The sequence below is a fragment of the Aquarana catesbeiana genome, linkage group LG06, assembly GCF_042186555.1.
Source record: "Aquarana catesbeiana isolate 2022-GZ linkage group LG06, ASM4218655v1, whole genome shotgun sequence".
Classification (NCBI taxonomy): domain Eukaryota; kingdom Metazoa; phylum Chordata; class Amphibia; order Anura; family Ranidae; genus Aquarana; species Aquarana catesbeiana.
This window is the reverse complement of record NC_133329.1, coordinates 254,809,429-254,881,517: the sequence shown is the minus strand read 5'-3', so window position 1 is coordinate 254,881,517 and position 72,089 is coordinate 254,809,429. Positions and strand designations below refer to the sequence as shown.

General features: G+C 45.1%; 1 protein-coding gene across 1 annotated transcript; it reads left to right on the top strand.

The window, feature by feature from the left end:
- The first annotated feature begins 17,193 nt into the window (after positions 1 to 17,193).
- LOC141148060 (uncharacterized) lies at positions 17,194 to 45,523 on the top strand. The gene is made up of 2 exons (XM_073635215.1): positions 17,194 to 18,428; positions 45,422 to 45,523. The coding sequence occupies exons 1-2, from the start codon at positions 17,241 to 17,243 to the stop codon at positions 45,521 to 45,523; spliced, it is 1,290 nt and encodes a 429-aa protein (XP_073491316.1). The 5' UTR covers positions 17,194 to 17,240.
- Positions 45,524 to 72,089: the final 26,566 nt, after the last annotated feature.

The window sequence follows — 72,089 nt, the reverse complement described above, 5'->3', positions numbered from 1 at the left end:
AATTGTAATTACATGTCCCTGTTGAACAGGGGCAGAAAAATTGGGCCTTAGGCACTGGTGCCACAACACTGCAACCCCTCACAGAGGCTATAGTTGGAGCGCAGGAATGAGCCCTGCTGCAAAGTATTGCATCAAAAATTGTAATTATACGCCCCTGTTAAACAGGGGCTGAAAAATTGGACCTTGGACACTGGTGCTGGTGCCACAACACTGCAACCCCTCACAGATACTATAGTTGGAGCGCAGGAATGAGGCCTGCTGCAAAGTATTGCATCAAAAATTGTAATTACACACCCCTGTTAAACAGGGGCTGAAAAATTGGTTACATCAGCATCAGGTGCTTGGTAGCTGGTGATCCAAGACTGATTCATTTTTATGAAGGTCAGCTGATCGACCAATTAGGTGGACAGGCGCACCCTGTGGTCGGTTACAAAGCCTCCAGCAGCACTAAATGTGCGTTCCGAAAGAACGCTGGATGCAGGACAGGCCAGCAGCTCAATTACATACTGTGCAAGCTCTGGCCAGTGATCCATCCTCAAGACCCAGTAACCCAGAGGATTTTCGGTGGGAAAGGTGTCCAAGTCTGATCTTGCCCCTAGGTAATCCTGCACCATGTGAATCAGACACTGGCGATGGTTGCTGGAACCGATCAGACCTTGGGGCTATGGACTAAAAAATTGTCTGACCGCATCGGTCAGATGGCCACCTTCTCCACAGCTCCTTCTGTGACTAACCGAAGCCTCAGCAACACGTTGTCCAGGAGGACCAGGAAATTGTAACCTCCCAGGCTCTTGAAACGCATTGCAAAAACCTTTCTGCAAGGCCTCCTGAAGATGTTTCATCCTCTGCTCCCTCTGCGAAGGCAAGATAAGGTCCGCAACCTTACCCTTGTAACGTGGATCAAGGAGGGTTGTCAGCCAGTAATCATCCCTCCCCTTGATACTACGAATACGAGGATCCTTCCGCAGGCTCTGCAGGATCAGGGAGGCCATGCAGCGTAGGTTTGCTGAGGCATTCAGTCCAGAGTCCTCTGGGTCACTAAGGACAACAGCCACCTCCTCCCAGCCACATACAAGTCCATGGGTTTCTTCGGACTGTAAATGATCCCTTGAAGACTGCTGCTTATGCTGAGTGCCAGGCTCCACCTCCATGCTGACACAATCCTCCTCCTCCTCCTCTTCCTGTGTGATCGGCAGGTACGCAGGAACACTGTCTGGATAAAGGGGGCCTTTAGAGGTAAGGAAGTCCTCCTCTTCCTCCCCCTGTTCTGCCTCAAGTGCCCTGTCCATTATTCCATGCAGTGTGTGCTCCAGCAGGTGGACAAGAGGGACAGTATCACTGATGCATGCACTGTCACTGCTCACCATCCTCGTGGCCTCCTCAAATGGTGACAGGACAGTGCATGCATCCCTGATCATAGCCCACTGGCATGGGAAAAAAAAACAAGGTCCCCTGACCCTGTCCTGGTGCCATAGTCGCATAGATACACATTGATAGCCCTCTGCTGCGTGTACAGCCGCTGCAGCATGGCCAACGTTGAGTTCCACCTGGTGGGCATGTCACAGATTAGGCGGTTCTTGGGCAGGTTAAATTCCTTTTGGAGGTCAGCCAGTCGAGCACTGGCATTATATGACCTGCAGAAATGCACACAGACTTTCCTGGCCTGCCTCAGGACATCCTGTAAGCCTGGGGTACCTGCCCAAGAACCGCTGCACCAGTTAAGGACGTGAGCCAAACATGGCACATGGGTCAGTTGTCCCTGTCGGAGGGCGGAGATGAGGTTGGTGCCATTGTCGCAAACCACCATACCTGGCTTAAGCTGGCGTGGCGTCAACCACCTCTGAACCTGCCCCTTCAGAGCTGACAGAATCTCTACCCCAGTGTGGCTCCTGACCCCCAAGCACACCAGCTCAAGCACCGCATGACATCTTTTTGCCTGCGTGCTTGCGTAGCCCCTTGAACGCCTACGGAGCACCGCTGGTTCCGAGGACAAATCAGCACAGGAAGAGGCCATGGAGGAAGAAGAACAGGAGGGGGTGGAGGAGAGAGGTGTGTCAGAATCATCACTAGTAGAATTTTGGAGGCATGGTGGCGGAACAACCTCCAACACTACTGCACCCTGTCCTGCATCCTTCCCAGCTGCCAGAAGAGTCACCCAGTGCGCGGTGAAAGATAGGTAATGTCCCTGTCCATGCCTGGTGGACCATGAGTCAGCGGTAATATGCACCTTACCGCTGACCGCCCTGTCCAGCGAGGCCAAGACATTGCCTTCCACATGCTGGTAGAGAGCCGGAATCGCCTTCCGTGAGAAAAAGTGGCATTTGAGAACAAGCCACTGAGGAACCGCACATTCCACAAACTCACGGAATGGGGCAGAGTCTACCAACTGAAAAGGCAGCAGTTGAAGTGCTAGCAATTTAGCCAAGCTAACATTCAACCGCTGGGAATGTGGATGGCTGGGAGCGAACTTCTTTCGACGGTGCAGCAGCTGGGGCAGAGAAATTTGCCTGGTACAATCTGACGTCGGTGTACCGATAGCAGATTGTCCGCAAGTACTTGGCTGTGACACACCTAATTCTACACCTTCATTAGTCTCAGTGCAGGTTTCAGAGAGGATTGAAGGTATAGTGAGGTTTGAGATCCCAGCTGATGAGAAGCAAGGAGAGGTCTGCTTTGTTCTTTGGTGTGGGTCCTCTAGGAACGCTTGCCAACAAACTGCATGGCAGGTCGACATATGTCTGGTCAAGCATGTGGTGCCCAAGTGGGTGATGTTTTGGCCTCGCAAGATACGCTTGAGACTTATGTTGCAAATAGCAGTGGTGGGATCTGATGCACTCATCTCAAAAAAGCCCACACCAAAGAACTTTTGAAATAACGCGCAGAGACAGCAGCGCCCTGCACATGCAGAGCTCTGCGGTGTGATGCAGTCGGTGTGCTGCCCTTAAGCTGGCCCCTGGAGGGCATCCTGCCTCATTGGAGATGTGCCTCCTCCTCCTCTCTCCTATCAGGCACCCACATGGAGTCAGTGACTTCATCATCCCCTCCCTCGTCATCACTGGAGCAAACCTGGCAGTATGCTGCAGCTGGGGGAACATGACTGCCAGATTGCTGTCCTTCTTGGGCACCCCCTCTCTCTGGGTTCACGTTACTGCCTTCCTCTAGCTGGGTACCATCATCGGAGCCTTCAAAACGCTGGGCATCCTCCTGGAGCATGTACCCAGCACTGTGGTCAAACAGTTCGGGGGACTCCTCAGGAAGACATGGTGGGGCTAGGGAAGGAGTGACTGATGCCATTGAGCCGAGGGAAGAGGCCGCGTTGGCAGCTGCTTTGCCAGACAAAGTACCCTGAGCCTGGGTGAGAGAGGATGAGGAGGATGAGGACAGCTTGGTCATCCACTCTACCAAGTCTTCCACATGTTGCGGCTCAACACGGCCAGCTGCCGGAAAAAAGGCCAAGTGTGTCCCACGGCCACGTGCTGATGAGGATGCACCGTCTCCATGACCAGCACTGTTTCCTCTAGACACAGAGCCTGCTTGCCCTCATTTATTGGCTTGTGGCTCTCTGCCTATCCTTGTTGGCCTTCCAGACATACTAATGGCCTGCAGTGAGATGTAGCTGCACAAAGCTGGGATGTATATATATACTGATACTGCAGCTAGCAGAATCAACTGCCTGCCTGTAGTATTATTAGTATGAGAACACCAGCAATTGTCTTCAGGTAGCTTTAGGTGCACATTGTGCAGAGGACACAGTACACTAACTGTAAATACTGCAACTGCCTGCCTGTGGTATTAATAGGGTCTTTGAAGTATTTCCAGCTACTGTACTGTGTACCCTGCACAGTCTCAAATACAGTATAGCTACCTGCAGCCAGGTGCTTGTGTAGGCTCTTTGAAGTATTTCCAGTTACTGTACTGTGTACCCCGCACAGTCTCAACTACAGTATAGCTACCTGCAGCCAGGTGCTTGTGTAGGCTCTTTAAAGTATTTCCAGTTACTGTACTGTGTACCCCCCACAGTCTCACCTGCAGTATAGCTACCTGCAGCCAGGTGCTTGTGTAGGCTCTTTGAAGTATTTCCAGTTACTGTACTGTGTACACCGCACAGTCTCACCTACAGTATAGCTACCTGCAGCCAGGAGCTTGTGTAGGCTCTTTGAAGTATTTCCAGTTACTGTACTGTGTACCCCGCAAAGTCTCACCTACAGTATAGCTACCTGCAGCCAGGTGCTAGTGTAGGCTCTTTGAAGTATTTCTAGTTACTGTACTGTGTACCCCGCAAAGTCTCACCTACAGTATAGCTACCTGCAGCCAGGTGCTAGTGTAGGCTCTTTGAAGTATTTCCAGTTACTGTACTGTGTACCCTGCACAGTTTCACCTACAGTATAGCTACCTGAAGACAAGTGCAGGTGTTATCATACTAATAATACTACAGGCAGGCAGTTGATTCTGCTAGCTGCAGTATAATCGGTATATATATATATATATATATATATATATATATATATATATATATATATATACAGTGGGGACGGAAAGTATTCAGACCCCTTTACATTTTTCACTCTTTGTTATATTGCAGCCGTTTGCTAAAATCATTTAAGTTCATTTTTTTCCTCATTAATGTACACACAGCACCTTATATTGACAGAAAAACACAGAATTGTTGACATTTTTTGCAAATTTATTAAAAAAGAAAAACTGAAATAATCACATGGTCTTAAGTATTCAGACCCTTTGCTGTGACACTCATATTTAACTCAGGTGCTATCCATTTCTTCTGATCATCCTTGAGGTGGTGCTACACCTTCATTTGAGTCCAGCTGTGTTTGATTATACTGATTGGACTTGATTAGGAAAGCAACACACCTGTCTACATAAGTCCTTACAGCTCACAGTGCATCTCAGAGCAAATGAGAATCATGAGGTCAAAGGAACCGCCTGAAGAGCTCAGAGACAGAATTGTGGCAAGGCACAGATCTGGCCAAGGTTACAAAAATGTCTGCTGCACTTAAGGTTCCTAAGGGCACATTGGCCTCTATAATCCTTAAATGGAAGACATTTGGGACGACCAGAACTCTTCCTAGAGCTGGCTGTCTGGCCAAACTGAGCTATCGGGGGAGAAGAGCCTTGGTGGGAGAGGTAAAGAAGAACCCAAAGATCACTGTGGCAGAGCTCCAGAGATGCAGTCGGGAGATGGGAGAAAGTTGTAGAAAGTCAACCATCACTGCAGCCCTCCACCGGTCGGGGCTTTATGGCAGAGTGGCCCGACGGAAGCCTCTCCTCAGTGCAAGACACATGGAAGCACGCATGAAGTTTGCTAAAAAACACCTGAAGGACTCCAAGATGGTGAAAAATAAGATTCTCTGGTCTGATGAGACCAAGATAGAACTTTTTGGCCATAATTCTAAGCGGTATGTGTGGAGAAAACCAGTCACTGCTCATCACCTGTCCAATACAGTCCCAACAGTGAAGCATGGTGGTGGCAGCATCATGCTATGGGGGTGTTTTTCAGCTGCAGGGACAGGACAACTGGTTGCAATCGAGAGAAAGATGAATGCGGCCAAGTACAGGGATATCCTGGAAGAAAAATTTCTCCAGAGTGCTCAGGACCCCAGACTGGGCCGAAGGTTTACCTTCCCAGAGGACAATGACCCTAAGCACACAGCTAAAATAACGAAGGAGTGGCTTCACAACAACTCAGTGACTGTTCTTGAATGGCCCAGCCAGAGCCCTGACTTAAACCCAATTGAGCATCTCTGGAGAGACCTAAAAATGGCTGTCCACCAACGTTTACCATCCAACCTGACAGAACTGGAGAGGATCTGCAAGGAGGAATGGCAGAGGATCCCCAAATACAGGTATGAAAAACTTGTTGCATCTTTCCTAAAAAGACTCATGGCTGTATGAGATCAAAAGGGTGCTTCTACTAAATACTGAGCAAAGGGTCTGAATACTTAGGACCATGTGATATTTCAGTTTTTATTTTTTAATGAATCTGCAAAAATGTCAACAATTCTGTGTTTTTCTGTCAATATGGGGTGCTGTGTGTGTACATTAATGAGGAAAAAAATGAACTTAAATGATTTTAGCAAATGGCTGCAATATAACAAAGAGTGAAAAATGTAAGGGGGTCTGAATACTTTCCGTCCCCACTGTATATATATACATCCCAGTTTTGTGCAGTTCACTGCAGGCCAATAGTATGTCTGGAAGGCCAACAAGGAGAGGCAGTCACAAGCCAATAAAAGAGGGCAAGCAGGCTCTGTGTCTAGAGGCAACAGTGTTGGTCATGGACACGGATCCTCATCAGCACGTGGCCGTGGGACACGCTTGGCCTTTTTTTCGGCAGCTGGCCGTGTTGAGCCGCAACATGCAGAAGACTTGGATGACTTGAGTGGATGACCAAGCTGTCCTTATCCTCCTCATCCTCTCTCACCCAGGCTCAGGGTACTTTGTCTGGCAAAGCAGCTGCCAACGCGGCCTCTTCCCTCGGCTCAATGACATCAGTGACTCCTTCCCTAGCCCCACCATGTCCTCCTGAGGAGTCCCTCGAACTGTTTCACCACAGTGTTGGGTACATGCTCCAGGAGGATGTCCAGCGTTTTGAAGGCTCTGATGATGGTACTGAGCTAGATGAAGGCAGTAATGTGAGCCTGGACAGAGGGGGTGCCCAAGAAGGACAGCAATCTGGCAGTCATGTTCTCCCTGCTGCAACATACTGCCAGGTTTGCTCCAGTGATGAGGAGGGAGGGGATGATAAGGACACTGACTCAACGTGGGTGCCTGATAGGAGAGAGGATGAGGAGGCACATAACCAACGAGGCAGGATGCCCTCCAGGGGCCAGCTTAAGGGCAGCACACTGACTGCATCACACTGCAGAGCTCCGCATGTGCAGGGCGCTGCTGTCTCTGCGCGTTATTCCAAAAGTTTTTTGGCATGGGCCTTTTTTGAGACGAGTGCATCAGATCGCACCGCTGCTATTTGCAATATATGTCTCAAGCATATCTCTCATGGCCAAAACATCTCCCGCTTGGGCACGACATGCTTGACCAGACATATGTTGACCTGCCATGCAGTTCGTTGGCAAGCGTACCTAAAAGAACCACACCAAAGAACAAAGAGGACCTCCCCTTGATCCTCATCAGCTAGGATCTCCAACCTCACTATACCTTCAGTCCTCTCTGAGACCTGCACTGAGAGGAATGAAGGTGTAGAATTAGGTGTGTCACAGCCAAGTACTTGCGGACAATCTGCTATCAGTACACCAACGTCAGATTGTACCAGGCAAATTTCCCTGTCCCAGCTGCTGCACCGCAGATAGAAGTTCGCTCCCAGGCATCCACATGCCCAGCGGTTGAATGCTAGCTTGGCAAATTTCTAGCACTTCAACTGCTACCTTTTCAGTTGGTAGAATCTGCCCCCTTTCATGAGTTTGTGGAATGTGCGGTTCCTCAGTGGCAATGTCTTGGCCTCGCTGGACAGGGCGGTCAGCCATAAGGTGCATATTACCGCTGACTCATGGTCCACCAGGCATGGACAGGGACGTTATCTAAGTTTCACGGCGCATTGGGTGACTCTGCTGGCAGCTGGGAAGGATGCAGGACAAGGTGTAGAAGTGTTGGAGGTTGTTCCCCCACCACGCCTCCAAAATGCCAGTACTGGTGATTCTGACACACCTCTCTCCTCCACCCCCTCCTCTTCTTCCTCCATGGCCTCTTCCTTTGCTTTGTCCTCTGAACCAGCAGTGCTCCGTAGGTGTTCAAGGGGCTACGCAAGTACGCAGGCCAAAAGATGCCATGCGGTGCTTGAGCTGGTGTGCTTGGAGGACAGGAGCCACACTGGGGCAGAGATTCTGTCAGCTCTGCAGGGGCAGGTTCAGAGGTGGTTGACACCACGCCAACTTAAGGCAGGAATGGTGGTTTGCAACAATGGCACCAACTTCCTCTCTACCCTCCGACAGAGACAACTGGCCCATGTGCCCTGTTTGGCTCACGTCCTTAACTTGGTGGTGCTGCGGTTCTTGGGCAGGTACCTGGGCTTACAGGATGTCCTAAGGCAAGCCAGGAAAGTCTGTGTGCGTTTCCGCCGGTCATATAATGCCAGTGCTCAGCTGGCAGACCTCCAAAAGGAATTTAACCTGCCCAAGAACCGCCTAATCTGTGACATGCCCACCAGGTGGAACTCAATGTTGGCCATGCTGCAGCGGCTGCACACGCAGCAGAGGGCCATCAATGAGTACCTGTGTGACTATGGCACCAGGACAGGGTCAGGGGAGCTTGGATTTTTTTCCCCAAGCCAGTGGACCATGATCAGGGATGCATTCACTGTCCTGTTACCATTTGAGGAGGCCACGAGGATGGTGAGCAGTGACAGTGCATGCATCAGTGACACTGTCCCCCTTGTCCACCTGTTGGAGCACACGCTGCGTGGAATAATGGACAGGGCACTTGAGGCAGAACAGAGGCAGGAAGAGGAGGACTTCCTTAGCTCTCAAGGCCCCCTTTATCCAGACAGTGTTCCTGCGTGCCCACCAATCACACAGGAAGAGGAGGAGGAGGAAGAGGAGGATTGTGTCAGCATGGAGGTGGAGCCTGGCACTCAGCATCAGCAGCAGTCTTTAAGGGATCATTTACAGTCCGAAGATACCCATGGACTTGTACGTGGCTGGGAGGAGGTGGGGAGGGCTGCGGATCATGTCATCCTTAGTGACCCAGAGGACCGAATGCCTCAGCAAACCTACGCTGCATGGCCTGATCCTGCAAAGCCTGCGGAAGGATCCTCGTATTCGTGGTATCAAGGAGAGGGATCAATACTGGCTGGCAACCCTCCTTGATCCACGTTACAAGGGTAAGGTTGCGGACCTTATCTTGCCGTCGCAGAGGGAGCAGAGGATGAAACATCTTCGGGAGGCCTTGCAGAAAGGTCTGTGCAACGCGTTCCCAGAGACTGGGAGGTTACAAACTCCTATTCCTGGGCAACGTGTTGCTAAGACTTCGGTCAGTCAAAGAAGGAGCAGTTGAGAAGGTGGCCATCTGACCGATGCGTTCAGACAATTTTTTAGTCCGCAGCCCCAAGGTATGATCGGTTCCAGCAACCATCGCCAGCATCTGTTTTACATGGTGCAGGAATACCTAGGGGCAAGATTCAGACCCCTTAAATTTTTCACTCTTTGTTATATTGCAGCCATTTGTTAAAATCATTTAAGTTCATTTTTTTCCTCATTAATGTACACACAGCACCCCATATTGACAGATGGAAAGATGCAACAAGTTTTTCACACCTGGATTTAGGGATCCTCTGCCATTCCTCCTTGCAGATCCTCTCCAGTTCTGTCAGGTTGGATGGTAAACATTGGAGGACAGCCATTTTTAGGTCTCTCCAGAGATGCTCAATTGGGTTTAAGTCAGGGCTCTGGCTGGGCCATTCAAGAACAGTCACGGAGTTGTTGTGAAACCACTCCTTCGTTATTTTAGCTGTGTGCTTAGGGTCATTGTCTTGTTGGAAGCTAAACCTTCGGCCCAGTCTGAGGTCCTGAGCACTCTGGAGAAGGTTTTCGTCCAGGATATCCCTGTACTTGGCCGCATTCATCTTTCCCTCGATTGCAACCAGTTGTCCTGTCCCTGCAGCTGAAAAACACCTCCACATCATGATGCTGCCACCACCATGCTTCACTGTTGGGACTGTATTGGACAGGTGATGATGGTTTTCTCCACACATAACACTTAGAATTAAGGCCAAAAAGTTCTATCTTGGTCTCATCAGACCAGAGAATCTTATTTCTCATCATCTTGGAGTCCTTCAGGTGTTTTTTTAGCAAACTCCATGCAGGCTTTTATGTGTCTTGCACTGAGAAGAGGCTTCCATCGGGCCACTCTGCCATGGAGCCCCGACTGGTGGAGGGCTGCAGTGATGGTTGACTTTCTACAACTTTCTCCCATCTCCCGACTGCATCTCTGGAGCTCTGCCACAGTGATCTTTGGGTTCTTTTTTACCTCTCTCACCAAGGCTCTTCTCCCCGATAGCTCAGTTTGGCCAGACGGCCAGCTCTAGGAAGGGCTCTGGTCGTCCCAAATGTCTTCCATTTAAGGATTATGGAGGCCACTATGCTCTTAGGAACCTTAAGTGCAGCAGACATTTTTGTAACCTTGGCCAGATCTGTGCCTTGCCACAATTCTGTCTCTGAGCTCTTCAGGCAGTTCCTTTGACCTCATGATTCTCATTTGCTCTGACATGCACTGTGAGCTGTAAGGTCTTATATAGACAGGTGTGTGGCTTTCCTAATCAAGTCCAATCAGTATAATCAAACACAGCTGGACTCAAATGAAGGTGTAGAACCATCTCAAGGAGGATCAGAAGAAATGGACAGCACCTGAGTTAAATATATGTGTGTCACAGCAAAGGGTCTGAATACTTAGGACCATGTGATATTTCAGATTTTCTTTTTTAATCAATCTGCAAAAATGTCAACAATTCTGTGTTTTTCTATCAATATGGGGTGCTGTGTATACATTAATGAGGAAAAAAAGAACTTAAATGATTTTAGCAAATGGCTGCAATATAACAAAGAGTGAAAAATGTAAGGGGGTCTGAATACTTTCCATCCCCACTGTATATATATATATATATATATATATATATATAATATACACACATATATATATATATATATATATATATATATATATATATATATATAATATACACACATATATATATATATATATATATATATATATATATATATATTAAATACACTGCAGCTGAACTGAATAATCTTCCTTCTCAATCTAAATGACACTCTATCTCCGTCCACACCAGCAACGACACTTTACATGAGGCTGACATGCAGGCGGCCTTATATAGTGTGGGGCATGGACTTAGTCCCCCTGAGCCATGATTGGCAAAAGGCACCCTGCCTTTGGCCAATTATGGCTCTCTTAGCTGAGGGCGCTGTGATTGGCCAAAGCAAGTCATGGTGCATGCTCTGGCCAATCATCATACAGCAATGCACTGCGCTCCCGCAGTGCAGTATGGGCCATTATGCGCCGCTCTACTTTGGCGTGAATGGCCCATAATGTTCGGTTTTCGACGAACAGGCGAACAGCCAATGTTCGAGTCGAACTCACGTTCGACCCGAACAGAAATCTCATCCCTAGTAATTATACATAATATGAAGAACACTCTCCAGACAGGGGAAAGAGAAAGGTCAGCTCACAGCAAACCACTGGGTGTCACCAAAACAAAAAGTGAGAAGAATTTTCCCTAGACAGAAAACAAATACCTGGAAATCTAATATGTATCATTCACACAGCATTCCTGTGGAAATTCTAAGGTTTATAACTAGATTTCAACTACAATTGGCTCCTTTTTTTCTGCAACCAAACAAGTGCAGGTGTGTTGTAGTGTGTGATGTGCATTTAGGTGCCATCCAAAATTAATGGCATTCCATGTGTTGCTTTGGTAACGTGATGTAAAACACGTTTAACATGCGTTACTGTAACATAACAATATGAATGGGTCCCAATTATAGGCAACAAGAGTGAATCATAAAAAGAAATGGGGTGCTTCTAAAGCCGATCATAGATGAATTGAAATTCTGCTATATATTTAATATACAGTATCTCACAAAGATGAGTACACCCCTCACAGTGTAAATTTGCTGTACCCTCAAAATAACTCAACACACAGCCATTAATATCTAAACTGCTGGCAACAAATGTGAGTACACCCCTAAGTGAAAATGTACACATTGGGCCCAATTGGCCATTTTCCCTCACAGGTGTCATGTGACTCATTGGTGTTACAAGGTCTCAGGTGTGAATGGGGAGCAGGTATGTTAAATTTGGTGTTCTCGCTCTCACTCTCTTATACTGGTCACTGGAAGTTCAACATGGCACCTCATAGCAAAGAACTCTCTGAGGATCTGGAAAAAAGAATTGTTGCTCTACATAAAGATGGCCTAGGCCATAAGAAGATTACCAAGACCCTGAAACTGAGCTGCAGCATGGTGACCAAGACCATACAGCGGTTTCAAGACCAACAGGACAGGTTCCACTCAGAACAGGCCTCGCCATGGTGGACCAAAATAGTTAAGTGCACGTGCAGAGGTTGTCTTTGGGAAATAGATGTATGAGTGCTGCCAGCATTGCTGCAGAGGTTGAAGGGGTGCAGGGTCAGCCTGTCAGTGCTCAGACCATACGCTGCACACTGCATCAAATTGGTCTGCATGGCTGTCGTACCAGAAGGAAGTCTCTCCTAAAGATGATGAACAAGAAAGCCCCCAAACAGTACGGCACTGGGGAGCTACAGTTCATTGAGGGAACCATGAATGCCAACATGTACTGTGACATACTAAAGCAAAGCACGATCCCCTCTCTTCGGAGACTGGGCCACAGGGCAGTATTCTAACATGATAACAACCCCAAACACACCTCCAACATGACCACTGCCTTGCTAAAGAAGCTAAGGGTAAAGGTGATGGACTGGCCAAGCATGTCTCCAGACCTAAACCCTATTGAGCATCTGTGGGGCATCCTCAAATGGAAGATGGAGGAGCGCAAGGTCTCTAACATCCACCAGCTCTGTGATGTCATCATGGGGGAGGGAAAGAAGACTCCAGTGGCAACCTGTGAAGCTTTGGTGAACTCCATGCCCAAGAGGGTTAAGGCTGTGCTGGAAAATAATGGTGGCCACACAAAATATTGACACTTTGGGCCCAATTTGGACATTTTCACTTAGGGGTGTACTCACTTTTGTTGCCAGCAATTTTGACATTAATGGCTGTGTGTTGAGTTATTTTGAGGGGACAGCAAATTTACACTGTTATACAAGCTGTAAACTTACTACTTTACATTGTAGCAAAATGTCATTTCTTCAGTGTTGTCACATGAAAAGATATAATAAAATATTTACAAAAATGTGAGGGGTGTACTCACTTTTGTGAGATACTGTATATATCTACTATATGGGCAAGCTGATTCTATTGATCGACTTCAGTACAACCAGCCTGTCTGTGTTTTTTTTTTTTTTTTGTACAGTTACTGCCTCTGGCTATAACTGGCAGCAGCAATCATTGTTTTCTGGGGGAAACCTCCACTGAATTTGTTGATAGAAGGATCAAGCAAATTTTGTTCCTTCAACCTATGGCCAAAGGAATGAAAATTGCTTAACCACTTCAGCCCCGGAAGGATTCATCCCCTTCCTGACCAAGCCCTTTTTTGCATCTCTTTAACTGACAATTTCACAGTCATGAGACATTGTACCCAAACAAAGTAGAGCTTTTTTCCACAAATAAAGCTTTCTTTTGTTGGTATTTGATCACCTCTGATCACCATTTTTTGCACTATAAAAGAGCAACAAGTTTACTTTTTGCTATCATAAATATCCCCAAATAATATATAAAAAAACCCCAAATTTCTTCCTCAGTTTAGGCCAATATGTAATATGTATTCTTCTACATATTTTTGGTAAAAAAAAATTGCAATAAGCGTATATTGATTGGTTTGTGCAAAATTTATAGTGTCTATAAAATAGGGAAAAGATTCATGGTATTTTTTTTATTATTATTTTTTTACTAGTAATGGTGGCGATCTGCAATTTTTATCCTGACTGTGACATTGCGGCAGACAGATTGGACAATTTTGACACTATTTTGGGACCATTGACATTTATACAGCGATCAATGCTATAAAAATGCACTGATTACTGTGTAAATGTCACTGGCAGGGAAGGGGTTAAACACTAGGGGGTGATCAAGGGGTTAAGTTTGTTCCCTCAGTGTGTTCTAACTGTGGGGGGGGGCTCACTAGAACATGACAGATATCATGTTCCCGATCACTGGGAGCAATAGATCCCTGTCTTGTTGCTAGGCAGAACAGGGTAATGCCTTGTTTACATAGGCATCTCCTCGTTCTGCCTCTCCATGCCGCGATCGCGGGCCACCAGTGGACATCAAATCCATGGGACCCGCGGGCACACTCGCGCCGCTAGCCGCCGATGACGAAGTGACGTACGAGTATGTGGTTTTGCGCACTTGTGCCATTCTGTCAACGTATATCGGCGTGAGACGGTCGGCAAGTGGTTAATTTATGGCTAGCCTAGAGAGATAAGTAGAAAAGGCAAACAAATGCACAGCAAGAAAGTGTTGAATCAAAACAAATCTTCTCACCTGAAGAACAGTACTTTCACTACACATAGCCTTTTTTAATGCTGGGCTGACTGTGGGGTTGCCTAAGGTCTAACAGTCTCCTAATGAATCTACTCTCATTTAGTCTCTCCGTTGTTAGAGTGTAGGCCAGGGATATGCAATTAGTGGACCTCCAGCTGTTGCAAAACTACAAGTCCCATCATGCCTCTGCCTCTGGGTTTCATGTTTATGGCTGTCAGTCTTGCTATGCCTCATGGGACTTGTAGTTCTGCAACAGCTGGAGGTCCACTAATTGCATATCAATGGTGTAGGCCAGGGATATGCAATTAGTGGACCTCCAGCTGTTGCAGAACTACAATTCCCATGAGGCATAGCAAGACTCTGACAGCCACAAGCATGACACCCAGAGGCAGAGGTATGATGGGACTTGTAGTTTTGCAACAGCTGGAGGTCCGCTAATTGCATATCCCTGGTGTAGGCCATAGTGGGTGAGGAACTTCTCTTCCAGAGCTTTGGACAGAGCTTTGTCCACTTGAATCAGGTCCAGACACAGAAAGTCAATGCACACCAATTTCATTGGTCCTTGACTTTGAAGATGGCCCATTGGGACAGCTCTTCTGGGTAAAGTCTTCCTCTGTATACATTGTATAGGCGTATAGGGGGAAGAAGTCGCAGTGGCAATGTCATCCCGCGAGCATTTTGTCGTTTCTATGCATCCTGAGCCAGCACTGCTCAAGTGCTGCGTTTGTGAGTAACGTTTTATGTTTTTTTTGAGGAAATAAACCGTTTTGATATACAGAGAGCACTAGATTTTGCCTTTTCTGTTCCTATGTGGTATCCAACTAATCAGCCGGAGGCAGCACGGACGGAATAGGAGCTCCATGACCAGCTGATTCATTTTTATCCCTGAGAGGGAACCTGCTTTTTCTGACCTTCTGGTGAAACAGGAGTCAGAACGTGAGGTGTGCGTCTAGGATATTGAGGTGGAGGAGAGTGTAACGATATCACGTACGGGACATGAAAAGCTGTAGCTAGCTGCCATCTTGTGTGGAAGTAGCCATGACAGTTTGGCTAACCATGTAACATGACAGAGAAATCTGAACTCCCTCCTCCCTCCTTCCTTGTCTTAGGAATTCAAAGCTTTTTAAGTTCAACAGAAAAGGTTATCTCAACAGAGAAAACAGAACCAGGTTAGGTCAGTAGAAAACATTTGTTGTAAGGGCAGTGTTCAGGCCTGTCGTAAAACTGTCACCCTCCCCATTCAGAGACCTAACAGGCCCCGGTTGTAAATTGTCTGAATACACCTCCAACTTATAAGTAATAAATTTCAGCATGTGTCCTAACTTCTGACTTAGTAATAGCACAGCCATAATCTGGACATATTTAGTTTCCTCAGATAATATGGAACGTTTCAAGTCCAGACACCCCTATGTCAGGTCATATGGGAAACCCCTGGGACCACTTATTCCTCCAAACCAGGCTATACATTATAGATATTGCATGTTTAGACTTGTTTTGAAGGAAATCTCAAGTTGAATAATAATATGGATATTTGGAGTCTGTAAACACTATAGATGCAGATATATGAATATGTATTACAAAATCTACCTGGGACATGGTCATGAGTGTAGACACCTCCCAGCAACCAACCCCTAAACAAGATGACCAGACGATTGGTTACTGGTCACTGTCAACACCCCCTTTGATTTGACAGAAAAGAGGAGATGCCAAGACAATGGGCAGTTCTCCTTTTACCATCCAAGAAGAAACATCTGCCAAGTCGAGAACCGATTACCTAGCTCATCGATTGAACTCTGATCAACCCTCGGACATTAATTGCAAGTATTCTTTCTTCCCAATTCTACCTTATTGCTTTGTGGCTGTATATTGTCTTTATCTTTTGAAATATCTTTTTTCTGTAAATATTTAATTTGCATCAACTTTGACCTTTTCATAATAAACCCTTATGTTGAAAAGTGTTAACCTTGTCTCTAAAGCTCTTAATGCAAGCTATAAACGAACCTGCCTCTTAAAGGGCGCTACTGTTGTAGAGTAAGACTCTGAGCAGACCTGTCTGTGGTGGCAGTGTGTGTGGCAGACGCTTATTCAAAAATTATAATTGGTATTGCTAAAATTACGAGTCTCCCCCGGCTCAGTCTTTTAAACGGGGGTGGTGGCAGTTAAAGGGTTAATTGTGTAATTAGCTCAGTGACAATCACTCTCAGGCTACTCGCACCTAGATTGTGGTCCCGCAAGCTGGAAAATCTTTGTGCTGGGCGCAGCTGAGAGTGGCATTGTTACGTAAGTGACAGCATGGTGTGAGGTTGGCCGGTCCTTCGTTGCAAGTTAGCGAGGAGGGCGGGGATCTGACACCCGCATTCGTCACATATTGGCTGGCAGCGTAGCAGGATAGTTTCGCATTAAGAGCATTTAGTGCATTGTTAGGAATTAGCTCTGCACTGAAGGATTGTAACCTTTGTGGAAACAGTCCTTAGAGACAAGCTGGTGCATATTTTTTGATTTTGATTTTTTCAAGAGACATACAGCAACAACTCTTTCCTACACCTTCTTCCTATCTCTTCTTTCTGTTCTATCTTTTCTGCTTGCAAAATGTCTGGGTTATCAGCATATAAAAAGATGAGCAAGAATGAACTGACTGTTGAGTGCGCAGAAAGAGGAATTGACGTCGGTGGCAAAAATCGTGAAGGCTTGATACATGCCTTACAGGAGTTTGATATCCGTGCAGACCAGAACCTGGGGGAAACTGGACCAGAAAGGGTTTCCGCTACTCCAGAGCCCAGTGGTTCAGAGGCGGCCTCACCAGATGGGCAAGCAGAGACTGACACTGGAATACCACGGATTGTTACCTCCAAGCCACCACAAGAGCAGGCCAGCATCAGATTGCCTGAAACCATCATAGACTCTCTTCAAATGCAAGAAACTCTACAAAACCTCAGGAAGACGGATCCTGTGGTGTACCTGCAGTTTCTTGAGCGCCAGGCTGTGGCCGAGAGAGAGGCTGTGGAATGCAGGGCTGAGCGAGAGGAACGCCAGGCTGAGAGGGAGGCTGATCGTCGGCACGAATTGGAGATGGCTAGGCTCCAGCAGCAGCGACAGGCTCAGAACCTCGGATCCCTAGAGCACAGGGATGCCTCTCTGCCAGTGATCCCGGCAGCCAAATTTCCAGTTATGGAAAAGGACAGTAACATTGACGTGTATCTACTGTCGCTTGAAAAAACTTGCCGTCAGTACCATCTGCCCCCAGCACAATGGGCCCGGTACCTGACGCCAGGGCTACGAGGCAAGGCCCTGGATGCTTATGTCGAACTGTCAGAAGAGCAGTGTGACGATTATGAGGCCCTAAAGGCTGCAATCATCCAAAAGTTTCAGCTAACCCCGGAAGTGTACCGGAAGCGTTTTAGGTCCTTGCAAAAGGGGCCTGGGGACTCATACATGGATGTGGTAAGTCGCTTACGCACCACATTCCGGCAGTGGACTAAAGGCTTGAAAGCCGATTCTTTTGAATCCCTGGAAGATCTTATGATTGAAGATCAACTTTTGCACATCTGTCCTACAGACGTCAGACAGTTTGTGCTGGAGCGAAAGCCAACCTCTGCCAAAGCAGCAGCAGAACTGGCAGATACCTATATCCTCTCTCGGGTATCTGACCATCGCAAGGCTCCTCTGAATGGCTGGAAAGGAGGGAAATCGCACACGGCAACCTCTCCTCTGCCTACCAAACAAGTTCCTCAGCAGCCAGAACCTGCAGCTCCTGGAGCCAAGGCCTTCCTAACTGACAAACGCAAATGCTACAACTGTGGGGAAGCCGGACATCTCAGGATGCAGTCCCCTGAGCAGAAGAAGATGACATCACCTGGCCATCCGGCCAGCAACCCTTCTTCCGTGCTGTTCGTCCGCAGGAAAACTCGGGTAACCACCGCAAACTTGCAGCCAGTCACCGTGGGCCACTGGATCGTTACTGGTTTCCGTGACACAGGAGCTGAAGTCACTTTGGTCAGACCAGAGGTGATAGAAAGAAGGGACATCATCCCTGGAAAGTTTTTTACCCTCACCGGAGTCGGGGGGACCCGCTCACGAGTACCCCGTGCCTATGTTTTCATTGATTGGGGTGCCGGAAGTGGGATGAGAGAAGTGGGAGTCTCGGAGGAGATCCCCACTGCGGTGTTGTTGGGTGCTGATTTAGGTACCCTTGTTTCTTACTATGCCCCTGCTAAAAGCACCCAGGATGCTCCCACGGAACTCTCTGGACCTACCAAGGTACTGTTTACAGATCTTGGGGTAATATCTGGGCAACCTGTGGATGGACAGAGGGAGGGGGAGGGTGGAGTGGAGATTCAGGGGTCTTCTTCACCTACAGAAGGAGAGGAGGCCCCCTTGCATGTGCCAATATCAAATGCTTGTGTAGCTGATGTTAAGAATGTAATTACTGAATGTAATGATGCTATGTCGTTGTTGGAGGTCACCCACAATGCTGGGAGGGTGGAGAACATAGAGTCTCTGGCGGCAAAGCCCAGGAGTGGCCCAGGTGGCCCCATTCCTGACTCTGACCCAGAGTATTCTGCCTTGACTACACCCCAGCAGTTGTCCTTGTGTGTCACAGGACGGCTGGTTGGTACTTGTAGTCCCACGCCTCAGCCAGCACTGCTGAGAGACAAAGGCTTTGCAGTGTTCAGCAGGCCAGCTGTTAGCTCCCCTGCTGACAAAAATAAACAAAAGCATGATAGGGACAGTGGGCAGAGAGGCTGTACTGGTCTACAGGCAGGAGGCCTGGAGACTGAAAGGGTTAAACAGTTGCTCACTGTGTCCAGTCAGCCTAAGGGGAATGTGTTGAAGGTGTCACCTGATATGGTCTGTGAAGGTCCAGGTGAAATCAGGAAGGCCAGGGTTGGAGTGAAACACAATGGTTTGTGGCCTAACTTGATGTTCACACAATGTCCCAGCACAGCGCCTGTCATTGGCAGAGACTGTATACCTGAACGGAAAGAGTTAGGTGCCCTGCTAGAAGTGATAGCTGACACTCAGGGAGTGGGCTTAGGCCTTCAGTCCCACTCACCTTTCCTTCCACTCCAGGCACCCATGATGCTGGCAGTGCTTACAGCATGCCGTGTTTGGGTCATGGGAAACCCTGGGAGGGCATCCCATGGCGTCCACAAGGTGGGCAACCGGGTGTATCCTCCCCTCACCCTTGCAGCCCACCTTGCCTTGCAGGAGGCGCAGACAGGCGGGGCAAAGGAGACTGAGGAAATTATGCAGTTAGGGGTCGTTCAGGGAGCTCGGACAGTCTGGGCGCCACTGGTAGTCTTGGTCCCCAAAAAGGACCAGACGACCAGGTTCTGTGTGGACTACCAGAAGCTGAATGCCATCACTACTGCAGATGCCTACCCCATGCCCCGGATTGATGAGTTGTTAGATAGGCTGGCGGCCGCCCATTATATAACAATCATGGATCTGAGCAGGGGGTACTGGCAAATTCCTCTAGCCCCTGAGGCTCGGGAAAAGTCGGCCTTCATCACCCCATTCGGATTGTTCGAGTTTACCGTCATGCCGTTTGGGATGAAGAATGCCCCAGCTACCTTCCAGAGAGGCATGAATGACTTACTGGAGGGGCTGGAAACCTTTGCCATAGCCTACCTGGATGACATCGCCATGTTCAGCCCTACCTGGGAAGAACACCTGGTGCACCTGTCACAGGTCCTGGACCAACTGACAGCTGCCAATCTGACTGTAAAACCCAGTAAATGTCAGATTGGCATGACTGATGTGCAGTACTTGGGACACCAGGTAGGAGGAGGTACCCTGAACCCGAGACAGGGAAGGTTGAGGCCATCCTGGCCTGGCCTACCCCCCAAACCAAAAAGCAGGTTATGTCTTTCTTGGGGACCGCTGGCTACTATAGGAAATTTGTATGTAACTATAGTAGCCTGGCCAAACCTCTGACTGACCTAACCAAAAAGAAACTGCCCAAGGTGGTGTCTTGGACACCAGAATGTGAGCAGGCATTTCAGGCCTTGAAGGAGGCGCTGGCCAGCGCACCTGTGCTGCAGGCTCCAGACTTCACCCGCCGTTTCCTTGTGCAGACGGATGCCTCTGCCTATGGATTGGGTGCAGTCCTGAGCCAGGTGGACGAGGCCGGAGAGGAGCATCCCATCCTCTACCTGAGCAGGAAGCTGCTTCCCAGGGAAGTAGCATATGCCACGATCGAAAAGGAGTGTCTTGCGATCGTGTGGGCTCCCCAGAAGTTATAAACGTACCTTTATGGACGGCACTTCACTGTGATCACGGATCACAATCCCTTGAGCTGGCTAAATCGTGTTGCTGGGGAGAATGGCAAACTACTTCGGTGGAGCCTAATTCTTCAGCAATACGATTTCACCATCCAGCATAAGAAAGGCAGCACCCATGGCAATGCTGATGGGCTGTCAGGACAAGCCGAGCCCGCAGGAGTCGGTTGCGTCAGGAGGGAAATTGTAGTTCCCTCCCATGCAACCACCTAAGAGGGGAGGTGTAACGATATCACGTACGGGACATGAAAAGCTGTAGCTAGCTGCCATCTTGTGTGGAAGTAGCCATGACAGTTTGGCTAACCATGTAACATGACAGGGAAATCTGAACTCCCTCCTCCCTCCTTCCTTGTCTTAGGAATTCAAAGCTTTTTAAGTTCAACAGAAAAGGTTATCTCAACAGAGAAAACAGAACCAGGTTAGGTCAGTAGAAAACATTTGTTGTAAGGGCAGTGTTCAGGCCTGTCGTAAAACTGTCACCCTCCCCATTCAGAGACCTAACAGGCCCCGGTTGTAAATTGTCTGAATACACCTCCAACTTATAAGTATGAAATTTCAGCATGTGTCCTAACTTCTGACTTAGTAATAGCACAGCCATAATCTGGACATATTTAGTTTCCTCAGATAATATGGAACGTTTCAAGTCCAGACACCCCTATGTCAGGTCATATGGGAAACCCCTGGGACCACTTATTCCTCCAAAGCAGGCTATACATTATAGATATTGCATGTTTAGACTTGTTTTGAAGGAAATCTCAAGTTGAATAATAATATGGATATTTGGAGTCTGTAAACACTATAGATGCAGATATATGAATATGTATTACAAAATCTACCTGGGACGTGGTCATGAGTGTAGACACCTCCCAGCAACCAACCCCTAAACAAGATGACCAGACGATTGGTTACTGGTCACTGTCAACACCCCCTTTGATTTGACAGAAAAGAGGAGATGCCAAGACAATGGGCAGTTCTCCTTTTACCATCCAAGAAGAAACATCTGCCAAGTCGAGAACCGATTACCTAGCTCATCGATTGAACTCTGATCAACCCTCGGACATTAATTGCAAGTATTCTTTCTTCCCAATTCTACCTTATTGCTTTGTGGCTGTATATTGTCTTTATCTTTTGAAACATCTTTTTTCTGTAAATATTTTATTTGCATCAACTTTGACCTTTTCATAATAAACCCTTATGTTGAAAAGTGTTAACCTTGTCTCTAAAGCTCTTAATGCAAGCTATAAACGAACCTGCCTCTTGAAGGGCGCTACTGTTGTAGAGTAAGACTCTGAGCAGACCTGTCTGTGGTGGCAGCGTGTGTGGCAGACGCTTATTCTAAAATTATAATTGGTATTGCTAAAATTACGAGTCTCCCCCGGCTCAGTCTTTTAAACGGGGGTGGTGGCAGTTAAAGGGTTAATTGTGTAATTAGCTCAGTGACAATCACTCTCAGGCTACTCGCACCTACATTGTGGTCCCGCAAGCTGGAAAATCTTTGTGCTGGGCGCAGCTGAGAGTGGCATTGTTACGTAAGTGACAGCGTGGTGTGAGGTTGGCCGGTCCTTCGTTGCAAGTTAGCGAGGAGGGCGGGGATCTGACACCCGCGTTCGTCACAGAGAGCACATGCATTTTCAACGTTTATGCACTAGTGGTGTGTTGTGCGTTTTTGTGCAGACGACTCTGAGGATTATTTTTGTGCATTTGGACTCTTATTTTTATTCAATTCTTTTTCTTTTTTGAGTGTGTTGACTTTATCTTTATTGTCTATTGTTCGCTATTCTATTATAGGGAACACGTATATTTCATTACTGTGTATTGTTCACTATTCCCAGTCAGGGAACACGAATATTTGATTGTGCACTCAGTATCTTGCCCTAATGCAAGTTAATCATCTATTCTCTTTAAGGATTTATTGGTAGTTATTTAGGAAGCACAACACTGTTTTGTTATGTATATTCTATATATGAAGTGAACGCATTTTCTGTGTGTGCAGCAGCCAGGTGGGGGCGTATTTTTCAATTTTTGGTTTGTGGTGGGATTTTGTCACATCACCTACCTAATATGTGTGCTAATAGAAATTTGTTTTACTCCCCATTTATTGTATATACATGTCTGACTGTTATTATTTGTGGGTCTCTGTTTGGTAGTTGGTTTGTTGTGCACTGTGTTATATTGAAGGTGTTTGTATTCATATTTTCACTTATCTTAATAAATTACAATATTTTCACTTTACATGTGTTTCCTCTGTTGCTGTCCATGCAGTTCTGGTCACACCTGATTCATGACAGTATACCAAGGCCATCCCCGACCAGAAGTGTCTGCACAGAGGAACCATCTCGGTTCTGTTTGCTTTGCTGAAATGAATTCTGATGAGATTGTTTATTGTGCTCTGATGGCTTCAGAGAGTGGTGAATATCTCTGCCAGACCCTGAAAGAGTGGACCAGTGACCAGCTGCTAGAGATCATTAGTTTAGCTCACTTCCTGGTTGATCAGGGCTATATGCTGTTTGGGGATGTTCAGCCTTTAATTCAAATGTGTACAGAGCTGGCCCTGCCCTGTGCTTAATAAATTACAAATCACTTTACATGCATTTGGTTTCCTCTGTTGCTGTCCACGCAGTTCTGGTCACACCTTATTCATGACAGTTACATAGTTACATAGTTACATAGTAGGTGAGGTTGAAAAAAGACACAAGTCCATCAAGTCCAACCTATGTGTGTGATTATGTGTCAGTATTACATTATATATCCCTGTATGTTGCGGTCATTCAGGTGCTGATCTAATAGTTTCTTGAAGCTAACAATGCTCCCCGCTGAGACCACCGCCTGTGGAAGGGAATTCCACATCCTTGCCGCTCTTACAGTAAAGAACCCTCTACGTAGTTTGAGGTTAAACCTCTTTTCTTCTAATTTTAATGAGTGGCCATGAGTCTTGTTAAACTCTCTTCTGAGAAAAAGTTTTATCCCTATTGTGGGGTCACCAGTACGGTATTTGTATATTGAAATCATATCCCCTCTCAAGCGTCTCTTCTCCAGAGAGAATAAGTTCAGTGCTCGCAACCTTTCCTCATAACTAAGATCCTCCAGACCCTTTATTAGCTTTGTTGCCCTTCTTTGGGGGGGATAGTCTGTTTAAAGGTGAGCCAATGAGGAGTGAGTTGCAGTAGTCAAGGCGAGAGATAACCAGGGAGTGAATCAGGAGGTTTGTGGTTTAATTGGTTAGAAAGGGACGTAGTTTAGAGATGTTGCGGAGGTTGAGGTGGCAAGCTTTGGAAAGTGATTGAATGTGGGGCCGAAAGGAGAGTTCAGAATCCAGGATAACACCTAGCACCCTGACAGGTGGGGACGGGTGGATGGTTGTGCCATTGCTCTTGACAGAGAAGTCAAGGGAAGAGGCACGTGAGGGAGGAAATATTATAAGCTCAGTTTTGGACAAGTTGAGTTTGAGAAAGTGGTGTGACATCCATACAGATATGTTGGTTAGTAAGTTAGTGATGCGTGAAGAGACTGATGGAGTGAGTTGAGGGGTGGAGAGATAGATTTGCGTGTCATCAGCATAGAAATGATATTGAAAGCCATGAGAGGCTATCAGCTGACCCAGGGAAGAGGTGTAGATTGAAAATAAAAGAGGTCCAAGAACAGAACCTTGGGGGACCCAGACAGAGAAGGGAAGAGGAGTGGAGGAAGTAGAATTGTAAGTGACACTGAAGGTGCGTTGGGATAGGTAGGATGAGAGCCACTGAAGAGCACAGTCATGGAGACCGAGGGAGTAAAGTTTTTTGAGGAGGAGGGGGTGGTCAACCGTGTCAAAGGCAGCTGAAAGATCCAAAAGTAGGAGTACAGAATAGTGTCCATTGGTTTTTGCAGTTAGTAGGTCATTTGTGAGTTTTAAAAGAGCAGTTTCTGTGGAGTGTTGAGGGCGGAATCCAGATTGAAGGGGATCAAGAAGGTTGTTTTTAATGAGGTGGTCACTCAGTTGGTTGTAAACCAGGCGTTCAAGGAGTTTAGAGGAAAAGGGGAGCAAGGAGATAGGGCGTAGGTTGTTAAGATTGGTAGGGTCCAAGGACGGCTTTTTGAGTATGAGGGTGACCAGTGCATGTTTTAGAGCGTCGGGGAAGATGCCAGAGGTGAGGGAGAGATTGAAGATGTGGGTTAGAGAGTGTAGGATGGGGTCAGAGGGTGACCGTAGCATTTGAGAGAGAATAGGGTCCAGGGGACAGGTGGTTAGGTGGGCGATAGAAAGGAGTTTATCAACTTCATCTGTAGTAGCAGATTTGAATAGGGGGAGTGTCAGTTGTACCTGTTGACATGGGGTCTTAGCTGGGAGATTTCATCACGGATTGTATCAATCTTGTTTTTGAAGTGATTAGCAATCTCCTGGGCAGTGAGTGAGTCAGTGGGTGGAGGCGGTGGAGGACAGAGTAGGGAGTTGAAGGTAGAGAAGAGTTTACGGGGATTGGATGAGAAGGTGTTAATAAGAGTTGTAAAATAGGTTTGCTTGGCAGTGTGGAGGAAAGAATAGTATTTTTGGAGGGCAGATTTGTATTGATTGAAGTCTTTGAGAGACTTAGTCTTGTGCCACAGACGCTCAAGAGCACGACTACGTTTTTTGAGACTTTTGGTGTCATCTGTTTGCCAGGGTTGTAGGGATCGAGGCCTGATTCTGCGTGTAGTGAGGGGAGCAAGCTTGTCCAGGGTGGTGGACAGAGTTTTATTGTAGATGGACGTGGCTTGGTTGGGGCAGGACAGGGGAGATTTTGTCATAGAGGTGGTCAGTAGCAGAATAGAGGAGAGAGGAGTTGAAGTTGCGAAAGTTTCTACGGGTGATGGTTAGGCGATTGGAGGGAAAGGTGGTGGAAGACAGGGGGGAGAGAAACAAATAAGATGGTGGTCGGAGAGAGGAAAAGGATTGTTTGAGAAGTTGCATGGAGTGCATAGGTAGGAGAATACAAGGTCAAGGGTATTGCCATCAGAGTGAGTAGAAGCCTGTACCCATTGCTTCAGGTCAAATGAAGAGGTTAGACTAAGAAGTTTAGAAGTAGCAGGAGTGTTTGTATTAGCAGGGATGTTGAAATCACCGAGAAGGATTGTTGGAATATCCGAAGAGAGAAAGTAGGGTAGCCAGGCAGAAAACTCATCAAGGAAAGTTGATAATGGTCCAGGGGGCCGGTAAATCACAGCAATTCTTAGGGAAGTAGGAGAGAATAGACGTATACTGTGGGCTTCGAATGATGAGAGGGAAAAAGAGGGAGGAGGGTGGAGGGTGAATAACCTGGAAGGTGCTCTGGGGGGATAGGAGGAATCCCACTCCACCTCCCTTGCGTCCATTAAGCCTAGGGGAGTGAGTCCAGTGAAGGCCACCCTGGGAGAGGGAAGCAAGAGAAGGGGTGTCATATTCGTGGAGCCAGGTTTCGGTGAGAGCAAGTAGATTGAAGGAATTAGTGACAAAGAGGTCATGAACAGCAGTGAGTTTTGTTGCAGACAGAGCGGGCGTTCCAGAGGGCGCAGGAGAGAGGGAGGCTGGTGTTGGGAAGAAGAGGAATGGAGACTAAATTGTGTAGATTAAATTCAATACCTTCGCCATCTCCCCATCCTTTGTAACCAGATGACAGTCTGGGTTGTCGTCCCCATCCTCACTCTTCAACAACTCATTGAGGGGCTGAGCTATCTTAGCAAAACCCTCAACACATATTTGATTCTTTGATAGTATGATCAGAACCCCAGGAATGGTGTAAGCTCAATCACATTGGTAGGTCTTAGCCAGGATATGACAGATTGCAGTTTTTTGAGGTCATTGGTCTATTTCAAATGGACAACAGGAAAAAATATGTGATGAATAACACAGATCAAACCTGTAAGAGGGTCATTTATACAGCGAGAGAGACAGTAAGATATCTAGAGCGGCATTGTAATATAAGTCAAAGGCGTCTTTAGAAAAACATTGTTATCCAGTGGAGGGGGGTCAGCCCTTTGTCAGGTCACCTTGAGGCTAGGTGACAGATGCACACCATTGGGATCAGGAGTGCACCGCAAGGCAGTGGACCCTACGGCTGACTGCTGCGGATGGGAGTCCGGGTATAAGGAAGGCAGGGCCGCTGGAACACCAACACGGATCCCACCAGGGTTAGAGAGTAGGATTCCCTGGGGCGTGGAGTCTAAGAGCCAGCAGGTGTTCACCAGAGCCTCTAGTGGTGAGGATGGACTGGGCTGCAACTGGCTCCAGGTCGTGACCCCCAGGGTCCCCCAGCTCACACCCACAGTAGGCAACAGAAGGATAGGGATAGTAAATGAATAAGCTAAGGTCAGGGCCACAAGCAGACAAGGACAACAGAGTACATGCCAAGGTTCAGGGTCAAAGGGAAACAGGGATAGTCGGGGACACGCCAAAGGTCAGGGTCACGAGCAGACAGGAATAGTATAGAACACGCCAAGTTCGGTAACAGAAATAAACGTAGAGCACACGGCAGGCAGGAACAGGAAGCCAAACACACAAAGGTTGATCAGCAGGGCTGACCTGCAGTGAAGAGGTTAATATAGAGTTCTCTGATAGGAGCTGGGGTGGAGCCATGCTAGAGGAGAGTTAATAAAAGCAGTCAGGTGAGAGACAGCTGGTCTTTGGAGATGAACACATGGAGACACGTAAGCTGACAAACAAACTCTATTGCATAACCATGACAGTACCCCCCCTCTTACGAGGCCTCCCCCTTCCCCGCCTGGGACCAGGTTTAGAGGGGAACTTCAAATGAAACTTCCTCAACAGACGAGGTGCAAAGACGTCAGAAGCCTTGATCCACGACCTCTCCTCAGGACCAAACCCCTTCCAATGCACGAGGTACTGGGGAATGCCTCTACAGAGTCGGGAATCCAAAATTTGGCTAACCTCGTACTCCTGATTATCCTCAGAGACCAGCGCTGCGGTAGAGAGAGGACGAGAGAACTTATTGAGGACTAAAGGCTTCAGAAGGGCGACATGGAAGGAGTTAGAGATTTTGAGGCTTTTGGGAATCTGGAGCTTGAAACAAACTGGATTCAGTTTAGAAGTTATGGTGTACGGACCAATGAATCTTGGGGCAAATTTGAGAGAAGGAATCCGGAGTTTGATGTTCCTGGTGGAGAGCCAGACTTTGTCTCCTGGCTGAAGAGAAGGCGGCTTACGCCGGCGACGGTCAGCAAAACTCTTGAATTTGTTGGCAGCTTTCTGGAGGGAATCATGAACGTCAGCCCACATGGAATTGAATGATTCCTGAACAGTAGCCAAGGCTGGAATGTCGGAAGAACAGGTCATAGGAAGAGGGAGTTGAGGATGTCTTCCATAAACAGTGATAAAGGGAGTTTTCTGAGAACTGACGTTGACATGATTATTGTGGGAGAACTCTGCCCACGGAAGTAGTGATGCCCAATCATTGTGATGAGCCGAGACCAAGGTACGGAGAAAGACCTCCAACTCCTGATTAACCCTCTCAGTCTGGCCATTGGATTGGGGATGGTAGGAAGAGGTAAAATCCAAGGTAATGTTGAGGGATTTGCAAAAGGCTCTCCAAAAACGGGACGTAAACTGAACACCCCTGTCCGAAACGACATGGGAAGGAACACCATGAAGGCAGAAAATCTCTCGTACGAAAATGGGAACCAAGGCAGAGGCAGAAGGGAGACCAGGAAGAGGAACAAAATGAGCCATCTTGGAGAACCGATCGATTACCACCCAAATGGCTGTATTATTCTCCGACAGTGGAAGATCGGTGATAAAATCCATGGCGAAGTGAGACCAGGGCTCCTTAGGAATGGGCAAGGGGATGAGAAGACCAGCAGGGGCTAGTTTGGCACTGCGTCGCTTTAACTGCTAATTGCGCGGTCATGCAATGCTGTACCCAAACGAAATTTGCGTCTTTTTCTTCCCACAAATAGAGCTTTCTTTTGATGGTATTTGATCACCTCTGCGGTTTTTATTTTTTGCGCTATAAACGGAAAAAGACCGAAAATTTTGAAAAAAAATGATATTTTCTACTTTTTGTTATAAAAAAATCCAATAAACTCAATTTTAGTCATACATTTAGGCCAAAATGTATTCGGCCACATGTCTTTGGTAAAAAAAATGTCAATAAGCGTATATTTATTGGTTTGCGCAAAAGTTATAGCGTCTACAAACTAGGGTACATTTTCTGGAATTTACACAGCTTTTAGTTTATGACTGCCTATGTCATTTCTTGAGGTGCTAAAATGGCAGGGCAGTACAAAACCCCCCCAAATGACCCCATTTTGGAAAGTAGACACCCCAAGGAAATTGCTGAGAGGCATGTTGAACCCATTGAATATTTATTCTTTTTGTCCCAAGTGATTGAATAATGAAAAAAAAAAAAAAAATATTTACAAAAAGTTGTCACTAAATGATATATTGCTCACACAGGCCATGGGCATATGTGGAATTGCACCCCAAAATACATTTAGCTGCTTCTCCTGAGTATGGTGATACCACATGTGTGGGACTTTTTGGGAGCCTAGCCGCGTACGGGGCCCCGAAAACCAATCACCGCCTTCAGCGTTTTTAAGGGCACAAAACTCCCCCAAACGACCCCATTTTGGAAAGTAGACACCCCAAGCTATTTGCTGAGAGGCATGGTGAGTATTTTGCAGCTCTCATTTGTTTTTGAAAATGAAGAAAGACAAGAAAAAACATTTTTTTTTTCTTTTTTCAATTTTCAAAACTTTGTGACAAAAAGTGAGGTCTGCAAAATACTCACTATACCTCTCAGCAAATAGCTTGGGGTGTCTACTTTCCAGAACTTATTGAGGACTAAAGGCTTCAGAAGGGCGACATGGAAGGAGTTAGAGATTTTGAGGCTTTTGGGAATCTGGAGCTTGAAACAAACTGGATTCAGTTTAGAAGTTATGGTGTACGGACCAATGAATCTTGGGGCAAATTTGAGAGAAGGAATCCGGAGTTTGATGTTCCTGGTGGAGAGCCAGACTTTGTCTCCTGGCTGAAGAGAAGGCGGCTTACGCCGGCGACGGTCAGCAAAACTCTTGAATTTGTTGGCAGCTTTCTGGAGGGAATCATGAACGTCAGCCCACATGGAATTGAATGATTCCTGAACAGTAGCCAAGGCTGGAATGTCGGAAGAACAGGTCATAGGAAGAGGGAGTTGAGGATGTCTTCCATAAACAGTGATAAAGGGAGTTTTCTGAGAACTGACGTTGACATGATTATTGTGGGAGAACTCTGCCCACGGAAGTAGTGATGCCCAATCATTGTGATGAGCCGAGACCAAGGTACGGAGAAAGACCTCCAACTCCTGATTAACCCTCTCAGTCTGGCCATTGGATTGGGGATGGTAGGAAGAGGTAAAATCCAAGGTAATGTTGAGGGATTTGCAAAAGGCTCTCCAAAAACGGGACGTAAACTGAACACCCCTGTCCGAAACGACATGGGAAGGAACACCATGAAGGCAGAAAATCTCTCGTACGAAAATGGGAACCAAGGCAGAGGCAGAAGGGAGACCAGGAAGAGGAACAAAATGAGCCATCTTGGAGAACCGATCGATTACCACCCAAATGGCTGTATTATTCTCCGACAGTGGAAGATCGGTGATAAAATCCATGGCGAAGTGAGACCAGGGCTCCTTAGGAATGGGCAAGGGCATGAGAAGACCAGCAGGGGCTAGTTTGGCACTGCGTCGCTTTAACTGCTAATTGCGCGGTCATGCAATGCTGTACCCAAACGAAATTTGCGTCTTTTTCTTCCCACAAATAGAGCTTTCTTTTGATGGTATTTGATCACCTCTGCGGTTTTTATTTTTTGCGCTATAAACGGAAAAAGACCGAAAATTTTGAAAAAAAATGATATTTTCTACTTTTTGTTATAAAAAAATCCAATAAACTCAATTTTAGTCATACATTTAGGCCAAAATGTATTCGGCCACATGTCTTTGGTAAAAAAAATGTCAATAAGCGTATATTTATTGGTTTGCGCAAAAGTTATAGCGTCTACAAACTAGGGTACATTTTCTGGAATTTACACAGCTTTTAGTTTATGACTGCCTATGTCATTTCTTGAGGTGCTAAAATGGCAGGGCAGTACAAACCCCCCCCAAATGACCCCATTTTGGAAAGTAGACACCCCAAGGAAATTGCTGAGAGGCATGTTGAACCCATTGAATATTTATTTTTTTTGTCCCAAGTGATTGAATAATGAAAAAAAAAAAAAAAATATTTACAAAAAGTTGTCACTAAATGATATATTGCTCACACAGGCCATGGGCATATGTGGAATTGCACCCCAAAATACATTTAGCTGCTTCTCCTGAGTATGGTGATACCACATGTGTGGGACTTTTTGGGAGCCTAGCCGCGTACGGGGCCCCGAAAACCAATCACCGCCTTCAGCGTTTTTAAGGGCACAAAACTCCCCCAAACGACCCCATTTTGGAAAGTAGACACCCCAAGCTATTTGCTGAGAGGCATGGTGAGTATTTTGCAGCTCTCATTTGTTTTTGAAAATGAAGAAAGACAAGAAAAAACATTTTTTTTTTCTTTTTTCAATTTTCAAAACTTTGTGACAAAAAGTGAGGTCTGCAAAATACTCACTATACCTCTCAGCAAATAGCTTGGGGTGTCTACTTTCCAAAATGGGGTCATTTGGGGGGGGGGTTGTGCCACCTGGGCATTCCATGGCCTCCGAAACTGTGATAGTCAGTGAAGAGTGAAATAAAAAATTCACGCCCTTAGAAAGCCTGAAGACGGTGCTCGGTTTTCGGGGTCCCGTGCGCGGCTAGGCTCCCAAAAAGTCTCACACATGTGGTATCCCCGTACTCAGGAGAAGCAGCAGAATGTATTTTGGGTTGTAATTTCACATATTCCCATGGCATGTTTGAGCAATATATCATTTAGTGACAACTTTGTGCAAAAAAAAAAAAAAATTTGTCTCTTTCCCGCAACTTGTGTCGCAATATAAAATATTCCATGGACTCGACATGCCTCTCAGCAAATAGCTTGGGGTGTCTACTTTCCAAAATGGGGTCATTTGGGGGGGGTTTGAACTGTCCTGGCATTTTATGCACAACATTTAGAAGCTTATGTCACACATCACCCACTCTTCTAACCACTTGAAGACAAAGCCCTTTCTGACACTTTTTGATTACATGAAAAAGTTATTTTTTTTTGCAAGAAAATTACTTTGAACCCCCAAACATTATATATTTTTTTAAAGCAAATGCCCTACAGATTAAAATGGTGGGTGTTTCATTTTTTTTTTTTCACACAGTATTTGCGCAGCGATTTTTCAAACGCATTTTTTGGGGAAAAAACACACTTTTTTAAATTTTAATGCACTAAAACACGCTATATTGCCCAAATGTTTGATGAAATAAAAAAGATGATCTTAGGCCGAGTACATGGATACCAAACATGACATGCTTTACAATTGCGCACAAACGTGCAGTGGCAACAAAATAAATACATTTTTAAAAGCCTTTAAAAGCCTTTACAGATTACCACTTTAGATTTACAGAGGAGGTCTACTGCTAAAATTACTGCTCTCGATCTGACCTTCACGGTGATACCTCACATGCATGGTGCAATTGCTGTTTACGTTTGACGACAGACCGCCGCTGGCGTTCGCCTTAGCGCAAGAGCAGGGGGCGACAGGGGTGCTTTTTTTTTTTTTTCTTTATTATTTTTTTGCTTTTTTATCTTATTTTTAAACTGTTCCTTTCATTTTTTTTTTTTTTTTTAATCATTTTTATTGTTATCTCGGGGAATGTAAATATCCCCTATGATAGCAATAGGTAGTGACAGGTACTCTTTTTTGAAAAAATTGGGGTCTATTAGACCCTAGATCTCTCCTCTGCCCTCAAAGCATCTGACCACACCAAGATCGGTGTGATAAAATGCTTCTCCAATTTCCCAATGGCGCTATTTACATCTGGCGAAGTCATAAAATGCTTGTAGCTTCCAGTTTCTTAGGCCATAGAGATGTTTGGAGCCACTCTGGTCTCTGATCAGCTCTATGGTCAGCTGGCTGAATCACCGGCTGCATTCTCAGGTTCCCTGTTGAGACAGAAGAGCCAGAGAAAAACACGGAAGACGGTGGGGGGGGGGCATTCCCTCCCACGGCTTGTAAAGGCAGTCTAGAGGCTAATTAGCCGCTAGGATTGCTTTTACGTGAAAGCCGACCGCTGGCTGAAAAGAATGATACCAAGATGATACCTAAACCTGCAGGCATCATTCTGGTATAACCACTCAAAGTCGTGAATGGCGTACCTGAAGACAAAAAAATGGTTAACAATAAAGCACAGTAAACGGTAAAGTATAAAAAATTGCATACCTGAAAAACAAACATGATAAAACATAATAACAATAAAACATTGCAGAATAGAATGCAGTAAAAAAGAGCAGAACAATAGAGAGAGAGAATAGAGAGAGAGAGAGAGAGAGAGAGAACAATAAAACGACAACAATTTTTTTTTATTTTATATATTTTTTTTTTTTTTTACACTTTTTTTGTAACTAACTTTTATAACTGTATCCGGTTCCAGGTTCGGGTCTCTCAAAATGCGATGGCATCTTGGGAGACCCTGTAAAAGTGTACCTAGTCTGTGCAGTGCTGTACCCTACGCTAATACTCAACTAGTGCATGGTAGCGTTCAAAACATTCATCAATGCAAAGACCAGGATTGTCAGGACAGGAGGGACAATAATAGCGGGTGTCACGCCTATATCCGCGCTTGCTGCAGACACGACATCTTTTTGGGGGGTTCGTTGGGTAGGGGTACTCGGGAGGACATAAAAATGCCTCTCATGCAGCCGACTGCATTTGGTTGGGGATGTGAATGGGGGAAGTACGGGCGCTGCAGAAGTGGTGGGTTCCCAATTAGTAGGATTGGCGAATGCAGCAGGAAGGGCATTATGGGCACGACGGGCCTGTGTTTGTCTTTTTGGTGGCAGCGGGACACTACTTGTGCTTGCCACCTCACCAGCTTGAACTGCACTTATGGGACTCGCCACGTCACCAAGTGTTACTGCAGTGCTGGTTTGACTACGACCGGGGTGTACTAGGCCGCTGGTGCTTGCCAGTTCAATAAAAAGCTTCCAAAAAAACTGTTAGCGATCGCAGGGATCAGGCCTGACTCTGCGAACGCTGCAGTTATGTGTTTAGTGTTTTGTAAGTGACAGTGATCGATCGATACTGCACTTGGGTGGGCTGGGCTGGGCCGGGCGGAGGGGCAAAACGCAGGTGCTAGCAGGTATCTGGGCTGATCCCGCTAACACTGCGTTTTTGGGAACCCTAAACTGCTGGGGACGCTAGTATAGTTCTGATCGGACCAGATATTGATCCGTTCAGATACTATACCACTAAAGGAGGTGTACGGTACGTGTGTGGGTGTTAGCGGTACTGGCGCTAACCTGACGCTGCCTGGGGCTGGTGTTTGCTAGTTCACCAAAATGCTACCAAAAAAACTGTTAGCGATCGCAGGGATCAGGCCTGACTCTGCGAACGCTGCAGTTATGCGTTTAGTGCCTTGTAAGTGACAGTGATCGATCGATACTGCACTTGGGCTGGGCCGGGCGGAGGGACAAAACGCAGGTGCTAGCAGGTATCTGGGCTGATCCCGCTAACACTGCTTTTTGGGAACCCTAAACTGCTGGGGACGCTAGTATAGATCTGATCGGATCAGATATTGATTCGTACAGATACTATACCACTAAGGGAGGCGTATGCCACGTGCGTGGGTGTTAGCGGTACTGGCGCTAATCTGACGCTGCCTGGGAAGACGCATATCACTGCCGGGCGATCGGGGGGCTAAACCTTTATTCTGTAATAAATGGCGGGTTCCCTGACACTATAAAAAATAAACGAACTAACCAGCGTCACCCGTAACGGTTATACGGTGATCAGTGGTGAAAGGGTTAACTAGGGGGCAATCAAGGGGTTAAAACATTTATTAGGTAGTATATGGGGGTCCCTGTCACTATAAAACGCTGACAGCGAACCTAAATATTTACCTCACTAACTAGCGTCACCAGCGACACTAATACAGCGATCAGAAAAATGATCGCTTAGTGACACTGGCGACAGGGGGTGATCAAGGGGTTAAAACTTTATTAGGGGGGTTAGGGGGATATCCTAGACCTAAAGGGGGCTAACCCTAACTGTCCCAACACTGTAACTGTCACAAACTGACACCAATGCTGTAATCAGAAAAAAAAAAAAAAAAAAAAAACTGCTGGTGTCAGTTTGTGACAGGGAGGGGATCGGGGGGCGATCGGGGGGATCGGGGTGTTTTGTGTGCCTGGCATGTTCTACTGTGTGTGTAGTGTTGTGCACTCACAGTGAAGTCTTCTCTCCTCGGCGCTGCAACGGAAAATACCGAGCCGAGGAGAGATGACATAATTTCCTTTGCTGCTGTTTAGCATACAGCAGCAAAGGAAGTGATCTGATTGGCCGGCGGCAATCGCCAGGGGGGCCACGAACGGATGGCCTCCCCCTCACCTCCAATCGCCGGGGGACAAAACAGGACCGCCTCGGGCACCGGGGGGGTCCGATAGTGGTTAACATCCGAGCGGAGGTTAGGCCACCAGTAGAGACGACTGATGAGCAGGAAGGATCGGAGGAACCCAGCATGATCTGCCACCCTGGAATCATGTCCCCAACGAAGGATCTTAGCTCTTAGCTCCGTGGGAATAAAAGTCTTGCCAGGAGAAATTTTTGATTCCAGGGTGGTAGAATGGGAAACAATGCATGAGGTCGGATCAGGGGTGGACTCCTCGTCCAAAGTGTCAAATGACCTAGAGAGCGCATCAGCCCGACCATTGCAGGTACCAGGTTTGTACATAATCGTGAATTTAAAACGAGAAAAGAAGAGACTCCACCTGGCCTGTCTGGGGTTCAGACGTTTAGCATTCTGTAGGTATTGTAGATTCTTGTGATCAGTAAAGATCATAATGGAGTGTGGGGAACCCTCCAAGAGATGACGCCACTCTTCCAACGCCAATTTAAAAGAAAGTTTTTTGGAGAAGAACGCACATGGTTGACGTCTTTTCTCAAAGAACTGAAGAAGCACAGCTCCCACCCCCAACGAAGAAGCGTCTACTTCAATAAAAAATGGGTCCCCAGGATTTGATCTCCTCAAGAGAGGTCCAGAAACAAAGGCCTGTTTCAGATCGTGAAATGCAGAGACAGCCTCGGGAGGCCAGTCTTTCGCATTCGCACCCTTCTTGGTTAAAGTGATAATAGGCGCGGCAATGGAAGAGTAATTACTTATGAACTGCCTATAATAATTTGTGAAGCCAAGAAAGTGGTGTGTGGCCTTGAGGCTAGCAGGAAGGGGCCAGCTGGTAATGGCCGAGACCTTTCCGGGATCCATGCGAAGACCCAAACTAGAAACAAAATATCCCAGAAATAGGACCTCAGGACATTCAAAGGAACATTTCTCCAGCTTGGCATAGAGATTATTCTCTCTAAGGTGCTGAAGAACGGTGCGGACATGGTTTCTGTGAGTAAGCAGATTTTCGGAAAAGATGAGAATGTCATCCAGATAGATGACAACAAACTGGTACAGTAGATCCCTGAAGATTTCATTGACAAAGTTCTGGAACAAAGCTGGAGCATTACACAAACCAAAAGGCATAACCAGGTATTCGTAATGCCTGTCCCTAGTGTTAAACGCAGTCTTCCATTCGTCACCTTCCCGTATTCTAATGAGATTGTATGCACCTCTGAGATCCAACTTGGTGAAAATGGAAGCCCCCTTCAACCTGTCGAATAGCTCAGATATTAGAGGTAAGGGGTATAGGTTTTTGATGGTCACTGCGTTTAACCCTCGATAGTTGATGCAGGGTCTGAGGGTACCATCCTTTTTAGCAACGAAAAAGAACCCTGCTCCTGCAGGCGACGAGGATTTCCGGATGAAACCTCTCTCCAGATTCTCGGCGACATACTCAGGCATGGCCTGGGTCTCTGGAATGGACAGAGGGTAGGTAGGACCCCTGGGCAGGGTTGCTCCAGGGACAAGGTCAATGGCACAGTCAAAAGATCTGTGTTGAGGAAGCACCTCAGCAGACTTCTTACAGAACACATCCCGGTAATCGCTGTATGCCGCGGGAAGATCAGAAGATACGGATGTGGTAGCAATGGGAAGTCTCTCCTTGGGGACCACCTTGAGGAGACAGGATGAGAAACACGAAGGACCCCAAGCCAGGATCTGCCCAGAGACCCAGTCCACACAGAGAGGAGGCAAATGATATAGACTACCTTAGCCCGATCGGACAGAAAGTTTTGAGGCTGGAGCTCAAAATGAATGGTGCAGGGGGGGCGTGGCTAGCTGCTGAGCTGAATGGAAGCCTGATCTCACAGCTCCTGCACTGAACGGAGAACCAGACCTCAAATCACTGCCTCAGACCCCACAAAATGCAATCCTCAGACCCCCACAACCTGGGGAACCAGACAGGAACCTCTAGAAAGAGGAAAGAATACAGGATTCCCACAAAAAAATCACAGATTTCCTCATCTTCCCTCAGAGAGATAAAATCCAAGATGGCCACCACGGCACTGCACAGCACACAGAGGATTCCTACACTGACCTGCCTGATGATGAAGAATCCTCCATTTCAGCCCAGCGTAACTCCTCGGGCTCCCAGCTATCCTCAGGCCTTCATCCACCTCAAACAGCCCTGCAAAAGCAAGGATGCGACTGAATACAGCGGATCAGTCACAGGAGGTAAGGCCTGAATTAGAAAATCTCCTCACACAGCCTTCTGCAGCTTCCCCCATAGCAGCCTTCCCTACTACAAATCAGCCTGTCATAGACACTATGCTGAAAGAAATGCTGATGTCACTTCACAGCTCCCTCCAGTCTAACATTTCTTCAATGTTTACAACATTTAAAACAGAAATGCTGCACACAGGGCAGAAAGTGGGGATTATTGAAAAGCAGATGAGCGTCATGACAGAAACAGTTAATGACCTGGTAGATGCACATGACCACACCAGAGAAGAACACCGCTGGGTGCGAGCCAAAATGGCGGATCTTGAAGATCGCTCACGGCGCCAAAATATCAACGTAAGAGGAATCCCTGAAACTATCCTGCCAGCAGATCTCAACTCCTACGCTAGGAAGTTGATCTCAACACTTCTCCCAGATCTCCCATCGATCGAGACGATCATCGATCGCATCCATCGTCTCCCAAAACCTCCTCACCTACCCGCAGAAGTACCTTGGGATACTCTGATGCGCATCCATTTCTACCACACCAGGGACATGCTCCTTACACAATCCAGACGCCTGGGACAGCTCCCGCATCCATACGCAAAGCTGCAACTTTTTGCTGACATCTCTCAATACACTCGTCAACAGAGACGTCAACTGCAAACAATCACAAAACCCCTCAATAATCATAAGATCCCATATCAATGGGGGTTCCCAACCAAGCTGATGGTTACCAGAAATGGAACACGCCACAATATCCATACCGTCGAAGAGGGCATACAATTGCTCAAGACATGGGGTTTCATTCTTGACGGTAACCCTCCAACCCCAGGGACCCACAAACCAAACGCGCAATCCTTCAACTCCATTCATTCTCACCACTACAACAAATGACTTCCAAATCAGTGATGCTGTGAATCCAATCTCAGATAAGCACTCCGATTTAGTGCCTGCTCGTTGCAGTTAGTTTCCGAACCTCGAGCAATTTACCCATCTGAGTAACTGTAAGTAGTACCTTACTCCACTACCTATACGCACCACTTTCAAAATGCCCAAATTTCTGTCACTGAACGTAAAAGGACTCAATCACCCTGCCAAAAGGACATCTCTGGCGAACTGCACAGGATTCTCACTGCGATGTCCTGTGCATCTAAGAAACGCACTTTAAAACCAACGCCGAACCTCAGTGCTCCAATAAGAATTTTTCAAACATCTTTAAAGCCTCGGGTCCTGACAAAATAAATGGAGTCATGATAGCCATTAAATCTACATGCTCATTCACCCTACATGACAGCCTTCAGGATGTTGATGGTAGATATCTGGCATTGAATTGTACATTAAACAACGATAATTACACCATCGTATCAGTATATGCCCCCAACAAGAAACAGATTCACTTTCTGTCCATATTGATAAAAAAAATCAATCGTTTTACACAAGGACACCTTGTCATGTGTGGGGACTTTAACATAGTACCTGACAACTCTATCAACTCTTCTTCCCGCTCAACCAGAGTTACATCCCCTAGGGGACCTTTCATTTGATCTCATGACCTATTTGATGTGTGGAGATGCCATTACACCACCGAAAGGGACTACTCCTATTTCTCCCCTAGACACAACTCTTACACTCGGATTGACTACTTCCTAGTGGATAAATGGACTTTGCCCAAAATCTCCTCCACGGAGATATCCACCATTATGTGGTCTGACCACGCTCCGGTTACAATGACCATAGAAGACTCGCCGAAGATTTGGATACGGATATGGAGAGCGAATGCTGCGATTCTCAACTCACCGATCCATTCTTCTTATATTAGAGAGCGTTTAACAGAATACTTTAATACTAATGCAGGATCTGTTAGCAATGATACCGTTCTTTGGAATGCCCATAAGGCATTCATAAGGGGTGTCCTTATTCAACTTACTGCTAGAGTGTGGAGGAGGAGATCACAGCGTCTAAACACACTTATTGCCGATATTAAAACGCTAGAACACCAAAACCAAACTAATCCAGATCCATTAACTAAGACTAAATTAGACTCCCTTAGACAGGAATTAAAATCTCTCCTTCTAGAATCCTTTGAAAGAGCACATAAGCATTTTAGAGCTCAACACTACTCTACTAGTAACAAAGCCGGAAAGGCAATGGCCAATAGAATCAAAGGTTACTATTCCAAAACCAAAATTACCCATCTTTTCCACCCAGCTACTAAACAGAAACTGATAGATCCACAAGCTATTGCAGACGCATTTAGTTACTACTACAATACACTTTATAATTTAAAAGATGACACATCTGTCACACAGCCGTCTCTACCTGACATAGAGGCATTTCTCAATGAGATCAACCTCCCTAAACTGACCACAGAACAACTAGACTCCCTGAACACCCCATTTACAGATCTAGAAATCAAAAATATAATTTCATCACTTCCCTCTAACAAATCTCCTGGCCTAGATGGTCTTACAGGAGAGTATTACAAACAATTTGGAACTGTGATAACACCATATCTGACCAAAGTGTACAATGACTCTGCCTCCTCCTCCTCTCTTCCCCCAGAAATGCTAAGTGCCTTAATTGTTATACTACCGAAGCCGGGGAAAGAGCCTACCTCTGCACAAAACTTCCGACCCATATCAATTCTCAATGTGGACACAAAAATCTATGCCAAACTAATAGCCCACAGATTACTCAACCTAATGCCCCTTCTAATACATAAGGACCAATCAGGCTTCACAAAAGGGAGGCAGACAACTGATGCCACTTGCAGAATTATCAACATAATCTATCACGCTGTGATATCTAGAACGCCTTCTCTGCTTCTATCCTTGGATGCAGAGAAGGCATTCGATAGGGTCCATTGGAAATATCTTGAAGCAACCCTTGGCAAATTTGGTTTTCAGGGCCCCATTCTGGCAGCCATAATGGCTCTGTATTCCTCCCCATCAGCACAGGTCTATACGTCGGAGATGCTGTCTAAGCCATTCTCCATCACTAATGGCACCCGACAAGGTTGTCCGCTCTCACCAATCATTTTTAACCTAATTACGGAACCCTTAGCAGAATATGTCAGATCCCACTCTACAATATAAGGTTTCACAAACCCTCACTCTTCCCTGGCTTGGGTCCAATCGCTACTGAAAAGGTTTAGTACTTTATCTTACTACAAAGTTCATGAACATAAATCCTACATTCTAGACCTGGGCATTGATGCAACCACTAGTAATCTACTCCAGACCCAATATCCTTACCCATGGGCGGAGGATAATGTTCCCTACCTCGGCATTAATCTCACCAAATCCACTAGAGGTCTTTTCGCACACAACTACACAGACGCCAAACAGATGATGCTTACTGAAACCACAAAACTCTCCAAACATGAATTCTCATGGACAGGCCGCCTGGCAGCCTTTAAAATGATGGTATTGCCACGGTTGCTCTACATATTTCGCACGCTTCCTATACCACTTTCATCTACCTACCTGAAATCTCTCCAATCCATCCTAAGCCAATTTGTTTGGCAAGGTAAAAAATCTTGATGTAGTCACACGAAACTTATTAAACACAGATCCGCGGGGGGAATGGGATACATAGACATCAAAGACTACTACAATGCCACCATTCTATCACAAATGAAAGAATGGATGAATACCTCACCCAAAACTCTCTGGAGTGATATAGAAAATCACAAGACACCGGGCACAAACCTTGCCAACTTATTTAGTACCTCTACACATAATCCTCACATTTTCCACTACTCACCCACTGTCCAAGCCTCAGTTAAAGTGTGGCGTACACTACACAATACCAAATGGTCACACGTACTGACGAAACCACTACACATTCCTTTAAACAACTTAAAGCTTCTTACTCCTGACTTAACACTCCCTTAACACTCCCATGACCGAGTAACATACACACAAGAATTTCGCGATCTAACAACCTGCAAATCCTTCTCACAAATAGGCAAAGACCTCAATGTACCCTCCAAAGACTAACTCAGCTACTTCAGATTACAAAACTGCTTGAAGGCACACACATCTCTAGAAGGAAAACTACCCTTGAAACTATGGAACTACATCTTTACAGAACACTCTAACACTAAAGGGACTTCCCTCATATACTTATTCCTACAGGAAAAAAACATGTTCAGAAAAACCAAACCTCTCCTTGACTGGGAAACTGACCTACAGACACAATTCACAGATGCCCAATGGCAACAGGCAATCACATCTATTTACAAAGCAACAACTTGCACCTCCCTTTGGGAAATCACCCCAAAACGCTAATGAGATGGTACCTAACTCCGTCCAGACTGGCCAAATTCCACAAACACGCCTCACATGACTGCTGGAGAAACTGTGGTCATACGGGCACCCTCCTTCACATACTTTGGTCTTGCCCAAATGTAACCCAGCTTTGGAAAAATGTGGAATTCATACTCCAAGACATACCCCATAGCTCGGTTACAATTACACCACACTTAGCCATTCTTAATCTGACAATAGAAGATTTACCCATACACCAAAGAACAGTGATTACACATGTCCTCCTAGCTACCAAACTCTGGATCACTAGAAACTGGAAATCTGACAACATTCCCTCCCTTACGGAAGTTACTAACTTAGTACAAACCCATTTCACTTATGAAACCCTTTTGTCATGCAGAAAACAATCCCATACAAAGACACTAACTCACTGGAACCCATGAGTCTTTGGTACTCAAAAAAGAATTAACGATTGAAGTAAGGTTTAACAATTGAATGCCTTGTCTTCCACTTGAAGCTCTCCTTCCCCCCTTCCCTTATCCCTCCTTGCCCCTCCTTCCTCTTGCACCCCTCCCCTCCTTACCCCACCCCTCCTCCTATCATTCCAGGTCAACTGTTCTACCCTATGTTTATAATCACTTTGTTAACAATTTTTTCTTTCTCATAGAACGTTATTCATAAAATCGCTATTCAGACTATACTTACAATATCTAGTCTGTAAACTTACATTTACATGTTCCTTACTATGACTTCATAACCTGTAATATGTAAAACTCAATAAAAATTTATTGGAAAAAAAATGAATGGTGCATTGGCTGAGGAAGCCCCTACAGGCCTTAGAGTCCCCAGAGAAACGGGACGGAGCTGGCAGTAAATATGAATGTGTGGCTGCGAGTGATGCCATAGATGCAGCTGCTAATTGTACTTGAGGCTGCAGGTTCGGGTTTCCCAAGGAGGCCCGGAGCTGCTCGAAGTGGGAAGCCAGATCCTTAAGGAATAGCATCACCTGAGTCTGATTAGATTCCTGGGTCTCGAGTCTGCGAACTATGCCCTGCAATGGATCGGTTGCAGGAAGCGGCACGTCAGCCGGGTCCATGGCTGATCAAACTGTCAGGTCACCTTGAGGCTAGGTGACAGATGCACACCGTTGGGATCAGGAGTGCATCGCAAGGCAGTGGACCCTACGGCTGACTGCTGCAGATGGGAGTCCGGGTATAAGGAAGGCAGGGCCGCTGGAACACCAATACAGATCCCACCGGGGTTAGAGCGTAGGATTCCCTGGGGCGTGGAATCTAAGAGCCAGCAGGTGTTCACCAGAGCCTCTAGTGGTGAGGATGGACCGGGCTGCAACTGGCTCCAGGTCGCGACCCCCAGGGTCCCCCAGCTCACACCCACAGTAGGCAACAGAAGGATAGGGATAGTAAAGGAATAAGCCAAGGTCAGGGCCACAAGCAGACAAGGACAACAGAGCACACGCCAAGGTTCAGGGTCACAGGCAAACAGGGATAGTGGGGCACACGCCAAAGGTCAGGGTCACGAGCAGACAGGAATAGTATAGAACACACCAAGGTTGGTAACAGAAATAAACGTAGAGCACACGGCAGACAGGAACAGGAAGCCAAACACACAAAGGTTTATCAGCAGGGCTGACCTGCAGTGCAGAGGTTAATATAGAGTTCTCTGATAGAGGTGAGTTTATAAAAGCAGTCAGGTGAGAGACAGCTGGTCTTTGGAGATGAACACATGGAGACAGGTAAGCTGACAAACAAACTCTTGCATAAGCATGACACCCTTCCTATCTGGGATATGTGGTGGGGTGAGGTAGGAGTATAGGTAACATGATCTTAATTGAGGAGGGGTCAGCTGATTAATAGGGTAAAGGAGAGGAACAAGAGATAGGAGAAGAGGGAGGGAAGGAAGGGAGGAGGAGGAAGAAAAAAAAAAGCAAATGATGATGATGGTAGGGAGGAATAAAATAGGGAAAGTAGGGAGGGGGTGGGAAGATTCAACTAACACCTTAGTGAATCTCTTCTGCATGAGCTCCTCCCATCCAGCCCCTCTTGGGAGACAGAATTCCATGGAATACTAGATCCATGGTAGCCTCACAGGGAGAAAGGGATCATAGAGGTGGAAACATTTGAGGGGTAGATTCCATCAGGTGTTGGAATTGGTTTGTCATTCCAAAATTAAGCCAACAGGCCCAGGTATTTGAGAATTTCGAGGGGGTATCACGTGCAATATGGTTTAACTCTTCCATTTCTTCAATTTTACATTGTGAGCCAGTCAGACATGGATGGAGTGTGAGGTGTGTCCCAGTAAACTGGTATGCAAAGCTTAGCGGCATTAACCATATGCAGTGCCAAAGATTTACGATACATCTTAGCACGTAAAGATGAATGGTATAAGAGAAATTGTGCAGGGGTGTAGTCTAGGGTGTAGATGAGCACCTGGGAGATACTACTGTGAATCTCTGACCCATAGGGTTAAAGCAGAGAGAGCGACCACCAGATGTGTAAAAGGGTGCCAGGCTTCCTAGCATATCTCCAGCAAAGGGATGGATGTCTCTGGATGTAATTTGTACATCTGGCTGGGATTAAATACCAGTGCGACAAGATTTTGTAGCTGTTTTCTTGAGTTGCGATGTTCACTGAGCCTTTGTTTGCCTTAGTAAAGATAAGTTCCTAATGGTCTTGAGATAGATCCATTTGCAAATCATGTTCCCAGGCCTGGAAGACCTTAGTAGAATTAGGTAGTGTATCAGCAAAAAGCATACTGTGAACATGAGAGATCACATGTTTCTGGGATGAGAACTGAGAGCATAGGGATTCAAAAGGGGTAAGGGGTGAGAGACAGAGGGAGAGCTATCTATGTCTCATAGAAAATGGTGGACTTGGACATATGTCCAGAAAGGAAAAGATGGTCTGTTCATTTGAGATGATAGAGTATCGCAATCAAGGAGGTTCCTGTCTCAAAAAAAGTGAGAAGCGAGAATTTTAGGGTGAGGCCAAGAGCCTGCTAAAAACTGTTTGTACATCCTGGGAAGAAATTCTGGATTGAGACAAATTGGTGTTAGGGGCCCTGGCGTAGACCAGAGTTTAAGTTTGAACGTAACTTCCTGGAAACTGTGCAAAGTTGGACCGATAAAGGAATACTGTCAGAGTGCTGTTGATATATGTCAGGGAGGGATCCAAGGCACTGAGCCCAAAGCCAATGTGGAAAAGGAGTCTTCAAGCCTTACCCAGTCATTAACCTGGGTATGTGCATTTCAGGCTAAATCCTGGATAGATGACAAGCCCAGTAGTAGCTGTGAAGATTAAGGAGGCAAATTCTACCTTTTCTTTAGGTAAAATTAGCTAAGCACAGCTTATTCTTGGGTGCCGTTTAAGCAGTGGTCACTTCCTGAGCTGACACAACATCTCCAAAGTAAATGACAGAAGGCTGGTAGAACTGACACTTCTAAGGCCAACCCCTCATTATGAAGTCTTCTCAGGACATTCTTCAGGCCCTCTTCATGCTCTTCAGGGGTTCTGCCAAAGACAATGACACCATTTAGGTACACCAGCACTTTTATCAGGTTCATGTCCCCTACTGTCTTCTCCATAAATCTCTGGAAGGTTGCTGGAGCAGCCAAGAGACCTTTGGGCTTTCTGTCAAATTTGAAAAACCCTAATGGACAGATGATGGCTGTCTTCTCTTTGTTTTCTGGTTGCATGGGGTGCCTCTTTAGGTCTAGTACAATGAATCACTTCTCCTCCGACAAACATCTTCTGTCCAAGGTGTGGTATACTGGTAAGGGATGGTTCTCCTGTTGAGTGTGCAGTAGTCAATACACTTCCTCAGGGGACCATTCTTCTTCCTCACCACAACTATGGGGGATGGCATCCATGGCTCTCAAATGATACCCATCCTCTTCAACTCTGCCACTTGCTCATGGAGATCTTTGAGATTACTAGTGGAATCTGTTGGGCTCTTTCTCTGAATGGCTTGTCTTCTTGAAGGTGTATTCAGTGATGGGCACTCTTTGCACACCCCACATTGAAATCACTCTTCGAGAACATTTCCCATCATCTAAAAAGCTGGACTTTGGCTCTTTCCACTGAAAAAGGGGTGTTCTGCAGGTAGAACTTCTCTATGGGAATCTCGCCCTCTGCTCCTCCCACAAAATAAGAGGGTGAGACTGGAGTAGCTGGCGTATCAATATTTGGGCATGTAATTTAATTGGCGAGTCAGTGATGTTGACACTGACTGGAATTTTCCCGTGACTTCATTTTAAAGCCTTAGTTGACACTACTTACCTCCACCCCGTGTCCTTTGCCTGAGAATTTGCTTCAAGGAAAACATAGGGTTGATCCCAGTTGAGCTTGGCTGAAGCTCAGAGACATGTATCATGCACCTGGTTGCAGAGCCAATATGATGAGGAAGGCCATTCTTACACCCCTGATAGTGTTAACAGAAGGTGCTGGAGTGCAGAGTGGTACGAGTGCCTGTAAGTCTTTAGTGCAAAAAGGAAGATGGACAGCTGCACTCCAATATAACACCTTTATTTTAAAACGTGATCCATTCACCAACAGAGGCACAGGTACAGTGTGGATATCTGACGCGTTTCACACCGTTAGTGGTGCCTAATCATAGCTGTAGGACCACCGACCCCAATCTGTCTTTTATAACGTATAATCTACTGGTCACCTGACCAAACGTATCCTTTACAGATTGTGATCAGGTGTGGTCCTCCAAAGCTTTCACACACACACATGAAAGGAGGAATGGGTGTGGAGGCAATCAGTTGTAAGCAGCATGCTAACGTTAACCCAAAAAGAGGGTGGAAAAGAGGATGATAACTATTAGTAAATTTAAATCCATACAAATGATCGCTTGCCAACCAACTCCAAGTTTCATTCGATAATTGTTCACCTATAAATGACATATTATGCCCATGGTCCTAATAGACATTAGATGAAGACAAAGTATAAAGATTGTACATACATATATATATATATCTATATACCCATGGACATAAATGCATTTTTTAAAAGTATGTGAAAAACTAAAAAACATATATATGTACACACATGTATATGCAATCGACACTCGCCAGATTGTACCCAAGGGGAAATACACCCAAATGGAAGAAGGAAGACAGCGCACACACATATGTTCACAGGAACCCTTACACAGCTAAAAAGAGAGGTCAGGCAGGAACACAACAGATTATATTGAAGTACAGCAAAACTGCCTCAACAACATGTGTATGTGAATGCACAATTCATTCATATATCTATTCTACTAAGCATACATTTGACTCAACTTCTTCAATAAAATGCCAGTGTGATGCAGGGGAAGAAAGATAGTAAAGCTAAGTTAAAAAAAAAAAAATATCTATCTATCTATCTATCTATCTATCTATCTATCTATCTATCTATCTATCTATATAAAATGACCAGAATTTTTACTGATAATGATACAGAGGACATTTCTCCATTTACAATATGGGAAATGCATAAATGTGTCATTGGAGGTCTGCTTAAAAAGGCAACCGAACTACGGAAAAATAGGCAAGCTGTTCTCCAAAACCAATTAAACATGGTTGCAAACTTAGAATCTAAGCATAAAAAATCACTTTCTCATTCTGTAGCAGGAGACCTTAGGGTGGAGCAAGAAAAACTGACAACTTTGCTCAGACATGATACTAACATACGGACATTAAGGGCCAGGAACATACATTATGAACATGGGAATAAATCGGGCAAATTGCTGGCCCATTCACTTAGGGAAATTTCCCGGAGAAATTATGTTCCATATATTGATTCTGACAGAGAGAAACATAACTTTTAACCCAGGGAAGTTGCAGAGGTCTTTCTAGAGTATTATCTATTCCTTTATAATTTGTCGACGAATCTATCTATTGACCAGCTGGTACAAAAGCAACAATTAATTTGGGATTATCTTTTCTCCTCGGGTCTACCATCAATAACTGACGATGCTTCGGAATCATTGAATGTTCCAATCTCATCTGATGAATATATGAGGGCCATTATGACGCTTAAGCCGCCATAAGGCATTGGCTCCAATTTTAGCTCCTAGATTTACAAAAGCATTTAACTCTCTTCTGGAAGATTGGCCTATACCGACAGATACTCTAAGGGCACATATTACAGTGATTTCTAAGGAGGGCAAGGACCATGCTCAATGTATGAATTATCAACCTATCTCTCTATTAAACATGGATTTAAACATTTTTACATGGATACTAGCATCAAGATTACAAGCTCACCTTCAAAATGTCATCCGTCCTGATCAAGCCGGGTTTATGCCTACTAAGGAGGCAAAGAATAATACCACTAGAGCCCTAGATATTATTCATCTGGCTCATCTTCGTAAAACACCCCTTTGTTTGCTATTCTCCAATGCAGAAAAGGCTTTTGACAGGGTGGATTGGACATTTTTGAAGGCGATGTTAACCTATATCGGTGTGGGGAAGTTTAGTAAATGGCAAAAGGATAGAGGCTATATACTCGGTTCCATCTGCAGCCGTTAGAATCAATGAGGTGACCTCTCTGTACTTTAACTTGAGTAACGGCACAAGACAAGGATGTCCCCTATCCCCATTGACCTTTACACTAACCCTAGAACCATTCCTGCAATATGTCTGAGGAAGTACTGATATCCAGGGCTTCTTAATTGGCAAGTCGGACCATAAAATTGCAGCTTTTGCAGATAACATATTGTTGTGCCCTTTCTATTCCCTGTATAACCAACCCAGTGTTGCCAACCACCAGTATTTTTACTGGCAGTCAGTAAAAAATGGGCACTTTTCTTCGACAAGTAAATGCCAGTGAAAGAAAAATGTTGCCAGTAAAAAATATGGCTGTGACGCTTGACCGAGACCATCTGAGTGCCTGCTACAGTGTGAGCCTCATGTGCAGGTCTGTGGAACTGGAAGGAAGGTAAGCCAGGAGTGGACTGAAGGGACCACCTGGCATGCAGAGAGAGGGTCACTGTGACTCAGGAGGGGATGTGTCATTAGTGGCATCACTAGGGTTGGCGTCACCTGGTGAGGTAAAATTTGGTGTCACCCCCCCCCCCCCACTGAGCAGGCTAGCGCATCAGCACAGCTCTCCCCTCTGTGTAACCTCCCTAATGTAACCCCCCTGTGTAATCCCCCTAATGTAACCCTCCTCTCATGTAATCTCCCTAATGTAACCCTCAGCCCGCATAATCCCCCTGTGTAACCCCCCCGTGTTACCCCCCTAATGTAACCCCCCCGTGTAATCCCTCTAATGCAGTGGTTCTCAACCTGGGGTCGGGGCCCCCTCGGGAGTTGAATGATGATTTGCCAGGGGTCACTGAATCCTGAGCTGTTCCTGAAGCCCGCCCCGCTCTCCAGCCTTTTTGCAGTCACCCAGCTGGGCTGTTCCTGGAGCCTGCAGCCATCCATTCAGTTGACGGCATGGCTGGGGGGCACAGACTGGAGGTCAGCTGACTGTTGAGGAATATGAAGTGGGAGGGGCTGGAGGAGACCCCATCTCCTGATTTCGGCATAGGTGACACTGCTGTGAGACACCACAAAGTCAGAGAAGCGGAGAAGCAGAGAAGCAGTGAAGCCGGAGACACAGTGAGTAATACTACCAGATCAGCAGATGACCTTGATCAAGAGCACATAAGTTGGCTGATCAGAACTCCCCCCAGCACTGCCACTTATACCATCCCCCCCCCCACACCAAGGAGTAAGAGAAGGAATAAAAAGGAATAAAAATAGAGAACACATGGAAGGGTGAGGAAAAGAGGAGGAGGAACAAAGAAAAAGGGATAAGAGAAAGAACAAGAAAGATGGCTAGAGAGAGGGATGGGAAAAAAAAACAAGAAATTAGGATAGAGAGAGATAAAAGGGAAAGAAAGGAGAACAAAGAGAAAGAGTGGTAAATCCTAAATTGTACCATAAGGGGTTTTAATACTGTACGAGTGGAAGGGACTCAGGGAGCGCTAAATGTCTATGGGTTAGGGGCGCAAATGACTTGTCTTGCCTTGGGTGCTGACAACCCACACTACGAAAATAATTTTACTGTTAGGGGTCCCCACAACTTGGGAAATTTTATCAAGGGGTCACGGCACTAGATAGGTTGAGAACCACTGCTCTAATGTAACCCCCCTGTGCAATACCCCCAATGTAACCCCCCATATATATCTCCCCCCTACATTTACAGACCTCAGATCAGCGTGGCTCTGTCCACACAAATGTCCCTCCATCTAGGCTCTGTCAGCTCTGAGGAGTGTAATTGTGATAGGCAGCCAGCACCTCTCCCCGCCTGCCTGTCACAATAATAGGTGATTGCAGTGCCGATTCCCGGAGGACATTTGGGCGCGGGGGGCACTGAGCTGTCTGCCTCACCATTCTTTCTCCTCCTCCCTCCCCGAACATCGCAGGGAGCTAAGGAGCCACAGCAGAGATACCAGAGTGTGCAGGGGAAGGAGGAAGAGGAAAGAGCCGCAGCACCTCTCTCAATCCAGTGCCATGCGTCACCCCTCGGGCGGGTGTCACCCAGGTGGGGCTTGCACCCCCCCTCCCCCTAGTGATGCCACTGTGTCATGTTTGTGGAGTGCCATCATCATCTGTGCTGCTGTACACTGCTGTCAGTGTCATTTTCATGTGTGTGTGCCGCCCATTCTAATTTCTTGCCCTCTCGATTCCTGTCCCTGAGCTACTTACTATAGCGAAAATAAAATAAGAAATATGTTTTTGCCTTAATAGCTACCTTAAATCACTTTGCTAATTGCATATCATACTTGTTTGTAGCCTAAATACTGAAATTTGCACTTAAAACTGTCATTTTGTAACTTTTTGGATATGTCAGTAAAAACTTGACTGTGCCAGTAAATTTTGGATGTTGTGTCAGTAAATTTCAATCTGGTATTTTGGCAACACTGACCAACCCCGAGACATCTTTTTCATGTATTTCCTTCCAATGTCTAGCAATATTGGTTGAATGATTCTTCTCAATGTTGTGCAAATGATCATAGAGACGGTCTCTCAAATGTGGAGTGGTCCGTCCCACAGATTGTATGTTGCATGACATACAGGTAACGACATAGACCAAAAATCTTCTGTTGCAGTTTATAAATGAAGGAATCCTAAATCTTTTACCGCTGGTCACTGAGCAAATGACATCTCCTTTCTTTATTGTTGTATTGAAGTGCGGCCGTCCATCTTCCTTTTTTCACTAATTGCTTCTGCTGAGTCGGCACCCTTTATCTCCATACTGCAAGGATGGTGTGAATGTGGGATTGTACCTAGAGCGGTAGGTAATCTTTCTGGATCGCCTGTAAGTTTTGCTAGCAGAGCAGGTGTCCACACCAGGCATGGGTAGTAGTCAGTGATCTTCAGTAAAGCAGGAAGTCTGGGTGGCAGCTGGTGAGCAGCAAACTGAAGCAGGCCGGTACTGGCGACAGCAGGAAGGCGAGGCATGTACTTATAGCAGATAGTAGATAAGCAGACACAGCCAGATGACAGGCAGATATCAGTGACAGCAGGAGGAATAGCAGAGTCAGGCAAGCTGGGTCATACACTGGCAAGACAAATCAGATACAGAGGTACAGGCAGAAGCATGGTCAAGGTACAAGTTGGGTCAGGAGCTGATCAGTGGAGCAGTAGCAAATAGAGCAGGCAAAAGCGGTTGTCAGAAGGCAAGCCGAGGTCAGTAAAGGCAGAGTTCAGGGAGTAGTCAAGATGAGATGGGTCAGCAACTGGAGTCAGGATACAGGATTAGGTTAGGGTGTCATGCTGTGAGACAAGAGTAGTGAGTAGTCTCCTGACAAGGTTGGTGTTTGTTGCTACTATCAGGGTACTCTTGTTGGCTCCAGGTGGGCGAGGGCCTGGTGCCTACTTGCAACCCAAAGTAAAAGACATTTGAAGCCAGTAGCCGAAAAAAAGTGGGAAAAAAAGGAGGGGGGGAGGTAGGGAGCAGAGGGAGGAAAGGTAGGGCAAAATTGGGAAGATCGGGGAGGGGTCCTAAGCCCAGCCCTGGGACACAAAAATTAGGTAGTCAGGGTTACTCTCAAGCACAGTAAGTTTACCCTTTAAAATAAAGTAGCGAGTCACCCAATGCAAGCGGGAACCCCAGCTCCCCAATGTTGGGCGTGAATGCAGGTCATACACATATTTACTAATGTAACGCTAGCAAAAAATATAAAAATCCGCAGGGCAGTTGTTTCCAGGGATAGTCCTAAACAATACAAAATAACGTGAAACATCAAATCATAGATGCAGTGAAGTGAAGAGGAAGGCAGGGGGAGCCCCCCAATGGTGGCCCAATCGTGGCACCAGGTGGACAACCAACTGCCCTCCCAGAAACCTACCACACTCAAGCTTCCTAAAAGAAATACAAAATTCACAAAGATAGGTAAATACATTAACAACTAGTGGTGAGACAGAGTGCAAAATGGAAATGCAGACTGAGAATTCCAAAGATTGTGATGTGTAGACCTGTCAGGACTGGGGGAACCCCCAGGCTTGGCCTGGGCGGAACACAAAAGAAAAACAGCCTATAAGGAGAGGAAAGGTAGTCCTTGAGCTGGGAACTCATTCTAAACATCCTTCCAAGGCCTACACCCAGGAATACAAGTGTCAGCAAGGTATTCTGGGGTAGCTATCCATCAGCCCAGTAACAGAGTGTCATGAGCGTAGGAGGGACTAGGTAAGACACAGGATATCAAAAGGTCAAAGTACTCACAGTTTATGAAGGCAAATGCGGCTCCCAAGGAAATTAAAACCAGAATCCCGCTTAGGAAGGAGGGTGGAAACATTTAGATCCTTTGGTGCGCGTTAAACAATGCTAGGGCGTAATCAAGGTGTCAGTGTTCCAAATTTCTCCTGCTGCTCTCCAACACTGGGAGACTGTGGGATAAAACAAAAGAAGAGAATAATCAAATCCAACACTGGGATGAAGCAGGCCTTGTTGACACTGGGATGAAGTAGGCCTTAAAGAACAAAGTTCCACTGGGACTTCCATGCCCACTGTTTGAAGATCTTGAAGTTCACCAAAAGTGGCTAACTGTAGGGGGCATCATGGTAGTTGAATGACAGCTTGAAAGGGAAGCTCCAGTGGTATCAGATGTCAAGGGATTGAAAAAACTGAAGAAGAGGATTCAGGGCTTTGTGTTTCACTATTGTTGTTTGGGCCAAATCCCTTTAGTTTTCGGTAGGAGTGCCCTTGAAAGGATAGATTTCATGAGTCCCTTGCCTCCCCATCACTGCTTCTTTAGTGCAGTAATAGTGAACTTTCAAAATAATATCCCTAAGGGGACCATCAAGCTATCTTCGAGTAGGGGCACAATGAACCCTATCCATCTATAGATTGTCAGGTGGGATACTTGAAGCCATGTCCTGAATAAGAGTGAGTATAGAACTCAGAGGATCCAAAAATGATTTCGGGTAGTCCACAGATACAGATGTTACTGCTCCTGGCCCTGTTTTTTGCATCTTCAAACTGGGATTGGAGCCAATTTTGCCCTGTAATTCCTCTACATCAGTTTTATGAGCATCCAGTACATTTGTGGCTGGATTATTCCAAGTCTCTATGCGGGCTGTGCACTGGCTCAGTTCTCTGATGTCCCTCTTGAGATCTACTGAGAGCTATTTCACTTTAGCTGCCAGCTCCTCTCTCACTATGTCCCGGATCTTTTGTAACCAGGATACCTCAGGGTAAGTGTCCTGGGCACACAACACTAATGGGAGCTGCTGCTGCAGGCTGCCGGGGGAGTTATCTGAGGCTGCCAGAGGGTGTCTGGATGTCTCCTCACATGGCAGGCTCAGCGCTATCTTGGCTACTGGGCACTGAGGTCTTGGGTCTGCCATTGCCTTGGCTTTTTCAGTCTGTCCCATTATAGAGGAAGGACCGCTGAGGAATTTCCAACCAAATGATGAGGTGGAGCAGGTAAACCGGAGTCTATACAGCGCGGGGGGCATGTAATTTGCCCAAGAAGTGCAGAGCAGTTTTAGAATGCAGCCATTCCAGCCCTTTCACTGTTACCATTTTCACTGGCATTTTTTTGCACATGGTCCCTTACTATTTCTTCCAATATTTTACATAGTGATAACATTACACTGACTGGTCTGTGGTTTCCCGGTATGTATATTTTTGAATACTGGTACCACATTTGCTTTTTGCCAATCTGTTATTACCATCCGAGTCAGTAAGTTGTCCTTAAAATTAGGAACAATAGTCTACCTATACGATGGTTCTTTGATGACTCTTGGATGTAATCCATCTGGCCCTGATGATTATTTTACACTAAGGTTTTCTTGGTAATTTTGTGCATGGATTTCTACTGGCCACAAAGATACATTCAATACAGTGTTTTTTTTATCTAATTTGTTTATTTTATTTTTTTATCTTGATCAAGCCCCGGTGGCTGGGGCAAAACATGTCAGAGGGTGTGGCCAGATCAGCACTGGCTGAGGCCACATTCATTCATATTTTCAAGCACTGGGTCAGTGAGCTGTGTTCCTTCCTTTCTCTGTTGATCCTTTTACACCCCTGAATGGTGCATAAGCGCCTGCTTCCTTCACTGCAACTGGCAGAGAGATCTTTGTCCCAGCTTAGAGCGGCACTGCAAGTCATACCTGGGTCACTTAAGAGAGGAGTACATTTAACCACTTAAGCCCCAGACCATTTTGCTGGCCAAAGACCAGAGCACTTTTTGCGATTCGGCACTGCATCGCTTTAACTGGCAATTGCGCAGTCGTGCAACGTGGCTCCCAAACAAAATGAATGTCCTTTTTTCCCCACAAATAGAGCTTTCTTTTGGTGGTATTTGATCACCTCTGCGGTTTTTATTTTTTGCGCTATAAACAAAAATAGAGCGACAATTTTGAAAAAAACACATTACTTTTTACTTTTTGCTATAATAAATATCCCCAAAAAATATATAAAAAAACATTTTTTTCCCTCAGTTTAGGCTGATACGTATTCTTCTACATATTTTTGGTAAAAAAAAAATCGCAATAAGCGTCTACAAAATAGGGGTTAGTTTTATGGCATTTTTATTAATAACTTTTTTTTACTAGTAATGGCGGCGATCTGCAATTTATATCATGACTGTGACATTATGGCGGACACATCGGACAATTTTGACACATTTTTTGGGACCATTGTCATTTTTACAGCGATCAGTGCTATAAAATTGCACTGATTACTGTAAAAATGACACTGGCAGTGAAGGGGTTAACCACTAGGAGGTTAGGGAGGGGTTAAGTGTGTCCTAGGGATGTGTTCTAACTGTGGGGGGGAAGGGCTGTGTGTGACACATCACTCATCATAGCTTCCGATCACAGGGAGCTATGATCAGTGACAGTGTCACTAGGCAGAACGGGGAGATGCTTGTTTACATTAGCATCTCCCCGTTCTTCCTCTCCGTGAGACGATCGCGGGTATGCCTGTGGACATCGAGTCCGTGGGACCCGTGATCCTACTCACGAAGCTCGCGACGGGAGCGCGCACGCCGTCAGCGACGCACACGCGATGGCACGGCGGCAAATTCAGAGGGACATACAGGTACGCCCATTTGCCCAGCCGTGCCATTCTGCCGACGTATAAGTACATGCGGTGGTCGGCAAGCTGTTAATACAGCTTTCTTCTCCTTGTCACTTGTGACCAGCTTCCTCTGTTCATCTTTTATTGGGCCTATAAGATTTGTCCTAATTTTTTTTATTATTAATACATTTGAAATCCTTTTCTTTTTGTAATCTATTGTGTTTGCCCTGATTGCACTTTTGCATTTCTTATGGTATTCTTTATAATTTTGCAATACCAAAGGGCCATTTTTTTTCTTTTAAATACCTTTTCATCTTAGTATTTATCCACCTAGGTTTAACCTTTTATATACTTCACCTAATCCTTTTAAGAATCCAATAGTAATTGGTGAACCTATCATTAACTGTAAAAACATACTTCAGAGAGAAAAAAGCAGAAAGTTCAATTTACAGTAGGTTATCTCAGGGCAGAAAGTAAAGGGGGAATCTCTATGATGGATGGAGACATAAAGAACTTAAGTCTTCCCTGCTCTATTCTAAATTAAAAAGTAAAGCTGTAAAAAAGCTTTGAGGAGTTAAACTTTCAGCCTGGGTTCACACATGTGTGATGCGAATTGAAGCTCAGGTTTCACTGGGAAGATAAAAATCTGATGTTCAAAGGTTTCACTGCGTTGTAGCTGCGGATCAGTGAGCAGGGGGGGGGGGGAGGGGGAGGCGTAGTGAGGAGAAGGAGAAAATCCTTGTTCAGAACGCAATGGACCTGCGAATCAGATACGTTCCCATAGGAGATAATAGGCTTGTAGTTCGCACCGCAATGCCCAAAAAACGCACACGTTTTTTGTGCAATGCGCAGTGCGAATGCAACGCACATGTGTGAACCAGATACATTCAAATGAATGTATTTTAAAATGTCCTGCGAATTGGATGTGGTGTTAATCCGCATCTAATTCGCATAGGTGTGAACGGGGGCTTAATGTACCTTCCCAGGAGTTCTAATAGTTCTTCCTTCAAACAGTGCTTTGCTTGTGTCTGCAAGGAAACTTACTGTATACATACTGTCATGTATTGCATTTTGAATATATTTTTTTGGTGTCTAGTTGGCCATGTTTTTAATACCTCATAAACTGACCAGGCCTGTCTGAACAACTAAAAATTCTCATATAGTTTCATGTTTATTTTGGCTTGATTTTCCTTGATTTTTGGTCATTGCCAATAAAGTTCCAAGATTTACTTGGCAGTCAAACATTTCTGTTTGCAGATCTGATTTAAGTATCAGTACCACCCAGAAGTTTGCAATGTATATATGTGTTCAATTTCACTATGCATATTCGGTATCTATGTATATACTAATATTATTATTATTATTATACAGGGTTTATATAGCACAAACAGTTTGTGCAGCGCTTTACAAAATGAAGGCAGATATTACAGTTACAATACAATTTGGTAAAAGAGGAATCCGAGGCCCCTGCTCGTTAGAGCTTACAATCTAAGAGGGAGGGTCAAGTGATACATGAAGTAATAACTGTGGGGGATGAGCTGATGGATCAAGTAAATTGTGTAAAAGCAGTATAGGCTTCTTTAAAGAGAAGGGTTTTCAGGGATCAGCTAAAGAGGGATAGATTAGGAGATAGTTGGACAGATTGGGTAGGGAGTTCCAAAGGAAGTGAGAAGCTTGCGATAAATCCTGGAGGCGCGCATAAGAGGAGCTGACAAGGGAGCTAGCAGAGCAGGAGGTCTTGGGAGGACTGAAGAGAGCGACTTGGTTGATATTTTGAGACCAGGCTAGTGATGCAGCTGGGGGCAGAGTTGTGGGTGGTTTTGGAAGTTGTTGTTAGTACTTTGAATTTTATTTGTTGGGTTAGCGGATGCAAGTGGAGGGATTGGCAGAAAGGGGTGAAGGACACTGAATGGTTGGTAAGGTGGATGAGTCTTGCAGCAGCATTCCTAGAGGACTGAAGGGGGATAGCCTATGTAAAGGTAATCCAATGAGGAAGGAATTTCAGTAGCTGAGGTGAGAGATAACCAGGGAGTGAATTAGAAGATTAGTGACGTCAATGGTTTGCGGAGGTTTGAGACTGCATGATTTGGGCAGGGATTGAATGTGGGCCTGAATGATCAATTCAGAGTCCAGGGTTACCCATAGCACCCTGGCATGTGGAGACAAACTGATTGTTGTGCCATTTATCTTGACAGAGAAGTCAGAGTAAGGGGCACATGAGGGAGAAAATATTATGAGCTTGGTTTTGGATAGATTGAGTTTTAGGAAGTGGTGTGACATTCAGTCAGATATGTCTGTTAAAAAAATCAGTGATGCGTGAGGAAACTGATGGGGTGAGCTGAAGGGTAGAGAGATAGATTTGGGTGTCATCAGCACAGAAATGGTATTGATATCAGCTGACTAAGGGAGGGGGTGTAGATTGAGAATAGGAGAGATCCAAGAACAAAACCTTGGGGGACCCCATTGGTAAGAGGAGTAGGAGAGGAGGAAGCAGAGTTGTAAGTGAAGGTGCGGTGGGATAGGGTAAGATTCAAACCGATGGAGAGCATAGCCATGTAGACCAAGGAAATACATTTTTTTGAGGAGGAGGGCGTAGTCAACTGTATCAAAGGCAGTGGACAGGTATAAGAGTACAGAATAGTGACTATTGGTTTTAGCTGTTAGTAAGCCATTTGTGAGTTTTAGGAGAGCACTTTCTGTGGCATGGAGGCAAAATCCAGACTGAAGGGGATCAAGAAGGTTATTCTCAAAAAAGGTAGCAGCTCAGCTGGTTGTAGATCAGAAGTTCAAGGAGTTTGGAGGCAAAAGGGAGTGAGGCGATGGGTCTTAGATTGTTAAGATTGGTGGGGTGCAGTGAGGCTTTTTTAGTTATGGGAATAACTAATGCGTGTTTTAAGGGTTGGGGAAGATGCCAGTAGAGAGGGAGAGATTGAATATATGTTATATTTGTGAGGGAACAGGGTCTAGGGGACAGGTGGTTAGGTGGGCGTTAGAAATAGTGACGTCCTCTATAGTAGCGGGGTTAAACGAGGGAAGTATTGATTGTGCAGGTGGACAAGGCGTATAAGGTGAGGGAAATAACTGTACAGTGGAGATCTCATCACAAATTGTATCAATCTTATTTTTTAAAGTGATTGGCATTCTTCTGAGTAGTGAGTAAGTTAGTGGGTAATAATACTGCATTTCAAATTGTGGTTTGCTGTACATTTCTAAACATAAACGGACAATACAGTATGTTAATAATATAATATATAACTGCAGAGTAATTTTTCCTGGTCATGAGGCATATATACAAAAGGTCAAAACATTTAATTTTATAATATTAATCACCACAGAGTCACCTAATTATGCTACCCTAGACAATATATTCATTGATTTTCTTCATATTCCTATGTAAATTAATGTCTATCGTAAACTCTAACATTTCAAAGGTAAACCTTGTGATCTGATCACAGCCTGGACAGCAACTAAAGCAAGTTCAGTACATGAGAAATAGAATATCAAAAATTGATATTCAAGATTCACAGCCATAGACTTCTTCGAGAACCAAACCCAGGAAGATTTGCTCATCCCTACTAACTACTAGTTTGTAAAATCAAGGGCCACAATGGACCAATAAACCATATAGATACTGGTTTACTTTTGGAAGAGGAGGACATTTTGCATTTACTGGTCTTACATTGTTAAAAGAAGCAATAAAGTATTGATTGCAAGCTGTTGCTGATAGTGATGCATGCTGCACATTTTTGACTTTGACTTAAAGAGTAACTTCACTTTTGTTGACAAAAAAACATTCCCCTCTGGGTGTCAATGTACATTGAGTGTATTTTACCAAACTTTGTTGCAGATTCCCTCCCTTTTCTGCTCTGAAGGAAAAGCTGTTTGTTGTGTGCAGAGTGCACTTGCAGCCTTCTAATGGGAAAAGTTACAGGGTCTGTATCCCTTTAGAATTGATTAATCCCTTGGCATGTAATGAAAAATTATTTTTTTTCTGCAGAGGATGCCTAAAATCTGACATATGGTACAATCAATAAGTCAGTCACATAAGCAGGAAATTAAATTAACATGTGCTAATACATGTGCTAATACAATGAAGAGAAACAGTAGACCTGTAAGGTAAACCGGATCTCTACCACCAAAAGGCCAGTGTGGATACATGCATATGCTCGTGTACATTGCACACATGCTAATATTTATAAGCGAAAGACCAATGTAATTTCCGCAGTGCCCGTTCATCGCGCACGTATTTGTGTGCATGCGCGAGTCTCGGTGTGCACACGCGTGCACATACCAATTAGCACTTGGCGCCCAGTGGCCTATTTAAACTGCTCTATCACTGTGAACAGTCGATGGATGGTCTTCAGGTTGTTCCTGATTCCCCAAGACCTGATCTGCTGTTCCTGTTTGCTTGTGTATGATCCGGCTTGCCTTTGGACTTTGCCTCTGCTTGTGCTCTAGCTCTGTTACAAGCATCCCGACCTTGGCTTGTTTACTGGATCTGATGTGCCTGGTGACTTTGTACCACATTGCCCAGCTGTTACCGACCCTGGCCTATCTTCTGGACTTGCTTTGCCTGCCAATATGGTACCTCACTGCCCCGTTGCCGCTGACTGCTGCTCGTCTCCTGGTTATGCTTCTGTCCCACGCTCTGGTACCAAGCTGCTCTTGCATCCTGTTCCGAGGACTGTGACTACCAGCTCTACCCACCTACAGAGTGGACATCACCAGCCAGCTGCTACGGCACTCGTGCCACTCCTTGCCTTTACACTCTCCATCCTCACCTTCAGGAGTGTTAGGTGGGAGGTGCAAGAGAGGCCTCCACAACATTCCAGTCTTCACCAGGTACGTGATAAGACCAAACTGGAAAAAAAATACTACCTGCTAATTTCTGACAAACATACACAATGTTTAGCAGAATTGCTCATTATGCAAGGTAAAGTCAACACATCTTAAAATATCACAGTCATTTTGTAAGGATGCTTGGGTGTGAGTCTGTTAAAGATGGCTGCCAGGATAAAACTTTACCAAGAGCAAAAATCTCTATGTATGCGTAATTGTAACAGAATCTCTTTTTCTGAGCAGGAGGCAAATATGAGACCTACCCCATGCCTGTCTCCCCCTCCCTTTATTGAGACTCCTGCCCAAGCTCTTGAGACCCCTCCTTCTCATGGTCAAATGAAGTTTCAAATCCATCACCAGTGGCAGCCACTCCATAGGGCAGCCCCCCTTATTCATGCACCTGGCCCCTAATCTACATGCAGGGCACTGGACACATGGATTTTAATAGCCTAGGGCTTTAATTGGCTTAAAAAAAGGGTGGGTGTAGGCGCAGAGCACTGCACCCTGAGCCCACCAAGTTGTGTGACATTAGCAAATTAATATTTCTAATATTCCTGCTTCTCCACCCGAGCCAATCAGGAAGCAGGACCTGAGACCCGATTGGCCAGGAGTCTTAGGACTCCTGGCCATTTGGGTCTCAGGACCCACTTCCTGTTCAGCCGTGAGGAGAAGCAATGGCCCCTCGGCTTCATAGAGCCCATCCCATCCTCCTAGAAGAGCCCATAGCAGAAGCCCAGGCCAGGAGTGTGTATTGGCCGCCGAGGAGGAGATTACAGCAGCAGATGGGAGGATGAACCAGAGCAGTGAGAGTACCGAGACTGGCTTGGCCAGTGATGTGGTGGCGGCGTTATGTGCGAGTGAGGGGGGCAGCTTTGTTTGCTGCCACCACCCCCCAAAATATTGAGCACCAGCTGCCACTGTCCATCACCTAGTGCAATCAAAGGTCAATGTGCAAATACATATTAGCCTATGATTTAAGGACAATGTTGAATTGATTTGCGAAAGGTAAATACCGTATATACTCGAGTATAAGCCGACCCCAATATAAGCCGAGGCACCTAATTTTACCACAAAAAATTGGGAAAACTTATTGACTCGAGCATAAGCCTAGGGTGAGAAATGTGCAACTATTATAAGTGGAAAAGAGGGTCAACAATGCCCATTTGCAGCCTCACCGTGTCCATTTGCATGCCTCACTGTGCCCATTTGCAGCCATAGGTCCCCCGAACTTCAAACTCAGTAGTTAAGGGTTCCTAGATGTCCCCTAGCTGCAGCCAAAATTTGGGGTCTCTGGACCCAAAGGGTCCTGAAATTACATCGCTGCAAATGGACACAGTTGACCAACTTTGGGGCCCCGTATCTCGGGGCCACTTGGTGCTAGGAACCCCAAATTTGGTGTGCAAACCCAGTGGATCTAGCACTACAATATATCCAAAGTTGGGGTTCTTCCAAGGTACAGGGCCCCAAAGTCAGTTTGAAAAATATCAAGCACTTTTCTGCAGCAGAGAATGACATTTTTCGAACAGATTTTGGGGCCCTGTATCTCTGGGCCATATAGTGCTAGAAACTTCTTTGGATATGTTGTAGTGCTAGTTCCACTGGGTTTGCACACCAAATTTGGGGTTCCTAGCACCTAGTGGCCCTGAGATACAGGGCCTCAAATTTGGTTTGAGAAATGACATTCTCTGCTGCAGAAAAGTGCTTGACTCGAGTATAAACCGAGAGGGGCATTTTCAGCACAAAAAAGTGCTGAAAAACTCGGCTTATACTTGAGTATATACGGTAGGTTGATCACTTTGCAATGGAAGGAATTTGCCACAGAGCTTGCCACAGAGCTTAGTGAATGTTGTGACGTTTCATTTTGCAAAGTATACTCAATTATGTGCAAGATTAAAGAAAAAAATGATGACTGATGAAACAGTCATCAGCTTTACACAATTACTAAGAAAGGAAAAGAAAGGCGCCTCTAAGTGCAGTATGCAAAATGTAATAAAGTGCACAAAAGGTTAAAAGCACTTACAAGATTGTTGAGTGTTAAAAGACATGATAAAATCAGGAGTCCTCATCTGTGGCATGTGTCCATCCTCAGCATGGTGGTAGAGAGCAGTGTAGAGCCGTCCAGCAGCTGTAAAGCGTTCTCATGTGTGTTGGAAAGAGGAGGCAGCAGGGAAGCCTGTATTCAGTGCGGGACACACAAGGCTGATGGTATCAGTGTCTCTGTATGCTAGTCCGACGTACGAAAACCGACGCTAGGGCAGCTATTGGCTACTAGCTATCAACTTCCTTACTTTAGTCTGGTTGTACGTCATCACGTACAAATCCATCGTACTTTTGTGTGATCGTGTGTAGGCAAGTCCGTTCGTTCGAAAGTCCATCAAAAGTCTGTCAAAAGTCCGTCTGAAAGACCATCGGACCTTTGATGCCGAAAAGTCCGCTCGTGTGTACACGGCATAAGTTCACCTTTTCCAGAAAATAACCTATGCACTGAAGCTCTAGTAGATATTGAAAAAAATGTTCTTTTAAGTGGTTGTAAATCCTTACTTATACCCAGTGAAGTGACTGGCCTCAGGTGACACACTCTTACATACTTGTACCTATTTGCAGCTTTTTTATCTCTACATCCATTCAAAGTGCTGAATTTTAAATCTTGTCTGAGCATTCAGAAAAAAAGGGGTGGAGAGCTGAAGTTACACTCTCCAGAGCTCAGTGTGGAGAGCTCTGAGAACTGATTGGAAGGAAGGGATACACCCCCCTTTACACAGCACACACGAACAGGGCTGAGGTTGTTAATCAGTTGGAGATCCCTCCCCATCACCTTTTTTCTCTTGGTGTCAGGAAAGCCTATCAGAAGTGACTCATGCTCATAGCAGAGGAACAGCAGCAGATAAAAGTGACATTTAGTGGTCTTTATTGAGACAAGTACACACTAGAGAGGGATATGCTTTGTTCACATTTCATGATTGAGGTTTATAACCACTTTAAAATGGAGCTCCAGGTTTCTTTGAACTTTAAATAATTTGTTTGGACCAACTGTTCCAAATGAACTATTTACTACATTAACAGATGCAGCAGCGGTGGGGGTTATATAAACTGTATGTGGCCTCAACTACGTACAGTATACAGTAATGTATTCTGGCAGCTGGATGGGAATTAACCGTCTCGCTCCTAGAACAAAATCAAGTCAGGTTGAGCACTACTCAGCCATTTGCAGGGATGCTTTGTATTCTATGAATGAAAAAAAGGTGGAGCAGTAAGCAGATAATAAAGTTTATTATTATAATTTATTTTATATAGTGCCTTTAAAGGTGGCTTCTCAAAGCACTTTACAAGGAAAACAATGATGTCACAATCCTTACCTCGGCTAATATTCATAACCACTTAAGGACCGCCTCACGCCGATGTACGTCGGCAAGGTGGCACGGGCAGGCAAAATCACGTACATATACGTGATTTGCCTCCCGCGGATGGGGGGTCCGCTTGGACCCCCCCGGTGCTCGAGGCGGTCCTGTTTTGTTCCCCGGCGATCGGAGGTGAGGGGGAGGCCATCCGTTCGTGGCCCCCCCCTCGCGATCGCCGTCGGCCAATGGGAACATTCCTTTGCTGCTGTATGCTAAACAGCAACAAAGGAAATGATGTCATCTCTCCTCGGCTCGGTATTTTCCGTTCCGGCGCCGAGGAGAGAAGACTGTAATGTGAGTGCACAACACATACACAGTAGAACATGCCAGGCACACAAAACATCCCGATCCCCCCCCCCCGATCGCCCCCTGATCACCCCCCAATCACCCCCCCATCACAAACTGACACCAAGCAGTTTTTTTTTTTTCTGATTACTGCATGGTGTCAGTTTGGGACAGTTACAGTGTTAGGACAGTTAGGGTTAGCCCCCTTTAGGTCTAGGGTACCCCCCTAACCCCCCCAATAAAGTTTTAACCCCTTGATCACCCCCCGTCACCAGTGTCGCTAAGCGATAATTTTTCTGATCGCTGTATTAGTGTCGCTGGTGACGCTAGTTAGGGAGGTAAATATTTAGGTTCGCCGTCAGCGTTTTATAGCGTCAGGGACCCCCATATATTACCTAATAAAGGTTTTAACCCCTTGATTGCCCCCTAGTTAACCCTTTCACCACTGATCACCGTATAAGTGTTACGGGTGACGCTGGTTAGTTCATTTATTTTTTATAGTGTCAGGGCACCCGCCGTTTATTACCAAATAAAGGTTTAGCCCCCTGATCGCCCGGCGGTGATATGCGTCGCCCCAGGCAGCATCAGATTAGCGCCAGTACCGCTAACACCCACGCACGCAACATACGCCTCCCTTAGTGGTATAGTATCTGAACGGATCGATATCTGATCCGATCAGATCTATACTAGCGTCCCCAGCAGTTTAGGGTTCCCAATAATGCAGTGTTAGCGGGATCAGCCCAGATACCTGCTAGCACCTGCGTTTTGCCCCTCCGCCCAGCCCAGCCCATCCAAGTGCAGTATCGATCGATCACTGTCACTTACAAAACACTAAATGCATAACTGCAGCATTCGCAGAGTCAGGCCTGATCCCTGCGATCGCTAACAGTTTTTTTGGTAGAATTTTGGTGAACTGGCAAGCACCAGCCCCAAGCAGCATCAGGTTAGCACTAGTACCACTAACACCCACGCACGCAGCATACACCTCCCTTAGTGGTATAGTATCTGAACGGATCAATATCTGATCCGATCAGATCTATACTAGCGTCTCCAGCAGTTTGGGGTTCCCAAAAACGCAGTGTTAGTGGGATCAGCCCAGATACCTGCTAGCACCTGCGTTTTGCCCCTCCGCCCGGCCCAGCCCAGCCCAGCCCACCCAAGTGCAGTATCGATCGATCACTGTCACTTACAAAACACTAAACGCATAACTGCAGCGTTCGCAGAGTCAGGCCTGATCCCTGCGATCGCTAACAGTTTTTTTGGTAGCTTTTTATTGAACTGGCAAGCACCAGTGGCCTAGTACACCCCGGTCGTAGTCAAACCCGCACTGCAGTAACACTTGGTGACGTGGCGAGTCCCGTAAGTGCAGTTCAAGCTGGTGAGGTGGCAAGCACAAGTAGTGTCCCGCTGCCACCAAAAAGACAAACACAGGCCCGTTGTGCCCATAGTGCCCTTCCTGCTGCATTCACCAATCCTAATTGGGAACCCACCACTTCTGCAGCGCCCGTACTTCCCCCATTCACATCCCCAACCAAATGCAGTCGGCTGCATGAGAGGCATTTTTATGTCCTCCCGAGTACCCCTACCCAACGAACCGCCCCCAAAAAGATGTCGTGTCTGCAGCAAGCTCGGATATAGGCGTGACACCCGCTATTATTGTCCCTCCTGTCCTGACAATCCTGGTCTTTGCATTGGTGAATGTTTTGAACGCTACCATACACTAGTTGAGTATTAGCGTAGGGTACAGCATTGCACAGACTAGGACACACTTTCACAGGGTCTCCCAAGATGCCATCGCATTTTGAGAGACCCGAACCTGGAACCGGTTACAGTTATAAAAGTTAGTTACAAAAAAAGTAAAAAAAAAAAAATATATATAAAATAAAAAAAAATAGTTGTTGTTTTATTGTTCTCTCTCTCTCTCTATTCTCTCTATTGTTCTGCTCTTTTTTACTGTATTCTATTCTGCAATGTTTTATTGTTATTATGTTTTATCATGTTTGCTTTTCAGGTATGCAATTTTTTATACTTTACCGTTTACTGTGCTTTATTGTTAACCATTTTTTTGTCTTCAGGTACGCCATTCACGACTTTGAGTGGTTATACCAGAATGATGCCTGCAGGTTTAGGTATCATCTTGGTATCATTCTTTTCAGCCAGCGGTCAGCTTTCATGTAAAAGCAATCCTAGCGGCTAATTAGCCTCTAGACTGCTTTTACAAGCAGTGGGAGGGAATGCCCCCCCCCCCACACCGTCTTCCGTGTTTTTCTCTGGCTCTCCTGGCTCAACAGGGAACCTGAGAATGCAGCCGTTGATTCAGCCAGCTGACCATACAGCTGATCAGAGACCAGAGTGGCTCCAAACATCTCTATGGCCTAAGAAACCGGAAGCTACAAGCATTTTATGACTTAGATTTCACCGGATGTAAATAGCGCCATTGGGAAATTGGGGAAGCATTTTATCACACCGATCTTGGTGTGGTCAGATGCTTTGAGGGCAGAGGAGAGATCTAGGGTCTAATAGACCCCAATTTTTTCAAAAAAGAGTACCTGTCACTACCTATTGCTATCATAGGGGATATTTACATTCCCCGAGATAACAATAAAAATGATTAAAAAAAAACAAAAATGAAAGGAACAGTTTAAAAATAAGATAAAAAAGCAAAAAAATAATAAAGAAAAAATAAAAATAAAAAAGCACCCCTGTCGCCCCCTGCTCTCGCGCTAAGGCGAACGCAAGCAGCGGTCTGTCGTCAAACGTAAACAGCAATTGCACCATGCATGTGAGGTATCACCGCGAAGGTCAGATCGAGGGCAGTAATTTTTGCAGTAAATCTCCTCTGTAAATCTAAAGTGGTAAAGGCTTTTAAAGGCTTTTAAAAATGTATTTATTTTGTTGCCACTGCACGTTTGTGCGCAATTGTAAAGCATGTCATGTTTGGTGTCCATGTACTCGGCCTAAGATCATCTTTTTTATTTCATCAAACATTTGGGCAATATAGTGTGTTTTACTGCATTAAAATTTAAAAAAGTGTGTTTTTTCCCCCAAAAATGCGTTTTAAAAATCGCTGCGCAAATACTGTGTGAAAAAAAAAAATGAAACACCCACCATTTTATTCTGTAGGGCATTTGCTTAAAAAAAAATATATAATGTTTGGGGGTTCAAAGTAATTTTCTTGCAAAAAAAAATAACTTTTTCATGTAAACAAAAAGTGTCAGAAAGGGCTGTGTCTTCAAGTGGTTAGAAGAGTGGGTGATGTGTGACATAAGCTTCTAAATGTTGTGCATAAAATGCCAGGACAGTTCAAAACCCCCCCAAATGACCCCATTTTGGAAAGTAGACACCCTAAGCTATTTGCTGAGAGGCATGTCGAGTCCATGGAATATTTTATATTGCGACACAAGTTGCGGGAAAGAGACAAATTTTTTTTTTTTTTTTTTGCACAAAGTTGTCACTTAATGATATATTGCTCAAACATGCCATGGGAATATGTGAAATTACACCCAAAAATACATTCTGCTGCTTCTCCTGAGTACGGGGATACCACATGTGTGAGACTTTTTGGGAGCCTAGCCGTGTACGGGACCCCTAAACCCAATCACCGCCTTCAGGCTTTCTAAGGGCGTGAATTTTTGATTTCACTCTTCACTGCCTATCACAGTTTCGGAGGCCATGGAATGCCCAGGTGGCACAAACCCCCCCCAAATGACCCCATTTTGGAAAGTAGACACCCAAAGCTATTTGCTGAGAGGTATAGTGAGTATTTTGCAGACCTCACTTTTTGCCACAAAGTTTTGAAAATTGAAAAAAGAAAAAAAAAAAGTTTTTTCTTGTCTTTCTTCATTTTCAAAAACAAATGAGAGCTGCAAAATACTCACCATGCCTCTCAGCAAATAGCTTGGGGTGTCTACTTTCCAAAATGGGGTCATTTGGGGGGGTTTTGTGCCACCTGGGCATTCCATGGCCTCCGAAACTGTGATAGGCAGTGAAGAGTGAAATCAAAAATTTACACCCTTAGAAATCCTGAAGGCGGTGATTGGTTTTCGGGGCCCCGTAAGCGGCTAGGCTCCCAAAAAGTCCCACACATGTGGTATCCCCATACTCAGGAGAAGCAGCTAAATGTATTTTGGGGTGCAATTCCACATATTCCCATGGCCTGTGTGAGCAATATATCATTTAGTGACAACTTTTTGTAAATATTTTTTTTTTTTTTGTCATTATTCAATCACTTGGGACAAAAAAAAAAATATTCAATGGGTTCAACATGCCTCTCAGCAATTTCCTTGGGGTGTCTACTTTCCAAAATGGGGTCATTTGGGGGGGTTTTGTACTGCCCTGCCATTTTAGCACCTCAAGAAATGACATAGGCAGTCATAAACTAAAAGCTGTGTAAATTCCAGAAAATGTACCCAATTTGTAGACGCTATAACTTTTGCGCAAACCAATAAATATACGCTTATTGACATTTTTTTTACCAAAGACATATGGCCGAATACATTTTGGCCTAAATGTATGACTAAAATTGAGTTTATTGGATTTTTTTTATAACAAAAAGTAGAAAATATCATTTTTTTTCAAAATTTTCGGTCTTTTTCCGTTTATAGCGCAAAAAATAAAAACCGCAGAGGTGATCAAATACCATCAAAAGAAAGCTATATTTGTGGGAAGAAAAGGGCACAAATTTTGTTTGGGTACAGCATTGCATGACCGCGCAATTAGCAGTTAAAGCGACGCAGTGCCAAATTGGAAAAAGACCTCTGGTCCTTAGGCAGCATAATGGTCCGGGGCTCAAGTGGATAAAATATAAAGCTCCCTGTGAATGGCTGAGCAGGTCTCAGCCTGACTTGTTTTTTTTTTCCAGGAGTGGGCAGAAACTTCCCGTCCTGCTGCTGAAACACAGCAATGTATACTGTATGTAGCTGAGGCTAAATACAGCTTATACAATGCTCACAGTTGGAGCACTTGTTAGTAATTTTATTGTCATTTTGTCCCCTAGAAAACCTGTTTCAAAAAACTCCCAGGTAGCAACCCCCATGTAATACCTTGTTGCTAGGATGCAAAAACTATTGATTTTTGCACCTGTAATGCTGGACATGAACTGCTTTCACATCCTAGCCACAAATAAGTAGTGGAAGCTAAATAGGAAATTTACAGTCAGGCTTCTGGGGGGGGGGGGGGGGGGTCTGGGGGCAAATGGCCTACAGCTATGAAAATAAATTTTATGTCCATTTCACAAAGCTGAACAGTTTTCTAATATCTAATGGGGCCATTTGACTGCATAGGATATTTTCTGGAAAAGGTGAACTTAGCTTTTAAGTTTTTAAAATATGTAACACATTTTAAATATTTTTAATGTACTGTATTTATCAGCATATAGCACACACTTTTTCCCCCTGAAAATTGAGTGCAAATAATGTGTGCGTGTTATATGGCGATATTTTCATTGAGCTGCCTAGGAGGGAAAAGGGGGGCGGGTGCCGCCATATTACACAGAGTGCGGATCTCCTGTAATACGAAGTCCCACCTCCTGGACCGGCTCCTATGATATACGTCACATGTCTCAGCATTGGACCAGTATTCTGTCTATCATAGGAGTCGGTCCAGGAGGCGGGACTTCGTATTAAAGAGGCCGCCGAGTAAACTGGAGATCCCCGCTCTGTGTAATCCAATGTCTTTAATCTCCCTGCAATGGTGAGGCTGCAGATGGGCACTGACTCTTATTTTGCCTTGAAGTTCTTTTTTTAAAATGTATGTTTTTTTCCCTGAAACTTCCCTCTTAAAATGAAGGTTCGTGTTATACGCCTGTTCGCGTTATACCTTGATAAATACAGTATATACTGTATATATTTTTTTAAATAATGCATCCTCTTACCATTATAATGCAGAGTTTCATTGCCATCTTTATTAACCACTTTTTTTCAAAATTCAAGGTCCATACGTGTATAAATTCCAATATCTTTTACAAAAATATGGCTTTACCTCTTCAAAGGAAAGCATCCTTTGCAACGTTTTGACTAGAAGTTTACACATTTTCTTTTCCAAAACACATTTTAATAACATAGTATACTTATATATTTGAATGCTGAACACATTTAAATAGAATTTTTTTTTTTTTTCTAATGCAGTGATCTAAATATTACCATCCAGAAGTTGGCTGACTCCAAATACCTGCAAAGGATTATCTCTTTACTTCTTTTATTTACTACTTTTCCTGGAAGATGAGAGCCAATGTTTGTTTTTCTGATAGTTTTTCCAAATGCTATGAGATGAGCTGCCATATTCTTTAATATTTACTTAAAGCATAATTTCTCAGCACACTATTCACAGACATACAAACCAAATAATATGGCTGAAAAGGTGATTCCCTTATGTCACTCACAGTCCGACTTCTGAGAGAGTGTCTGGCTTTACATTTATTCCTCCGGAAGTTTAACTTGACAAGTACACCACACTAGCATTTACCATCAATATCAGAGGAATTGGTTTTGTGGATTCTATTTCCAGTCGACCCCAGGACCAGAAGAAAAACAGTATACTAACACCTTCCCCTTTAGACATAACCTATTTCAAACATGTATCACTGCAAGCTTGCCAACTTAAGTATTAAATAAAACGCTTATTTTGTACAGGATTCTCAGACATATGAGTCACTAGAAAGGAGCCTCCCCCTGTAAGATGTACTAAGGGCTGAGTAGAATAGCTCATAGGGAAAAATAAATCATTTCAAAAGATATTGCTGGTAAAAGAAGCCATGCATTACATGACATTTAAATTTCCAAATTGTTGGGAAAAGACTGCAATAAAGGATTTGGAAGACTGCTGTTAAGGAGGATGTCATTTTTACTAGTCACTCTATAAAAGGAAGTGAAAATGGAATTACATGGAAGAAAATAAATATATTACAGGAAATAAAGGCAAACATAGTCTCAGTTTTAATTTTTAAATATCCAACCCATTTAAAACATTGTAACCACTGCTTGTTGAGTGCAGGAAAGTTAAAACATCTAATATGGACATTGGCCAATATTCCCTTTTGTTAGCTGTATATAAGCAATATGAGGGTTTTACATATTTCCTCATCAAAATGAATGATATTCAAATCTGTTTAGGTTTGATTCAAAGGCAGATATGACAAGAATCATGAAAAACAAATATCTTCATTTTCAAGGCCAAGGTTGTAAAAAAAATATATGAGGAACTGGAAATTGCCTTTGGGGAGAAGTACCGAAGAAAATAAATAAATAAAAGTTTTTTTTAGCAGGGGCAGTTCATTTTAATAAGGTTTGCAGGGCAACATTGAAAATACACAGTTCCTTTAAATAGCATGCTTGAGGATGACTTAAACTTGCCTATGAAGTGATACACATCTAAGAGGTACACAAGAAAAAGTAACATTTACAAAGAAAGAAAATACGATTTAAATTGTGAGCCACTAAATGATGTTTTCTTTGCTGCTTTGCTCTGTTTGTATTGCAAGGGGGAGCCCACAAAAAATATGGCCATGGCCATATTTTGTAAGTGACATCACTTGGCATCCCCTGCCTCTTTGTTTATTTGAACTGTAATTTTTTTCATGAATATATAACCAAGGGTACTATATACCCCTTACTCATTTACATAGGGGAGCACCCAGATAGCAAGCAATTGTGTTGGACGTTTGCAGCAAGTTCACATTGCATGACTACAGATCAACTTTCTTTGCAAACATTCTGCAAGTCTGCTGCAAGTTCTGATTCAGTTATGTTATACAACAGTCATCCCACCACAGGAGTCACTGTAGACTTGCAGAGCTCTTACTGTAGACTCATCACTGCAACTTTGCTCTTGCTAGAGACTTGCCATGCAAATTTGCTACAAATTGGGAAAGTGTAAAATAGAACTTGTGCTTCAAGTGCTCTACAAGTGTACAACTTGCCAGTGAAAATGTGCAGCAAGTAACAGACTTACAATGCAACACTGGCACAAATTTGTGGCAAGTTATCCTTGCTGAAAATGTATAAGTGCCCACGCTATGGTACATAAAAATGCACTAAATACACAAATTGTGATTGAGCTGCTGCTAACGTGTAAGGTAAAAAAAAAAGTGATACAAAATCATTATACTCAGCGCTGCTCCAAAATATACAGTGTGCTTAATAAACAATAATAACATAACTTCAATTAAGCAAAGTGCAGTGCAAGTACATAAAGTGCAATTAAGTGCAATCAAAGTGCAAACTGCATAAAGTCCTTTCAATACAAATAATTGATTTTATCTGTACACATCATCAGGATGTCAGTACTCTGTTTTAAATAAACCCATTTATTTTTGATCTACACTATGTGGAGGTCTCTTTTCTTCTTTTTTTGATCATCAATCTGAGAAGACATTCGTGCATGCCATCAGGATTTCTGGTGAAGGGGCGTCAGAGTTCAGCTTCCTTCCAAGCGTGTTTGACTCACTACCATTGGTACGTGAGTCCACAGTCTCCGGTAGGAGTACCTACCCTTCCCACTGGGTGGCGTATGCACAACCCCCCGGTGAACCTGTTACAGATGACTGTTCACAACTGTCTCCCTTGCATAGACTTTTGTTTCCCATCTTCCATTACCAGATTTGTTCCGTTTGCCATGTAAAC

What these genes read in the sequence shown, in the direction of transcription:
- LOC141148060 (XM_073635215.1), top strand. Translation starts at nt 17,241, where the DNA reads ATGGCTAGGCTCCAGCAGCAGCGACAGGCTCAGAACCTCGGATCCCTA. An exon ending in AACTCTCTGGACCTACCAAG is followed by an intron (nt 18,429 to 45,421) that starts GTACTGTTTACA and finishes GTCTTCTTGAAG; the next exon opens with GTGTATTCAGTGATGGGCAC.